Genomic DNA, 72,089 nt, shown 5'->3' with positions numbered 1-72,089 from the left:
AAACATGTAATGAAAACATTATGAGTGCAGTGTTCAATACATACAAAATAAAATACAATAATATACAGGATGTACACATTTCCTTTACAATCTCCCCTCTTTTGATCAATATTTTGATCACTAACCATACATGCTATCACCTTCAACCTGGAACCTCCACACGCTTAAGTGGATGTAGTCCCAGCCAAAGAGGCAAACTTCATTCTGGAGAATAATAACTGAGAGCAGATTTTTCATTACAAAATTACTTTATTACTTTTCATTGTAAAAAGTAAAAAACGTTTGATAAAAAGTGTTTACAGAGTAATTGGCTGCACACTCCTGTGGCCAGAATGGCCTTCTAGCATAGCTATGGACATGCTGACTTATTAGCATAGGTAAACACAGACAATCCTACATAAAATGGAAGACGTATAGAAGACAATATGACTTCAACATGACTGAACTACTTTTCAAATTTCAATATTTCTTTATTATAATTTTTCAGAATAACAATACAACACAACATACCAATGTTGTGAATAAGAAAATATATACACTCAAAGGGCCATAATCCAAAAATAATCCTACTTATTCAAGTAGGACATTGATATCCTAAGGGCTTCTCCTCTATACCCGTAAACCATTTTTATAGTAACAACCAGGGCTTTTTTTCAGCGGGAACATGGGGGAACACAGTTCCGGAACCTCCAGTCTGAATGTATGCAAATAAAGGGGTGCTGGGGTCAGGGGGGTGAGCTGAAGGGCCTATTGATTCTGGCTGCTGGGGGATCTATTGTTGCTGGAGGGCATTTTGTTGTGGGTGGGGCTATTGTTGCAGTGGAGGATTTATTGTTGCTGGGGGGATCTATTGTTGCTGATTCCAGGGGATCTATTTTACTGCTTTTCTTGTTACCATTAACAAATTCCATACAAACTGCTTAGCACAACAAAATGATACTTGGTTCTGTATTCTCTAAATTAGGTGGTGCTGGGAGGTGGGTAGGGAGTGGAACCAAGGGGTGGTGCTCAGAAGGGGGTAGGGGGTGTAACCAAGGGATGTTGCTGGGAGGTGGGTAGGGGGTAACCAAGGGATGTTGCTGGGAGGAGGGTAGGGGGTGTAACCAAGGGATGGTGCTCGGAGGTGGGTAGGGGGTGGAACCAAGGGACTGTGCTCGGAGATGGGTAGGGGGTGGAACCAAGGGACGGTGCTCGGAGATGGGTAGGGGGTGGAACCAAGGGACGGTGCTCGGAGGTGGGTAGGGGGTGGAACCAAGGGACGGTGCTCGGAGGTAGGTAGGGGCTGAAACCAAGGGTCGTGCTTGGAGGTGGGTGGGGGCGGAGACAAGAGGTGACTCAGAAGTGGGGAGTTCCAGCACCTATTCTCTGAGAAAAAAAGCCCTGGTAACAACCAATAACGATGAAGAGAAAGAGAGAAAGGGGAACCCCCCCCCGGTCACCCCCCCCCTCCTCCAGCCCCAATCCAACCATAAAAAGAACCAAAGCAAACCTCTGGTTATACTATTCCCAATACAGTTCATTTCTACTTAATCGATCTCCACTGTGCATCTTGAATGTTTCAACCATACTTTCCATCTAACCTCGAACACCTTCTTCATCGACCCTATAGTAGCCAAGATCTTTTCCATCTCGCACTGCCGATTAAGTAACACGACGGTGTCAGAGGGACATGGAACCTCTTGGGATTTTCATCGCCTTGTGATTGAGAGCTTTGCCGCCAACAGAAAATGTAATGTCAATACTCAATACCTAAGCAGGATCTCATGAATATTCAAATGCAGAACAGCCAATTCAGAGTTCGGGTCATACCGTATCCAACAATCTATGAGATCCTAAAAAAAATCCTATTCCAATATGACCTGATGGACTTACAGGACCACATTATGTGGAACTACTTTTCAAATCACATAAAATATATATACACTGAACAAAATTATAAATGCAACACTTTTTTTTTTTTGCCCCATGTTTCATGAGCTGAACTCAAAGATCTAAGACTTTTTCTATGTACACCAAAGGCCTATTTCTCTCAAATATTGTTCACAAATCTGTCTAAATCTGTGTTAGTGATCACTTCTCCTTTGCCGAAATAATCAATCCACCTCACAGGTGTGGCATATCAAGGTGCTGATTAGACAGCATGATTATTGCACAGGTGTGCCTTAGGCTGGCCACAATAAAAGGCCACTCTAAAATGTGCAGTTTTTTCACACAGCACAATGCCACAGATGTCGCAAGTTTTGAGGGAGCGTGCAATTGGCATGCTGACTGCAGGAATGTCCACCAGAGCTGTTGCCCGTGAATTGAATGTTCATTTCTCTACCATAAGCCGTCTCCAAAGGCGTTTCAGAGAATTTGGCAGTACATCCAACCGGCCTCACAACCGCAGACCACGTGTAACCACACCAGCCCAGGACCTCCACATCCAGCATCTTCACCTCTAAGATGGTCTGAGACCAGCCACCCGGACAGCTGCTGCAACAATCGGTTTGCATAACCAAAGAATTTCTGCACAAACTTTCAGAAACCGTCTCAGGGAAGCTCATCTGCATGCTCGTCATCCTCATCGGGGTCTCGACCTGACTGCGCAAAATGAGCAAATGCTCACATTTAATGGCATCTACCACTTTGGAGAGGTGTTCTCTTCATAAATGAATCCCAGTTTTCTTAGATCTTTGAGTTCAGCTCATGAAAAATGGGGGCAAAAACAAGTGTTGCGTTTATAATTTTGTTCAGTATATTTATATTCCTTACAATTAAAGCATTTGAATAAATAGTACCCCAAACTGTGATTCCAAGAGGAAAATAAATGTGTAACTTATTGTAAATTACTGTGAAAATCATTATTGAAAAAAAAAAAATGGAGTTACAGTGAACGTTGTCTTGTTTTCGAGCCAAGGTAAGTGTCGTTTATAACAGGTGTTGTAATTATGAATGGCATACAAAGACGATCATCAGTGGTCCTTCAAACAGAGCCTGTCACATGGAATTCAGTCGTCGCGGGGGAGGAGGACCTTTCACTGCAGGCATCCTGTAGTAAATGAGGTTCATGGTGCACCTGCAGATGCAAGCGTCAAGTAATTTCTACAGTATCTTGCCTAAAAACAAAAAAGAGCCTAACCTTTTCCAACCTGTGACCTTTTCCAGCTAACATAAACTAATTATGTTTCGGGGGGGAAAAAAGAAAGAAAGAGCAATGTTGCAGTTCTCGGTTGGAGTTGTCATTTGTGCTTTGTTCACGCTGGCCAGATTTGCTCAGTGCACTTGCAAACACAAATTTGGCTTCATCAGCTCATAGCCCAGGAAGTTTGATTGAATAAAGAGATACAGATTTATCTGGAATAAAATCTCATTGACCGCGGCTATCAGTACACATTCTACTGCCTATAGCCGCAGCACAAGAGCCTCATTGTTCGGCATCACTTAGCAGCAATTACAGCCCGTCAAAACACTTTTTGTTTTACGACAACGTGTTAATGGGCCCACGGTTGGGTGTGAGAAGTAACCCAAGCCACATGCACAGAAGCAAGGTTAGAGGTTAATTGAGACTCCCTAACACAGTGCATGAGATTTTTGCAACCTTTTGCTGAGACAGAAAATTCAGACAAAAAGAATATAATGTGATACAATTTGTTGGAAGGCAGGAGGGTCAAAATTCCCAGATGCAAAGGAAAAGCGGCCAAGTAAATCAGGACAGACAGGCCACCTGGGCCGGAGCAAGTGCCAAATATAGCTGGAGTCATTTGTCTAGTGTACAAAACAAGTAGGTGGCATGTTAGACCCTTTTTGTGTGTGTGTGTGCTGGACGCCAAGGTTAAAAAAAAAACAGATAAACCCTTCTTATGTATGCTTACCCCAAAATTTATTTTTCCAGGTCTTGTTCAGTTGTCATATTTTCACTTTGCTGTCACTGGAATCATTCAAAATGTATACTTTAGAGATTTCCTCTAAGACTTTCTAATATATCCTAAAAACAGCATGTGTACCGTTGGCACGTGCAATGCGAAGTTTCCCCCCTTCTAAATGTAATTTGCTTTGCTTTGTTGTTTTAATATTTCAAAGTAATTTTAACAATTTTTTTTTTGTTTTGAATTATAGGAACTAACTCCTTCTACAGTATTTGTATTTTAATATTCTGTCGAGGTGCTTCCAGTTGGCTGAAGAACAGGGTAGTATCTCATAAAGTTGCCTCAATAACATTATTTTTTTAAAATATTTTTACCCTTTTGAGATCATTCATAAAAATGGAAACAAATCTTCCTGCTATAGAACATGATTTTATTTTCAGATTTTTGAGTAGCCCTGATACGATTTACTGGAGGTTTTATGTTGCGTTTTGACTGCAGCTTTCCAATACTGTCATAGTGGCCATGCTTACAGTACATGTTTTAAAGTGGAGTTCCGGCCACAAAAAAAATATTTTCAATAAAAATACCCCCGGGACAGTCAGGGCTATTACATTCCACAATGGATAGCCTCTGAACTGTCAAGGGTTGCACTTACCTGCAAGAAGAAATACTCACTTTTAAAATTTCTTCTCCAGCGTTGCCATCTCTGATGTGGGCAGCTGAAGCCAGTGCGATCCTCTTCTGCGTCCTCTTCTCCCAGAATGCGCCTGCACTGGCCCCTCTCGTCACTTCCGGTGCGGCGCTGTATGGGCATGCCCAGAAGCTGTTTAGCAGGGAATGCGGCGTCGCACCGGAAGTGACGAGCGGGGCCGGTGCCGTCGCATTGATACCTGGGAGCGATGACGTTCAGCTCCCAGGAATCATTGCAAACCGGAAGTGATGGCGCGAGGAAGGAAGTGTAAGAAAGGTGAGTATATTTTTCTACAATAACAAGGTAAGTAAAAAAAAAAAAAAAAAAATCGTAACTATCCATTTCCTTTTCAGGTAAAGAAAAGCAAGTGGATGGCCACAAAATTGATTATGTCGATTTTGTGGCTGGAACTCTGCTTTAAGGATAAAGATACAGATAGGTACAGTACTGCGCAAATGTTTTAGGCAGCCGAGAAGAAATGATGTAAAGTAAGAATGCTTTAAAAAATATATAGTTTAATTGTTTATTTTTAACAACTTACAAAAATGCAAAGTGAGTTAATAGAAAAAAAAATCTAAATCAAATCAATATTTGGTGTGACTACCCTTTGTCTTCAAGCCAGAATCAGTTCCTACATGTGCACACTTTGTACACTTGCACAAGGTCAGGGATTTTGTAGGATTAGAGTCAGGTGTATGTATAACCAATTATGCCAAGCAGGTGCTAATGATTATCAATTTCATATATAGGTTGAAACAGTCATTAACTGAAATAGAAACACCTGTGTAGGAGGCTTAAAACTGGGCCAAAGTCTTCTACTAAGGTGAGGTTGTGGAAGAGTTTTATGTCACAGGTCATACACCATGGCAAGATGATCACAGCAACAAGACACAATGTAGTTATACTGCATCAGCAAGCTCTCTCCCAGGCAAAGATTTCAAAGCAGACTGGGGTTTTCGAGATGCGCTGTTCAAGCTCTTTTGAAGAAGCACAAAAAAAGGGCAACATTGAGGACCGTAGACGCAGTGGTCGGCCAAGGAAACTTAATGCAGCAGATGAAAGACACATAATGCTTACTTACCTTCAACATCGGAAGATGTCCAGCAGTGCCATCAGCACACATCTGGCAGAAACCAGTGGGACCCAGGAGGTACCCATCTACTGTCTGGAGAAGTCTGACTGGAAGTGGTCTTCATTGAAGAATGGCGGGCAAAAAGCCATGCTTCTGATGTAGAAACAAGGCTAAGCGACTCAACTATGCATGAAAACACAGGAACTGGGGTGCAACAAAATGGCAGCAGGTGCTCTGGACTAATGAGTCAAAAAGTGAAATATTTGGCTGTAGCAAGAGGCAGTTTGTTGGTGAAGGGCTGGAGAGCGGTACAATAATGAGTGTCTGCAGTTAACAGCATGGTGGAGGTTCCTTGCAAGTTTGGGGCTGCATTCCTACAAATGGAGTTGGAGATTTGGTCAGTATCAATGGTGTCCTCAATACTGAGAAATACAGGCAGATACTTACCCATCATGCCATACCATCATACCACATTTTTTTCTGCAGTAGAACAACAAAACCATTAGACTTGGACCGTGACTTGTCACCCCTACAAGTCGCTGTCCGTCACGCTCCCATTGTGTAGTACAGTAGCCGTTCTAATAGGAGCGACACAAGTCACATTGCATATTTTTAGCACTGATTACTGTAGTAATATCACTGGTCTCCCCCAAAGTGTCAAAAAGATCAGTTAGGGGTCCGATCTGTCCGCCACAATGTCACAGTCCCACTAAAAATCGCAGATTGCCGCCATTACTAGTAAAAAAAAATAATAAAAAACAATAAAAATGACATACAGCCAGGTACATAAATATTGGGACATCAACACAATTCTAATCTTTTTGGCTCTATACACCACCACAATGGATTTGAAATGAAACAAACAAGATGTGCTTTAACTGCAGACTTTCAGCTTTAATTTGAGGGTATTTACATCCAAATCAGGAGAACGGTGTAGGAATTACAACAGTTTGTATATGTGCCTCTCACTTTTTAAGGGACCAAAAGTAATGGGACAGATTAACAATCATAAATCAAACTTTCACTTTTTAATAATTGGTTGCAAATCCTTTGCACTCAATTACAGCCTGAAGTCTGGAACACATGGACATCACCAGACGTTGGTTTTCATCCCTGGTGATGCTCTGCCAGACCTCTACTGCAACTGTCTTCAGTTCCTGCTTGTTCTTGCAAGTGAAATCCATGCTCAGTCGGATTCAGGTCAGGTGATTGACTTGGTTATTGCATAACATTCCACTTCTTTCCCTAAAAAAAACTCTGGTTGCTTTTTCAGTATGCTTCGGGTCATTGTCCATCTGCCCTGTGAAGCGCCGTCCAATGAGTTCTGAAGCATTTGGCTGAATATGAGCAGATAATATTGCCTGAAACACTTCAGAATTCATCCTGCTGCTTTTGTCAGTTGTCACATCATCAATAAATACAAGAGAACCAGTTCCATTGGCAGCCATACATGCACACGCCATGACACTGCCACCACCATGCTTCACTGATGAGGTGATATGCTTTGGAACATGAGCAGTTCCTTTCCTTCTCCATACTCTTCTCTTCCCATCACTCTGGTACAAGTTGATCTTTCTTGGTCTTATCTGTCCATAGGATGTTGTTCCAGAACTGTGAAGGCTTTTTTAGATGTTGTTCTAATCTGGCCTTCCTGCTTTTGAGGCTAACCAATGGTTTACATCTTGTGGTGAACCCTCTGTATTCACTCTGGTGAAGTCTTCTCTTGATTGTTGACTTTGACCCACATACACCTACCTCCTGGAGAGTGATCTTGATCTGGCCAACTGTTGTGAAGGGTGTTTTCTTCACCAGGGAAAGAATTATTCGGTCATCCGCCCCAGTTGTTTTTCGCGGTCTTCCGGGTCTTTTGGTGTTGCTGAGCTCACCAGTGCATTCTTTATTTTTAAGGATATTCCAAACAGTTGATTTGGCCACACCTAATGTTTTTGCTATCTTTCTGATGGGTTTGTTTTGTTTTTTTCAGCCTAATGATGGCTTGCTTCACTGATAGTGACAGCTCTTTGGATCTCATATTGAGAGTTGACAGCAACAGATTCCAAATGCAAATAGCACACTTGAAATGAACTCTGGACCTTTTATCTGCTCCTTGTAAATGGGATAATGAGGGAATAACACACACCTGGCCATGGAACAGCTGAGCAGCCAATTGTCCCATTACTTTTGGTCCCTTAAAAAGTGGGAGGCACATATACAAACTGTTGTAATTCCTACACCTTTCAGCTGATTTGGATGTAAATAACCTCAAATTAATGTCTGCAGCCTCTGCATCTCCTGTACCATGTCCGCAACTCCTGCATCTCCTGTACCATGCCCGCAGCCTCTGCATCTCCTGTACCATGCCCGCAGCCTCTGACATCTCCTGCACCATGTCCGCAGCCCCTGCATCTCCTGTTCCATGCCCGCAGGCTCTGCATCTCCTGTACCATGCCCGCAGGCTCTGCATCTCCTGTACCATGCCCACAGCCTCTGCATCTCCTGCACCATGCCTGCAGCCCCTGCATCTCCTGTACCATGCCCGCAGGCTCTGCATCTCCTGTACCATGCCCACAGCCTCTGCATCAGTGGTGGGATTCAAAAATTGTAGTAACCAGTTCCGACTTTGAAGCATGGTGTAATTTTTTTATCTAATGTCAGTTAGGGGTCCGATCTGTCTGCCACAATGTCACAGTCCCGTTTACAATTGCAGATCGCCGCCATTACTAGTTACTTTTGCGCAAACCAATCAAAATACGCTTATTGGGATTTTTTTTTACTAAAAATATGTAGCAGAATACAAATTGGCCTAAAATTATCAAAAAATTTGATTTTTAATTTTTTTTTAAAGGGAATGTTATATAGTACAATGTGAACAATATTTTTTTTTTTTCAGAATTGTCAATTTTCAGAATTGTCACTCTTTTTTTCTTTATAGCGCAAATTGTCCCATTACGTTTGGTCCCTTAAAAAGTGGGAGGCACATATACAAACTGTTGTAATTCCTACACCGTTCACCTGATTTGGATGTAAATCCCCTCAAATTAACCACTTGCCGACCGCCGCAAGTACATATACTGCGGCGGTCAGCCCCTCACAGGCAGAGTGACGTATCCGATGTCCGCCGGTCACTCAGCGATCGTCGGTGGAGAGGGAGAAAGGCAGGCGGCTGATGTAAACAAGCCGCCTGTCATTCTCCCCTGTGTAGAAACAATGATCATACGGTTCTACTATGTAGGACCGTTGATCATTGTTCCTACAGCTCAAGCCACAGCCAATCACAGTTAGAATCACGCCCCTAGGGACACACACAGCCCCTTCCTCTCAAATAAAGTTAACCCCTTCACTGCCAGTGTAATTTTACAGTAACGGTGCATATGTATAGCACTGATTACTGTAGTAATGTCACTGGTAACCCCAAAAGTGTCAAAAATGTCAGTCAAGGGTCCGATCTGTCCGCCCCAATGTCGTAGTACCGGAAAAAAAATCGCAGATCGCCGCCATTACGTGTTAAAAAAAAAACAACAAAAATGACAAAAATCTTTCCCTTAGTTAGTAAATGCGATAACTTTTGCGCAAACCAATCAAAATACGCTTTTTGCGATTTTTTTTTACCAAACATATGTAGCATAAAACAAATTGGCCGAAAATGTTAAAAAATTTTGATTTTTACATTTTTTTGGGGGGGAATTTAATTTAAAAAAAATGTGAAAATATTGTTATTTTTGCAAAATTGACGCTCTTTTTTTGTTTATAGCGCATGATCAAAAAATCGCACAGGTGATCAAATACCACCAAAAGAAAGCTCTGTTTGTAGGAAAAAAAGGACGTTAAATTAGTTTAGGTACAGCGTCGCACGACCGTGCAATTGTCCGTTAAAGTCACGCAGTGCCGAATCGCAAAATACCCCCTGGTCTTTTAGCAGCCAAATCCTCTGGGGCTTAAGTGGTTAAAGCTGAAAGTCTGCAGTTAAAGCATATCTTGTTTGTTTCATTTCAAATCCATTGTGGTGGTGTATAGAGCCATAAATATTAGAATTGTGTCAATGTCCCAATATTTATGGACCTGACTGTATGTCCAAAATCTTTACACATTACCTTTAAAGGAAAAAATACCCATAGATATTTACTGTAAAGGGCAACCCTGCATATTTAGTTTATCTCTGCATTTTTTAAAGTACTTTAGGCTACTCTGTGTTAAAAGGAAAAAGTAATAGTTATGTAATAGTATATATTTTTTTTATATACATACTGTCTAGCTTCTCTCAATTACTATATGTCTGATCATCTTTTCAGTCACTAACTGTTAATGATAGAAACAAATGGGCCAGACGTAACAGTGTGTGGAAATATATTAAAAAGAAAATACATGCAGTCATAAATGCAGGTACAATAGAGCTCTGGCCAATTGGAAAGAGAGATAATCTGAAATCCTGATGTTGATCTAAGCTGGGAATCCTATGGCTCAGGCGTGGTGTAATGTGTCATTCTCCTGGCCTTTGTACGTGGCTTGTACTGCTTTCTGTCAGAGAACACTTTACTCTGTCCTGGGCCTTTCCATCTACAGCTTGATCTTCTCAGGCCTGTGTACCCTCTTTATTCCCAGGGTATATTGACTCAGAGCACTGATACCTTTTCATAACAGTGGAGTTCATATCACTCAAAAAAATATTTGAATTTTTAAAAAATTTCTGTTATTTTTATCTTTATATATTGCAAAGAAAATAACCAATTACAATACAACTTCTTTGAATAAATACATGTTTTATTTTTTATAAGATAGTTTAGCTTTAAAATAATTAATACTACTAATAGTAATAATAACAGTAGCAATATTATTAATAATCTGATAATGCAGATATATACTGTACATAGGTGATCTGTGACTCAGTAAGCCTTACTTGAGGTAAAAAAAATATATATATATATATATATATATATATATATATGTTTTTAAATAAATAATATAAATAAATTAAAAAAAAAAAATATATATATATATATATATATATATATATATATATATATATATATATATTTTTTTTTTTTTTTTTTGTGTGTGCATATATATATATATATATTACAGTATCCCACATCCCACCCCTCACATTTCTGTAAATATTTTATCATATATTTTCATGTGACAACACTGAAGAAATTACACTTTGCTACAATGTAAAGTAGTGAGTGTACAGCTTGTATAACAGTGTACATTTGCTGTCCCCTCAGAATAACTCAACACACAGCCATTAATGTCTAAACCGCTGGCAACAAAAGTGAGTACACTCCTGAATCAAAATGTCCAATTTGGGCCCAAAGTGTCAATATTTTGTGTGGCCACCATTATTTTCCAGCGCTGCCTTAACCCTCTTGGGCATGGAGTTCACCAGAGTGACCTTTTCCATGTCCTTTCATTGGAACTAAGGGGCCAAGCCCAACCCCTTAAAAACAACCTCACACCATAATCCCCCCTCCACCAAATGATTTGGACCAGTGCACAAAGCAAGGTCCATAAAGACATGGATGAACGAGTTTGGGGTGGAGGAACTTGACTGGTCTGCACAGAGTTCTGACCTCAACCTGATAGAACACCTTTGGGATAAATTAGAGCAGAGACTGAAAGCCAAGCACCCATAAAAAATGGCTGCGGTCACCCCAACATGTCAACTGTGCATGGGTCTGCGCTGCCACTCAGTAAAGCCTCTACACGCTCGGCCATTCTCAGGCAGACAGCGCATGCACAGTGACGTGATGGCGCCGGACAGCCCCATTTTTATATGTAAGGGGCCTCACTGATGGGTAAGTAAGACCCCCACCGCAGCCCCTGCATCTCCTGTACAATGCCCGCAGCCTCTGCATCTCCTGTAGCATGCCCACAGCCCCTACATCTCCTGCACCCTGCAGCAGCCACCAGCCATACCCGCCTGGAGGACAGCAGCATCCAGTGATACCTGCAGGAATCCTGAGGAAGAAGTGAAAATTAAGGTCAGTTGAGGTGCAGGTAAACCACAGTGCATCCGTGTGAGAGCAGCCTTAGGCCCCTTTCACATGATTGATCCGATCGGGTCCGCCTGTCTGTTTTTCAGGTGGACCCAGTCAGACCCTCCATTTACCTCTATAGAGCGGTAGATGTAAACGGACTTGTGTTTGTTTACACCCGCCTATCTCCACACCGATCTACTTAAAAAAAAAGAAGGGGATCCATCCCTTTCTGTCTGGGCGAATCAGATCAGAGGGCCCATTGAGTAGAGTGGGCTGTGTCTGTGTCTCCTCTGCATATGCTGAGTGGACACAAACCTGTCATCTGCCCGCTCCGCTCATTGTGGCCCGTAACCAGTTACAAAGTCGCTAAAATGGCCCTTGTTCCTCAAAAGGTTGGGTACTCCTGCTGTAGGGGCATAAATCCTGGACAGAGAGGTGCATTGTAGCAGCCTTCCCCCTTAGTTTCAACAGGGTGTGTGGCGGAGCGAAGGAGTCCCAGATGGAGAGATGTGCTGTACTGTAGCGCATCAGGAGACCCGCGGGGAAATCATAAAGATATCCCATGAAGTTGATAAAAGTGTTAAGACTGCCGCCACTGCTGTGGCTGCCCTAAACACTTTCATCACTGTGGTTGGCAGGTCTCACTACTCTTCCCTACCTCCTCCGTGCTGAGAGCGTGACATCAATACTAGGCTTTATTACTGTATAAACTAGCACACATACTAGGCTTTATTACAGTGTAAACTGGCACCAATGCTAGGCTTTTTACTGTGTAAACTGGCACCAATACTAGGGGTTATTACTGTGTAAACTGTCACCATTACTAAAGGTTATTACTGCGTAATTTGGCACCATTACTAGGGGTTATTACTGCATAAACTGGCACCAATACGAGGGGCTATTACTGCATAAACTGGCACCAATACGAGGGGCTATTACAGCATAAACTGACACCAATACCAGGATCTATTACTGCGTAAACTGTCACCATTACTAGGGATTATTACTGCGTAAACTGGCACCAATACTAGGGGTTATTACTGCAAAAAACTGGCACCAATACCAGGGGGCTATTACTGCATGAACTGCCACCATTACTAGGGGTTATTACTGCATGAACTGGCACCATTACTAGGGATATTACTGCATAAACTGGCACCAATACTAGGGGTTATTACTGCATTAACTGGCACCATTACTAGAGGTTATTACTGCATAAACTGACACCAAAACTTGGGGCTATTACTGCGTAAACTGGCAACAATACTAAGATCTATTACTGCGTAAACTGGCACCAATACTAGGGGTTATTACTGTGTAAACTGGCACCAATACTAGGGGCTATTACTGCGTAAACTAGCACCATTACTAAGGGTTATTACTCCATAAACTGGCACCAATACTAGGGGTCATTACTGCATAAACTGGCACCAATACTATGGGATATTACTGCATAAACTGGCACCAATACCAGGGGCTATTACTGCATGAACTGCCACCATTACTAGGGGTTATTACTTCCTAAACTGGCACCATTACTAGGATTATTACTGCATAAACTGGCACCAATACTAGGGGTTATTACTGCGTAAACTGCCGCCAACACTAGGCCTTATTACTGTGTGAACTGGCATCAATACTAGACTTTTTACGGCGTAAAGTGGCATAATAATAGGTGTTATTACTGCGTAAACTGGCACCATTACTAGGAGTTATTACTGCATAAACTATTTATTTATTTTTGTTTAGTGGTATGATATAGTGGTGAAAATTATGAGTGCCCCCCCCCCCCCCCAGTTTTGACTGTAGTATCTTATGTGCCCCCCTATATATTGTTTCTAGAGTCGCCACTGCTTTGATAATCCAGAATAAAAAAGTTTAACACTTCTAATTTATTGTATGGCTAACATGGTACGGTGTTTTGACGGGGATGCAAAAACAAAGGTGGAAGATGAAGGCAAGGTTAACCAAACTGTGGATATTTGCAAGGATGTATTGCTGCTCTCCAATATATTCTGTCTTGCTGTTTTCAAACTGACAGCAATGAAATTTAACAGCATGGGTGTATTAAAGTTTTCTCACAAGTGTTTTATCTATTTATATGCCTGCTGTAGACACTCTTTTTATCATTTTCCAATGAACAGCAGGACATAATCCCAAAATCCTTTCCAACAAGGATATTTTTTGTAAAAACCATTGAAACCAAATAATTTTTCCAGCTGGAAGCCAAAAGGTGTCACATAGTTTCACTGGAGTCAAATAAGCACCTGTAATGCTTTGCCACTTCAGTTCCGCAGTGCGGTTGGAAACAGAATTTATTTCAGTACATCTTGCCAGCTTCTTTCTTTTTTCCTTTCTTTTTACTCTAAACGTATTAACAGGAGAAGAGAGGAGATGGAACTGCAAAATGTGTCATATAAATGTCGAAGTGAATCTGTCGCCTCATTGAGGTGCAGGGAACCATTTTGTTCAATGAACAAGAATAGATGGGAATGGAATCTATAGATACTATTAGGGCAATGCGCATTTGGCTCATTGAAAAAAATTAAAAAATACCTTAACAGTTAATTGTGAAAGTTTTACTGGTGGTGAGAAGCCATACAGCTTCCAAATTCAATTGGCATGGCTTTAATATGGTTTGTGTTAAATTAAATACTCCTAATGAACATATAGCTATTTGTGATTAAAATAAAATGCATTGCTATGTTAAACCTCATATCTATGTGATGTATTCATATCAGTAATTTTTTTCCATTGTAAATTGGAATCTACGCTATTGTCACCTGGAATTTTTGTTGGGTTCGTACAAACCCAAATCCAAAAAAGTTGGGACACTGTACAAATTGTGACTAAAAAAGGAATGGACTAATTTACAAATCTCATAAACTTATATTTTATTCACAAGATAATATAGAAAACATATCAAATGTTGAAAGTGAGACATTTTGAAATGTCATGCCAAATATTGGCTAATTTTGGATTTCATGAGAGCTTCCAAAAAATTTGGGACAGGTAGCAATAAGAGGCCGGAAAAGTTAAATGTACATATAAGGAACAGCTGGAGGACCAATTTACAACTTATTAGGTCAATTGGCAACATTATTTGGTAAAAAAAGAGCCTCTCAGAGTGGCAGTGTCTCTCATAAGTCAAGATGGGCAGAGGATCACCAATTCCCCCAATGCTGCGGTGAAAAATAGTGCAGCAATATCAGAAAGGAGTTTCTCAGAGAAAAATTTGAAAGAGTTTGGAGTTATCATCATCTACAGAGCATAATATCATCCAAAGATTCAGAGAATCTGGAACAATCTCTGTACGTAAGGGTCAAGGCCGGAAAACCATACTGGATGGCGGTGATCTTTGGGCCCTTAAACGGCACTGCATCACATACAGGAATGCTACTGTAATGGAAATCACAACATGGGCTCAGGAATACCTCCAGAAAACATTGTCGGTGAACACAATCCACCGTGCCATTCACCGTTGCCGGCTAAAACTCTATAGGCCAAAAAAGAAGCCATATCTAAACATGATCCAGAAGCGCAGGCGTTTTCTCTGGGCCAAGGCTCATTTAAAATGGTCTGTGGCAAAGTGGAAAACTGTTCTGTGGTCAGACGAATCAAAATTTGAAGTTCTTTTTTGGATAACTGGGACGCCATGTCATCCGGACTAAGGAGTACAAGGACAACCCAAGTTGACATCAGCGCTCAGTTCAGAAGCCTGCATCTCTGATGGTATGGGGTTGCATGAGTGCGTGTGGCATGGGCAGCTTACACATCTGGAAAGGCACCATCAATGCTGAAAGGTATATCCAAGTTCTAGAACAACATATGCTCCCATCCAGACGTCGTCTCTTTCAGGAAAGACCTTGCATTTTCCAACATGACAATGCCAGACCACATACTGCATCAATTACAACATCATGGCTGCGTAGAAGAAGGATCCGGGTACTGAAATGGCCAGCCTGCAGTCCAGATCTTTCACCCATAGAAAACATTTGGCGCATCATAAAGAGGAAGATGCAACAAAGAAGACCTAAGACAGCTGAGCAACTAGAAACCTGTATTAGACAAGAATGGGACAACATTCCTATTCCTAAACTTGAGCAACTTGTCTCCTCAGTCCCCAGACGTTTGCAGACTGTTATAAAAAGAAGAGGGGAGGCCACACAGTGGTAAACATGGCCTTGTCCCAACTTTTTTGAGATGTGTTGATGCCATGAAATGTAAAATCAACTTATTTTTCCCTTAAAATGATACATTTTCTCAGTTTAAACATTTGATATGTCATCTATGTTGTATTCTGAATAAAATATTGAAATTTGAAACTTATTCACAATTTGTACAGTGTCCCAACTTTTTTGGAATCGGGTTTGTATTTTTGTCATTATTTTAACAATAATAGTATATATTGCTGCAATAGTGAGTTCAGACTAGTGGTGGTGTTAGATTCCAGTCAAAGGTTAAGTTTTAGAGTTAGGTTCAGGATAAGGGCTGGAGTTCAATTCAGCCAAAACCAATATTTCAGTTTGATTGAGTTCCTGGGTCTGCAGACCTGCTGAGGCCCGTATGAAGGGTTCCAACTCTCCCTGATGGAGTTTTCTTTTTAATTTTTACATCATTTTGAAGTGTGTCTGTGGGAATGTGTGCCTTGTCAGCCAAAACAGCTTTTGTGAGGTCGGGTACTGATGTTGAATGAAAAGAGCTGGCTTCACAATTGAAGTTACAATTCATCAAAAAGCTCTTCAGTAGGGATGAGGTCAGGGATTTGTGAAGACCACTTGAGTTCCTTCACACCAAACTCATAAACCATGTGTTTAAGGACCTGGCTTTGTGCACAGGGGCACAGTCATGCTGAAAAAGAAAACTGCTGCCATAAGGTTGTGTAGGAACCCTACCATAGGCAGTAGTATCCCTTTTCTAAATTTAGTTCTGCTGGGCTGTAATCAGCCCAAAAGAAACCCAACATTCTACATTCAAGCAACCTTGTATACTGAATACTAAATGTATTGTAAAAGACGATAAACCATTTTTTAACATATACCATTTTTTTTTTTTTTTTTAAATGGGGCAGTTATTTTAAATGTGTAATAAAAAATTGTGCATTTTGTAACATATGATTCATGGTCTAATAGAACTTTTAGTATTCAGTATACAAGGTTGTTTGAGTCCAGAATGTTGGGGTCCTTTCTCTGTTTTATACCACATGGACTCCAACCTTGGGATTGTTTCTCAGATATTTCTTTATATTGTTTTGAGTTAGCTTTTTGTTTATAGTGGGCTTGAGATTAAGGCTCCGTTCACATTAACGCGACTTGTCAGGCGACTTGTCAGCCTGACAAGTCGCGGCGGTCCCTCGCAGTCCATTGACTGCTACAGGACCCGTTCTAATAGGAGCGACACAAGTCACTCCGACTTAGAAAAAGGGTCCTGTACTACTTCGGGGCGACCTCGGAGCGACTTGCATAGACATTCATTATATGAAGTCCGTGCAAGACGCGCAGAAGTCGCGGTTCACGGGACTTCACAAGTCGACCCCGAAGTAGTACAGAGTCGTGCCGCGGTAGTGTGAATGCGGGCTAATTGACAGTTCTGCTTTCTGTAGGTTTTCCCCTAAGTCCTGCTGCTTGAGGGTATCTATGGCAAAAGTGTCAGAGGATCGAATACCCTGCATTATGAATATTTGTATCTACCCTGCTAACTTGTAAGAGGTTTATTGCCAATGGTGCATGCTGGGGAAGGGTATAATAATTTAGGGGAACCTTTTAAAGGCTTATTTGCCTTCGAGGCTCTGCCAGAGGAGGATGTCTGTGCCTGCGGAGGACACATGATGTGTCTGAGAAAGGTAGGTCCAAGGCTGGGGTATGACGCTTTCTCTGTCAGAGGTGTTGCCTGAAAGGAGTGATGCTGGATCCTTGGCTGGAGCACCAGGGAGGAACTTTGACTGACGGAGAATCATGTTCTGAAGATCGAGGTGAATGCTTGAATACTGCAAGAATATGGCCACTTTTCCAGTTAGTGAAGGGCTAGTTCTGCAATCAAGAGAATGCATAGCACTTGTTTAGCTTAAAAGTCTTTTTTCTATATCTGCTGTAAATAGGATTTGTGGAATCTGCATATTTTTTTGGGGTATCCTGTGTTATAACCCATTCTCCCTGGAATTTATTGACCTTTAATAAATGTTGTCAAAAAGTTACTGGCGCCCATCTGTTCATGTCAATACCACACCTAAAGAATTTTACTCTGAGATGATATGTCATCTCACCTGTTCTCTGCGGGTTCTGAATATCCTTTATAGAAGTATTCTCCAAGCTTTGGCCCTTTGCTTGACTTTATCCAGCCCTTGAGACATTATTCCTGCCACTGCCACCAACAATGGGGCACTTTTCCTTTCACTGACACCAATGACGGGGTATAATTCCCATCCCTGACAAAAAATATGGAGCACTATTTCTCCCACTATTCCTCCTTAATACCAAAGACTGGACATTGTTTACTCCCACTGGGCACAGACGGGCCACCCTAAAGTCTGAAGGATAGTAAACTGGCCCTTTCTTTAGAAAGTTTGGAGACCCGTGCTTTAAAGGGAATGGGGAGCTATAGTGTAGTTGGATGCACACATTTATCTAAAATAACTTTGTATGCTGTGACAATAAAAGTACCTTTCTCTGAAAACTCATGAATCATGACCTAATGATTTGGAGGCATGTCCACATATTTTTGCCCATATAGGTTGGTGTGATGGCCAGGTGTCATATTTGGAAAATGCGAAGGTGCGTTGGAACAGAGCCAGGGAGCTGCTGGAATATAGAAGATATTTAGGAAAATGGGGTTCCTTTAACTTGAAGAAAATGTTAACCCACAATTTCATATCCCTGATTTTGTGTCTGCTGCATCATGTACTTGTATGAAAAAGTACTCTGTTCTCTTTGCATTGCTTCCTTTGTGAGAAATACCTGGTGTCCCTCTGCTTTCCTATTAATCCTGACCACAGTAGGCACGAGTGTACAGCATGGTCAGTTTTGTAGCTGTGATGAGAACAAAGACTACTCTCCTCCAATAATCAGACATGTGCTGACTCACCCCCCTCTGCACAGGCATTGGATGGGAAGACCAGTGTACTGCTTCTTCTCCTCCCCAGCTCTCTAAGGTCCTTATGCAGCTGAAAACAGAGGGTTTGTGATCACTAGGAAAAAAGAAGGTATTTCTAATGTTTTTTATACACACAAAAATGTTGTCTTTCATTTCTATATTAAACTGAATCTGTGGTTTTACAAAGCGAGGGTTTACATATACTTTAAAAGGTTAGGTTCAGGACTACCTATAAGTAAAATATGACGTGTTGGTGGAATGGCACTTTAGGTTAAGAGGTTATGCCCAGGACTAGGGACAAGCTGCTGAACCTCTGTTTGGATTGAGCTTGTTTAAGGGTTCGGCAAACGGCCAAACTAAGATGGTGTTTGGCCAAGTTGAACCTCTGGTATCACTGACCAAAATGGCCATGTTCATATTTGGTCAATGGTGCCACCTGGGGGAAACCACCCCTTTGTTTACTGTTTAGGGGCATGGGACTGGGAGAGGAGCTGTGAATGAGCATTGGGAGCAGATTTTGTCTATGAGTTTGGCTAGCGGGCGCAATTCATCATGACTGACATGGATCTGCATTGCTGGACAATGTGATTTACGAAGCAGTTACATTGCAGGACATTCTTTTTAACCACTTCTGGACCGGAAGATTTTCCCCCTTAATGACCAGGCCATTTTTTGCGATTCGGCACTACGTTGGCTTAACTGACAATTGCGTAGTCGTGCGACGCTGTACCCAAAAAAAATTGATGTCCTTAGAGCTTTCTTTTGGTGGTACCCAAAAAAAATTGATGTCCTTAGAGCTTTCTTTTGGTGGTATTTGATCACCTCTGCGATTTTTAATTTTGCGCTATAAATAAAAAAAAGAGTGATGATTCTGAAAAAAAAAATATATTTTTCACTTTCTGCTATATAACATTCCTAATAAAAAAAAATGTAAAAATCTAATTTTTTTTCATCACTTTAGGCCAATTTGTATTCTGCTACATATTTCTGGTAAAACAAATCCCAATAAGAATATATTGATTGGTTTGCGCAAAAGTTATCGCGTCCGCAAACTAGGGGAAAGATTTATGTAATTTTTTTTATTTATTTATTTTTTTACTAGTAACGGCAGCGATCAGCAATTTTTAGCGGAACTGCAACATTGCGGCGGACAGATCGGACACCCAACTGACATTTTTGACACTTTTGGGGGAACCAATGACATTACTACAGTAATCAGTGCTAAAAATATGCACTGTTACTGTATTAATGACACTGGCAGGGAAGGGGTTAACACGAGGGGCGATCAAAGGGTTAAATGTGTCCCTAGGGGGTGCTTTCTGTTTGGGGATGTACTTATGGAATGAACACAGGGACCTGTGTTACTAAATAGGAGGAACACAGGATCCCTGTGTTCATCACTGACAGAACATCGGTCTGCCGTGTTTACAACAGCAGACCTCCGTTCTGTCTCCCCGGGGATCGATTGCGGTTCCCAAGCGGCAATCGCGGCTGTCGGCTCCGCAGATCAGCTTCCTCTTTGGTGAATGGGCGCGGGATTGTTTTTTTCGCTGGAACCTGCCGACCTGCTGCAGTATATGTACGGCGGCTGTTCAGCAAGTGGTTAATAAAGGTCTTGTCGAGAACTGTATCAGTGTGTTCATTTACAGCTCACTTTTTTTGTGAATGAACTGGGGTACTAGGTTTACATAGGGGGAGGGCAGCCTCTTGAGGTCCCCCTTATTGTTATAGGGGGATTTCCAAAACCTGATAAGCCCCCCACCCCCAGACCCCCACAGGCACAAGGCCAGGGTCGTGGGAAAGAGGCCTTTGTCCACCTTAACATGGGGCCAGGTCTATGTTAAAGGCATGCTGCCTGGTATGGTTCAGGAGGAGGAGGGGAGCACACTCATCCACCACCTTTTATTCGCCAGCTAGATTGCATACTCAGATAAGGGTCTGATTTTTTTTTTTGGGGGGGTGGAGGGGGGGGGTCAAGCCTTTTTTTTTTTTTGCATGGGGTTTTTCATTAACATTTACACCAGACCCTCATTTAGGATACAGGTCTGGTATAGGTAAAGAGAATCCCAGGCCATTGTTTTACAAATAGAAGTTAGCTGCAGAGAGCTGTAATTTACCAGCAAGTTAACTGCCATTTTTTCTCCTTGTTAATGTCAGTTTTGCTGTAGGTTGTATACAACATACAGATGTTCTGCTTCACAGGCAGGTTATGGGCACCCCCAGGCATGTTATTTGCGCTGCTTCAAAGGCAGATTAGGGGCATCCCGCAGGCATGTTATTTAACCACTTAAGCCCCAGGCCTATTTCGGATACTTTTTGTTTACAAGTTAAAATCTGTATTTTTTCCTAGAAAACTAGTTAGAACACCCAAACATTATATATATATATATATATATTTTTTTTTAGCAAAGACTCTGGAGAATAAAATGGCGGTCATTGCAATATTTTTTGTCTCGCGGTATTTGCGCAGCGGTCTTTAAAACGCAATTTTTTGGAAAAATTTCAAAAAATCACATTTCACTGCATTTAAAAAAACTAAACAGTAAAGTTAGCCCATTTTTTTTTTATATTGTGAAAGATGATGTCACAGAGAGTAAATAGATACCCAACATGTTACGGTTTAAAATTGCGCACACCCGTGGAATGGCGACAAACTACGGTCTATAGAAATCTCAATAGGTGACGCTTTAAAAAATTTTAACGGTTACCAGTTTAGAGTTGGAGTGCAGCTCTTTTTTTTAAATTATTGCTCATGCTCTGGCAATCGTGGCGATACCTCACATGTGTGGTTTGAACAATGATTTCATTTGCGGCTCGACTTCCGTATACGTTTTCTTTCGTGCGCGAGCTAACGGCGACGGGGGCGGCTAAAATTTTTTTCCTATTTTAAAATTTTTTTTTAACTTTATCACAGGTTTTTTTTTTAAAAAAAAAAATCTGATCACTTTTTTTGCTGTCACAAGCAATGTAAACATCCCTTGTGACAGCATTTTGCAGTGACAGGTACTCTTTATGGAGGCATCGAGGGTCTAAAAGACCCTAGATCCCTCCACTACACTTTTGTGTATTCAAAACGCCGAAAACGGCATTTTTGAATACACTCGTTTTTTGAATCTGCCGCCTTTAGCAGCAGAGTAACTCGGACGTGACGTCATGGATGCCGCCTCCGGGTTACGTCATTGGAGACGAAGCCGCATCCGGCTTAGATTGGGACTCCATCCAGCCGGTGGATGTGCCGGCTGGGTGCTTGGGTCTCCCGGGGGGACGGGAGACCTGGGAAAAGCCGCGGAAGGCGTCATCCCGGTATAACCCTGCAAAGTCAGCCGACATATATATACGTTACTTTGCGGTAAGTGGTTAACCTCTTCTCTACCGATGTATAGGAAAATGAAGCCGGCAGGAATGTCTCCTCCTTTCGGGCGGACGTCATATGATGTCCGCTCATTCTCGCCGCTAGTGCAGTCCTCGGAGGCGCGCAGCGCGGCGATCAGAGACGAGCCGTGTTGTGTCCCTGATCAGGGTAAAGAGCCAATGAAAATGGCTCTTTACCACATGACTGGCTGAGTCCAATTACAGCCGGTCACTCACGAGGTAGTTTGCAGGGGAATATTCACGCTGCTCGTGCGTGCCTCGGGGAGCGCACAGTGCGCGATCGGGGTCGGGGCTTGTTCACTGGACTAAGCCCATCCAAGATCAGGGTAAAGAGCCAATAAAATTGGCTCTTTACCACGTGACCGGCTGTGTCCAATCACAGCCGGGCACAAATGTAAACAAACCTTTGTAACTGGATGTTACTGGGTTCTCCTCCTCACACATCGATCCAGTGTGTGGAGGAGATCACGGAACAATGAGTTACCATTTTAGAGTGTGTACTATGGTGCCCAGATTGCCCCCTAAAGTAAAGAGGACCTGTCATCATTGCTTGTTACTAGCCCATCAGAGTACATGTCACTACCCTTTCAGAGTACCTGTCATCAGCTAATCAGAGTACCCGAGTACCTGTCACTAGCCAATCAGAGTACCTGAGTACCTGTCACTAGCCAGAGTACCCGAGTACCTGTCACCAGCCGATCAGAATACCCAAGTACCTGTCACCAGCTGATCAGAGTACCCAAGTACCTGTCACCAGCGGATCAGAGTACCCGAGTACCTGTCACCAACCGATCAGAGTACCCAAGTACCTGTCACCAGCTGATCAGAGTACCCGAGTACCTGTCACCAGCCGATCAGAGTACCCAAGTGCCTGTCACCAGCCAATCAGAGTACCCAAGTACCTGTCACCAGCCGATCAGAGTACCCAAGTGCCTGTCACCAGCTCATCAGTACCCAAGTATCTGTCACAAGCCCATAAGAGTACCTGTCTCCAGCCCATTAGCACCTGATGTGCAGCCCATTAGCACCTGACATGCAACTCATCACTACCTGTCGTGCAGCCTATTACTACCTCTAGTGCAGCCCATCAGTGTCACCGGTCATACAGCCACCATGTCAAAAAAAGTTTTTACCACTGAAGAGGCATATCCAATTCTGAGCCTGACGGACGAGAGCAGCGGGGAGCTCTCACTGTCCGATTCCAGTTCTGATTTCGGTTCGGAATACGAGCTCGTCGAAAGCAGTGAATTGGCGACCCAATCGGAGGAGGAAGCAGTTCATGCTAAAAGAAGACTCTCCGACAAGGCAGCCACCAGCAGCGCCACACACCCCAATGGCCAATTGTCAAACCCCAACAGCGCTAGACCCCAGGAGGAAAGGCCCACTACAAGCACTGGAATTTAACACCAGACCCAAAGAATTAGGGCCCAAACCCATCTTCCGGATGCCTTAGCAAACCCATTGTGGCTGTCTTCTAGATCAGGGTCAGCTACAATCCCCCCTTTCACATCACAGCCAGGTGTGCAGGCCAACACCGAAAATTTTTCTGTGATAGATTTTTTTAATTTTGTTTTTTACTTCAAGGCATTGTGGACCAAACTAATCTTTTGTCCTGGCACTACATTAAGAACAACCCCAACTCATGCTATGCCCACCCTTTCGACTGGAGACGCCAAACAGTGGAGGAGTTCAGATTTTTTTTGGGCCTTACGATCAACATGGGGCTTACAAAAAAAAATAATTACATGCATATTGGTCTACCCACCCCATCTACCACATGCCAATTTTTTCATCTGTCATGTCCAGGTCCCGCTATGACATGATAATGCTCTTCCTGCATTTCAGCGATAACTCCCGGTTGCCTTCCCCGAGATCATCCCAACTTTGACAAACTATATAAAATTCGCCCCCTTATTGATTTTTTTTCTAAGAGATTTGCCGATCTTTATGTCCCTGAAAAGAACATCTCTGTGGACGAATCCCTGGTCCATTTCACAGGCAGGCTGGCATTCAAGCAGTGCATTCCCAGTAAGAGGGCCAGGTATGGACTGAAGCTCAACAAGCTTTGTGAAAGCACCACTGGGTATGTGTACGCCTTCCGCATGTACAAAGGCAGAGACTCCCAGCTCCAGCCCCCTGAATGCCCAACATACATGGGAATAAGTGGTAAAATTGTCTGGGACCTAGCATTCCCACTGTTCTTAAAATGGTATCATATTTACATGGACAATTATTATACGAGTTTGCCCCTTCTCCGCTATCTATACCTCAAGAAAACTTTGGCCTCTGGAACAGCAAAAAAAAAAACAGGAAGGGCTTCTAGCATCTATTCACCACAAGGCTACGAAGGGAGGAATCATCAAGCCTGAGGACCGAGAAAGTGTTGGCCGTGAAGTGGAGGGATAGTAAGACGTGTACGTCATGTCCACCATCCACGATGACACCTCAGTGGAATTTCACAGAAGACACAGTCCTGTTCAAAAGCCTAGGTGTATCTACGACTACAATAAGTTCATGGGGGGGGGGGGGTGGATTTAAACAATCAAATGCTGCAGCCCTATCTACCAACATGAAAGTCCCTTTTCTGGTATAAGAAAGTCGCAATTTACTTTTTCCATTTGGCCATGTATAATGCATTCGTCATCTATCAAAAGTCAATCAAAAATCCCAACACCTTCCTCAAATTTATTGAAGAAATTGTTACTGCACTGATCTATCAGCAAGGATCCCACCCAGAAAGTATTTGCTCCGATTGTGTCAGCAGACTGCATGAGCGCAATTTCCCTGACAATATCCCACCATCAGAAACCAGAAGAAGACGCCCAAGAAAATGTTGGGTTTGCAGCAAAAGAGGAATTGGAAAATACTGTACACCAGTTTTCATTGTCCCTAATGTCCCTCCCAACCTGGCGTATGCATTGGAGAATGCTTCAGACGCTATCACACTTTCCTAAACTATTAGCCCATATTTTTAACAGATTGCCATTTCCCATTTTTTTTCATTTCTGTGCTTATTATTTCCCTGCTGCCTCAACCAAACATATCACTGCCTTCCACGTAAACTGACCCTGGCCTGTATATCGACTATGCCTCTGCCTGCTGTCTGCATTGTTTATCCACCACGTTTCTGCCTTTCACGTGAACTGACCCTGGACTGTTTATCAACTATGCCTCTGCCTGCCAATTATTTCTACCTTTTACCTGCACTAACCTCGGCCTGTTAATCGACCATGATTTTTGCCTGCCACTTGGACTGATCTTTCGCCCTGCTACTGTAGTAGTGGGATTCAAGATAACACAGGGGTTTCACATATGTAAGGGGGTTCAGTATAGTGTTCTGAGTTAAGAAAAACAGTTTTTGGTTTTCTCTGGGTTTTTTAATGCCCAGAACAGGGTCTGGAGTCTGGAGACTTCAAAGAGATTTGGGTGGGAGAAGCCTCTACCCCTGTCCCCATTATTTCCTGACCAAGGCCCTAAGCTTGATGGTCCTGCCTGCTGCCTGGACCAGTACATTGGCTGTGCTGACAATATCTCTGCCTGCACTGACACAGGACTTTTTATGGAACATGTGCCTGTTGCGTGGACCAATACTTGGGCTGTACTGACCATATCTCTGCCTGCTGCCTGTACTATCTATGGACAGTATTCCTTACTGCTGCATGGACAATCCTTTTGCTGCTGCTGACCACATCCCTGCCTGCTACCTGAACCAATGCTTTGGCTGTGCTGACAATATCTCTGACTGTATTGACTATGGACAGTATTCCTGCCTGCTGCCTGGACGATTCTTTCACTGTCGCTGTCTACATTTCTGACTGCTGCCTGGACCAATGCTCTCCTCTGTGGACCACTGCACTGCTAAAACCACAGGTAATCTTTTGTTTATCCTTTTCTCATGAATTTTGGGGTGTATTATGCCATGTGTTACAAATATGAATGGCCTTCAACAATGTGATAGGTTGTCAGAAATGTATTTGTGCGATTTATGTCCCTAGAATGCATGAAGGTGCTCCTTGGATGTTGGGCCCCTTTATGTGGTTAGGCTGTGAAAAAGTCTCACACATGTGGTATTGCCATACTCAGGAGGAGTAGCAGAATGTATTTTGGGGTGTCATTTTTGCTATGTACATGCTATGTGTTAGAAATATCCTATAAATCGACGACTTTGTGTAGAAAAAAATAAGTTTTCATCTTTTTCCCCACATTTTCCAAAAAATTGTGGAAAAAATGACATGTTCAAAAGACTCAAAATGCCTCATAGAGTATACGTTGGGGTGTTTGCTTTCAGAAATGGGGTCATTTTGTGGGTGTTTCCATTGTGTTGGTGCTCTATGGCCTTCAAAAGTGTGATAGGTAGTCAAATGATGTGTGTAATTTATGCTCCTAGAACGCCTGAAGATGCTACTTGGATGTTTAGTCTCTTTATGTGGCCAGGCTGTGTAAAAATCTCACACATGTGGTATCGCCATACTCAGGAGGAGTAGCAGAATGTATTTTGTGGTGTCATTTTTGCTGTGTACATGCTATGTGTTAAAAATATCTTATAAATTGACAACTTTGTGGGAAAAAAAATATTTAATTTCCCAAGAATTGTGGGAAAAAATGACAACTTGAAAAAACTCACCATGCCTCTTACTAAATACCTTGGACTGTCTACTTTCCAAAAAAGAGGTCATTTGAGGGTTATTTGTACTGTCCTGACATTTTATGGCCTCAAGAATGGAGATAGGCCGTCAGTACATCAGGTGTGATCAATTTTCAGTGATTTGTACTCTAGCTTGTAAACTCTATAACTTTCACACAGACTAAATATTATACACAATTGTGGGTTATTTTTTACCAAAGATATGTAGCAGTATAAATTGTGGCCCAAATGTATGAAGAAAAATTACTTTTTTGCAAAATTTTATAATAGAAACAAAAAAAAAAGTGTTTTTTTTTTTTTTCAAAATGTTTGCTCTTTGTTCGCTTATATGACAAAAAATGAAAAACCCAGTTATGATCAAATACCACCAAAAGAAATCTCTATTTGTGTGAAAAAAATGATAAAAATTTTGTTTGGGTACAGTGTAGTATAACTGAGCAATTGTCATTCAAAATGTGAGAGTGCTGAACGCTGAAGGAAAGGGGTGAAAGTGCCCTGTATTGAAGTGGTTAAAGGAATTTTGCACTTTTTATTTTTGTAATGCTGTCCTTTAAACTTTATTAAAAATGCTACTCCTTGCCAAACTGAATTTTTTAACTCTCTCTTTTTCTTTTTGGTACAGGTTCCTCAGGACAGGGTAATTTGTTTGAGAATCCTTTGCCTACTAGCCTAGAAGATGGCCATTAACTGTTATCTAACACCCGGCTCTCATTAACTTCAGTGGGGTTCAGATTTGGCAATCAAACTTCAAAGAGAAGTTTGGACATTTTTTTTTTTTTTTTTTTTAAAGAATCATTCTTACCCAAGTGGATGCAGCATATTTTTGATACTGTATCTGTTCCTGCCAGCTTTAAGACTGAAAACCGAGTGATCAAACACCGCTGATCCCTCGGTTCACACTGCTCCGTAAGCAGAAAGCTGGTTACTGCGCCGTCTAATGTGCTCCACTGGCCCAGGCTCTCAGAAGCTCACTGAGAGGCTGAGCCAGGTGCAGGTCCAGGGTTCAGGGCAGATCCTGACCATATGGTTGTGATCTTTCCCCAGGGACATCTCCATTATCTCCCTGCTGGAGGGGCTATCCCAATAATTGGATCAGCACTTGGAGGAGCTGCTGCTCCTGAACAGGAAGGATACACCTACATAGTGGATATTTCCAATTAGGAATAATCATGTTATCATCATTACCTTATAAATTTAAACTGAGAGGATATTGGGCGCCCTATGTCTATCATTCAAACACCAATAGGATCTCCTGAGGAAGACGAATAGTGAAACACGTAGTGATCCATTTGCATCCACACATTAGAACCCCTTTGACCTGAACACAGGAGGTCGTTCGTCCCTGTGACCCACAGACAACAGACCCTGGCACATGTCAGGCAATTTACAGGTTCTCTTGGTTTAGGAGCATGTTGTATAGCACTTTTGTGCATATTCACCATTGTATGGTTTTTATTAATTTTTCCAGTATTCTGCCTTAACCTCCCTGGCGGTCTGATTATGTCCAGATTTCTGTGCTAAAAGCGGCACATTCTTTTGCACGGAAATCTGTTGTTTTACATTTTAAAACTCACCTTCCCCTGTGATCCCCCGCCGTCCTCCCCCGCCGTCCTCCCCCGCCGTCCTCCCGCTGTGTGCTCGGCCAATGCCGGCACCTGTCTTCCGGTCCCCTTCCCTGCGAGCGTTGTGACGCAGGGGGGGGGGGTGGAACCGGCGGCAATTTAAAAAATGTAAATACACCAAATGAGATGATAGAAAGCTGTGATCCTAACAGATTGCACTGTATAATCCCATTTCACCACAGGATTTCAACTGGTGACTTTTCCAGTGCCCTGCCTGTGCTTTTCCAGTTCTTTGTGCCTAGAAAATAGAGAATGACCATGGCGTCCAAAAAGCGTTCTTGTTACGCAAAAGCGCTTTTAGACAAACTGTAAAACAGCGACAGCGAAACTGAGTTACTTGAAGAACTGAGCGATAGCGATTTGTGGGAAAATTCGTCATCAGGTACGGAAAGTGACGATAGCGAGGATTCTGATGTCTCTTTCTGGCACATCGCTCCGTTGTAAATTCTGAAGAATCATTTGATTTACTTCTCAAATTCCAAAAGCGATGTGCCAGAAAGAGACATCAGAATCGGCGCTGTTGTCACTTTCTGTGCCTGATGATGAAATTTTCCCACGAATCGCTATTGCTCAGTAACTCAGTTTCGCTTCCGCTGTTTTCCAGTTCGTCTAAAAGCGATTTTGCGCAAAAAGAACACTTTTTTGACACCATGGTCGTTCAAAAATTTCCAGGCACAAAGCACTGGAAAAGCACAGGCAGGGTACTCGAAAAGTCACCAGGTGAAATCCTGTGGTGAAATGACATGATACAGTGTAATCCGTTAGGATCACAGCTTTGTATCATCTCATTTGTGTATTTACACTTTTGAATTTGCCACCGGTTCCACCCCCCTGCGTTGCAACGCTCACAGGTAAAAGAACCGTAAGGCAAGTACCGGCAATCGGCCGTGCACAGAGCGGGGAGAGACTGTCAGGATGCCGGGGAGGACGGCGGGGGATCGCAGGGAAGGTGAGTAACATTGCGGGGTAATCCCGAGTGTGGCTCGGGGTTACCGCTTTTGGTACTGAGAGTAAACCCTGAGCCACACTCTGGAATACCGCTAGGGGGGGTTAATAAAATTTGTATGTTTTTATACATCTGAGTATCAAATATTTCTTTATGAGATTAACAGTGGCTGCCTTCAAAGTCCTATTTTTCTTTTTTTCTTTTTTACATATTTATTGGATGTGGCGCCACTATATACAGTCGATTTTTGTATATACTTTCCCCAGCCTGGACCAGCTCTGTGACATCAGCTGACAACGAGCTTCGGCCCCCGCTGTCTGCTGAAAATGGGTGGCAGTAGTGCAGGAGAGGTAAAGCCAAACGACCTTTGGCTGTACTTCTCCTTTCAGTAGCGTTAGCTACTCACCGTTCCCCCGTCTCTAGACTCGTCGCACCGGAAATTACGCCAGGCCGCCACTGACGGACCCACACGTCGACACTAGGAAATCAGCGTGAGCGAGCACGGGAGGACAACGCTGGAGGAGGAACGCCTATGCCGGCTTAGTCACTGACACATACACGGAGGTATGGACATGCAGCATAACCAGCTTCGATATACTTAATTATTACTTGCAAAAACACAATGGATGATACCTACTTAACCTTTTTAAATTTCTGCGCCCTCTATTCATCAATTGGGCATAATAGCAGAACCATAGATGGTCACTATCCTTTCATCATCGGTTAATTTTTACAACCACCAAGACCACAATCTGACCAACTTGGACTGAGTTTGCTGACCATAATATCTTTCCTATTTATTTGGATTCATTCCATATTTTGTTCATCAATCTATCTGGGTCAACCGGATCTACTAACTATGGCATCTGGCCAGCATGGTTAACACTATGTTATTTATTTAATCCTGATCACCATTGGCCACAGTTTTAGATCCTTATTTAGCGAAACCAACATTGTCTCTCATTTTCAAGAGTTCTCATTCCTCTTGAGGAAAATCATTACTACCTGGATGAACATTTTTGAAAAGTTACTATACAGTTGATCCAGCTTGCAGTATCAACACGGTTGTGTTTACATACATATATACATTAGCCTCACATTGCTACCTGCTACGTGTCCAAGGCTATCTATACATGTGTTCGTTGTTGGTTTTAAATGTTTTTAACACATTGTTGTGCCACACCCTGTCACCTGTGTAGTTTTGTTCTTTTTCAAGGCATACGTGCCCAATAAACATTTTTTTGAATTGTATTTATATTACTTGCCTCATTGGTACCCATGGTTGATCGCTGTCAGGGGGAAAGACACTTTGCTTTCCACTTAACCTTTTTTCCATATATGCCCTGATCAACGGTTACCTGGTTAGGCATTAGTAGTTTATCTTCATATATTACCATTTTTGATAATGATCAGAGGCCAATATATGAAAATATCTTCATCTTTTTTAGCGTTAGCCAAACCTACTTCAAACTGACCCCAGGTATGTTTGGCTCATCCCTATTCAGAATCTAGTTATGAGTTACTTTTTTATTACATGTGATAATTGTATAACACGTGCAGAGCTAGTAGTACTGAAAATTTCTGGCGCCAACATTCCTGCACCCGAATATATCCCCCAACATACAATTTTTTAGCATGTGAAAACAAGCGTGCAGCTTCAGTAAAGGAAAGCAAAAGAAATGTGTTGAGAATAGGAAAGCGGAGACAGATGAGAAATGTTATATGAAAGATGGTATTTCCAGCATCTCTTCAGGATCTTTAGATCGGAATATGTAGACAAGAAATCTGAACCCACGAATCTCCGCAAATCTCTATGGTGCTCTAAAGGAATAGAAACAAAGGGAAAAGGTGACAAGTTATATTTGTAAATTTCCATTGATTACCAGGTTATATTTACTGCACTTATTCCTAAAAAGAAAAAGATGACATTTACATGGTGCACTGGCTATTAGTTCTGGGCTTGTTTTTTTTCCGTTTTTGAAATTCGAATGTGTCCAAGCGTTTGATATCAGACTTGCTCAGTTTCATTTATCCATCTGGCTTTGTAAGTCCTGTGGCTTTGGAACTGGAAAAACTATTACGACAATAATGGTGCAATCTCTGTGGATGCCAGAAACCCCTAAAATAGAGATCGGTGAAGATCCTGCAAAGTCTGCACTCCCTGTACAGAAATCTTTGATTTAAAAAAAAAAAAGCTTTTATGAAAAGGAAACAGATGAGGGTTAGACAACATTTCTGCAGAGAAAACTGCTTAAATGTAAACCATTGCAACCTACTGTATATGGGCTGAGGTATGTAGTGCTTCACAAATACGAGGTGTCTTCGAAAAGTTTCCACATTTTTTATATTTATAGAGTTAAAAAAAAGTGCTGAAACTTTTTGAAGAACTCTAGTATACAGTATCTCACAAAAGTGAGTACACCCCTCCCATTTTTGTAAATATTTTATTCTATCTTTTCATGTGACAACACTGAAGAAATGACACTTTGCTACAATGTAAAGTAGTGAGTGTACAGCTTGTATAACAGTGTAAATTTGCTGTCCCCTCAAAATAGCTTAACCCACAGCCATTAATGTTTAAACCGCTGGCAACAAAAGTGAGTACACCCCTAAGTTAAAATGTCCAAATTGGGCCCAAAGTGTCAATATTTTGTGTGGCCCCCATTATTTTCCAGCACTGTCTTAACCCTCTTGGGCATGGATTTCACCAGAGCTTCACAGGTTACCATTGGGATCCTCTTCCACTCCTTCATGACGATATCATGGAGCTGGTGGATGTTAGAGACCTTGCGCTCCTCTACCTTCCATTTGAAGATGCCCCACAGATGCTCAATATTGTTTGGGTCTGGAGACATGCTTGGCGAGTCCATTACCTCCCCCCCCTTACCTCCCCCCCCCCAGCTTCTTTAGCAAGGCAGTGGTCGTCTTGGAGGTGTGTTTGGGGTCCTTATCATGTTGGAATACTGCCGTGCGGCCCAGTCTCTGAAAGGAGGGGATCATGCTCTGCTTCAGTATGTCACAGTACATGTTGGCATTCATGGTTCCATCAAAGAACTGTAGCTCCCCAGTGTCGGCAGCACTCATGCAGCCCCAGACCATGACACTCCCACCGCCATGCTTGACTGTAGGCAAAACACACTTGTCTTTGCACTCCTCACCTGGTTGCCGCCACACAGGCTTGACACCATCTGAACCAAATAAGTTTATCTTGGTCTCATCAGACCTCAGGACATGGTTCCAGTAATCCATGTCCTTAGTCTGTTTGTCTTCAGTAAACTGTTTGCGGGCTTTCTTGTGCATCATCTTTAGAAGAGGCTTCCTCTGGGACAACAGCCATGCAGACCAATTTAGGCCAGGATCTGGGGCCCCCCTTGTTAAAGGGGGCTTTCAGATTCCGATAAGCCCCCCACCCACAGACCCCCACAACCAGAGCCCAGGGTTATCAGGAAAAGGCCCTTGTCTCCATCAACATGGGGACAAGGTGCTTTGGGGGGCACCCCAAAGCACCCCCCTTATGTTGAGGGAAAGCGGCCTGGTATGGTTCAGGAGGGGGGGGGGTGCTCGCTCGTCCCCCCCACCCCCCATCTTGGCCTGCCAGGCTGCATGCTCGGATAAGGGTCTGGCATAGATTTTGGGGGGTACCCCACGCTGTTTTTTTTGTTTATTTGCCCCTTTTTGTAAAATTTTGGTATGGAGTTCCCCTTAAAATCAATACCAGACACTTAGGGCCTGGTATGGTTTGGGGGGGGGGGGGGGGGTCCTACGCCGTTTTTTCTTTTCTTAATTTTTTTTTATCTGTATTGACGGAAGCCGACAATACATTACAGCCGCGAGCAGGTTTAAATTAAATTTTTTCCTTTAGAAATGTCAGTATTGCTACAGCAGGCTACATTCATTGTACAGATGCGCCACTTTACAGGCACATATTTAATGGAATTTTTCATTTTTATTGTTTCACTATAAAAATGATTAAAATCACTGCTCCTGTATAAAACAATTATTTAAAAAAAAAAATGTTTGCATTGATACATATCCCCCAGGGCAGTACCCGGGTACACTTTTTATGGCAATAGCTTGCATATAAGCCTTAAAAATGAGGACTTTTAATTTTTCATGTGTCCCATAGACTTTAATAGAGTTCGCATGTTTGCTAGAACTTTTTCTCTGTTCGAGATGTTCTGGTGCGAATCAAACAGGGGGGTGTTTGGCCCATCACTATTAGATAGAATTAAGTAATGATGGAAGGACCTGTCTGGTTAGGTATCCAATCCTTGTGGTTGAAGTCACATTGTATTGAATAGTCAAGGGACCCAATGGACCTCTTAACCAATTTACCAAGGTAGGACCTTAAATGAAGGATCTGCCTTAGGATCTAATGTAGTACCTAAACCTCTTTCACACATGGCAGACTACATTGAGATCAGCAGGGGATCTGTCTACTGATCCCCTGCTGATCAGAGCAGAGTGCGCAGATGGGCAATCCATATCTGCTCAATTTATGTAGAGCGGACATGGACAGAGCGCATTCTTCTCTATTGGTAGCCAGGAATAAATGAACTCAGTTTACACACAACTGCCCTCTGATTCGATCCAATCCACCTAGACAGAGGAGTACAAATCTCCTTTAATTTTTTTTTTTTTTAGCAGATTGGATCGGACTGGTGTTAGGTGGGTGTAAATGGACACAAGTCTGTCTACACCTGCTGGAATGGACCGTGTGATCAAGTCCGCTTGAAATACTGAAAGGAGGACTTGATCACACCTTTCCTGTGAAAGGGGCGTTAGATCATCATCCACACACACACAATTTTCAGGTTCTAACAAAGCACAGTTGGACAATGTACTAAAACTAGAAAGCCTTGAAGTGTTTCACATTGGGCTTTATTTTAAAGCGGAGTTCCGGCCTATTTTGCAACTTTAGTGATTCCTGGAGTGCTCGCTATGCTGATCAATTGGGCATTTTCAATTTTTTTCGGGGGTCCCTTACCTTATTTTTAGGGCATTTTTGATTGTACTTCCTCCTTCTCCCCCCTCTGTGGCCACGGCCACCGACATCACTTCCGTCTTTGCATTGCATCCTGGGAGCTGTTTGTCATCACTCCCAAGAGGCTGGAATCAGGAAGAACTCCCAGAACACTCCCTGGAATCAGGAAGAAGGACACAGCAGATTACACTGCGGCTTCAGATGCCCACGTCCAAGATGGCCGCGCCCAGACAGCGTTTTTAAAAGTAAGATTTTGACTAAAATCCAATACTGTACACCTTGTAAGTATGAGCATAGCGGTTCTGTAAAGGGCGATGGATTAGTATTATAGGGGTATTTCTAGTTAAAAAAGAACTCCGCTTTAAAGGAAGAAATCCAGGAAAGGATTTTTTTACATAGTTCCATTGGTTTAGACTAGATCATGTAACTATGCATATACCATACAGGTGGGATCCCTGTTGATGTTGGAAATAACTGTAGTAGACACCACTACCCCAGTAAACTCCACTAGCTTCTGGATTCCGTGCAGAGCGGTTGCCCTGCTGCATTGTGAACACAGGTCAGATGGAGAGGTGGGGCAGCCAGCTGGAAGCTATTGGAGATCCCACAGATATGACATATACATAGTTTCATTTGTCCAAGCCTGTCCAATGTAATTATGTAAAAGTATATCCATACTTGGAATTCTTCTTTAAGCACATACCTGTACAAAGTTGTTAGTTTGACCAGCAGTGCATTGTGTATTTAACCGCTTCAGCCCCTCACAGGCAAAGCGACGTAGGGCTACATCGCTAGCCTGTGAGGGTCTAGGGAGCGAGCGCGCGCTCCCGCGTGGTCACCGACTCCCCCGCGCGCATGCCTGGCAGACCCGATGTTCGCCGGGCACTCGCGATCATCCATTACACCGGGAGAAAGGCAGGCAGCTAATGTAAACAAAGCCGCCTGTCATTCTCCCCTGTGTAAGAATGGAGATCATACGGTTCTGCTATGTAGGACCGTTGATCACTGTTCTTACACATCAAGCCACAGCCAATCAAAGTTAGAATCACGCCCCTAGGGATACACTTAACCCCTCCCTCTCAAAAAAAAAGTTAACCCCTTCACTGCCAGTATCATTTTTACAGTAACATTGCATATGTATAGCACTGATTACTGTAGTAATGTCACTGGTAACCCCAAAAGTGTCAAAAATGTCAATCAAGGGTCCGATCTATCCGCCACAATGTCGCAGTCCCGCAAAAAAAAAATTGCAGATCGCCGCCATTACTCGTTAAAAAAAAAACAACAAAAATTACAAAAATCTTTCCCTTATTTAGTAAACGCAATAACTTTTGCGCAAACCAATCAAAATACGCTTTTTGCTATTTTTTTTACCAAACATATGTAGCATAAAACAAATTGGCCTAAAATGTTAAAAAATTTTGATTTTTACATTTTTTTTGGGGGGAATTTCATGTAAAAAAATGTGAAAAATATTGTTATTTTTGCAAAATTTTCGCTCTTTTTTTGTTTATAGCCCATGATCAAAAAATTGCACAGGTGATCAAATACCACCAAAAGAAAGCTCTGTTTGTGGGAAAAAAGGACGTCAAATTAGTTTAGGTACAGCGTCGCACGACTACGCAATTGTCCGTTAAAGTCACGCAGTGCCGAATCGCAAAATAGGCCCTGGTCAGGAAGGAGGTAAAATCTTCCAGGGCTTACGTGGTTAACTGTCCTTTAAAAAAAAGTCTGTGAACCTGACAATTGTGTGGGTGGATCAGGAATCTTTGTCCATTGAACAAGTTTGACAAACTCAAATCCACCAGTTTCAGGGCAGGGGGTGGTCCGTTCACCAAGTGGCATGGAGTTTTTTTTCTTCAGTAGGCACCTTACCTACCCCACCACTGTGAATCATTTTTTCCTATGCCTACATTTTTATACCCAAATCCATCAAAAATATGTGATTTTGTGGCTGTCTTCTTTTAATATTTTCATACTCAGTGTAACATGAAATAGTGTTCGTCTAGCTGTCGTTATAAAAATTTCTTCGGACCATCTGTGGTCCAAGCCAGCCAGTCTTAATGTTTTCGTTTACTGAATACACTGACTAAAATTTCATCTTTTGAAGGAAAATATATTAAAGGAATTATGTAAGGAATAAATCATATTCTGAAGGCTTCATTACTGGCATAGAACATTCACGTTCAATAACTTTCCTGATTAAGAAGAGCTATTTCTAGGTTCACTTCCAAACGTATCAGCGTACGAAATGGAAAGAAGTGATGAAATTTGATGATGCACATGCTAGTAGTTCAGAGACTTCCTATGAATGAATTTATTATTTCTTAACATAGAAGAATTTTGGAAAGGAAAAAAAGAGAGCCTTACTATTTGACAGTTATGAAGCTCATGAATTGATTCAGCAAATGTTTTCTTAACAAGTTGATGTGAGTCTAAAGCTCCCTGATTGGATGCTAAACTTAATGACGTTATCTACAACCATACAGTATGTTGGTTTATAGGGACATGATGACATAGTTAAGAAAAATGTAATAATTCTATAAAAAAAAAAAAAAAGTTTAGTAATGTACATTTATTGCTCCCACAGAGTAACTTTAGATACATATTTTTATTCATTTAACAATTTTGTACCTTGACCTTTACTGTATTAGCCCTAATTGTGAAAAGTATCTTAAATGAGAATTGTATTTTATGTTGTCGATAACAGTTTTGAACCTTTTCAATTCCATTTTTCATTTGATACCCTAATATTAAATTCTGATTAGTTTATTTTAGGTAACACAATTGGGTCCACTTGCAGAAGAGTGTCGCTTGGAAAAATTATTCTTCTTGCCTCTTGGAATGGATACGATTTGTACTTTATAAGGAAACGTAATTTTAATTTTGAATACAGCTTGCCTCTTGCAATAGATAAGATTTTGTCTTGCCAATTTCAGTATTTTATAGGGAAACAACATTTGAATACAGATCTTAACTAATGTGGTTCTAAAGGAAAGGTTGAGGAGCTCACAAAGGGGGGGGGGGGGGTGCGTTACAAGGAAGCAGAAAGACACAGTAGGGACTAGTTTACACTGGCTTTGACTTTAACTCACATTAAAGTATCTACCACTTCAACATGCTTTTTTTATGTGTTTTTGGTGCTTCTGTGATGCTTTGATAATGCTTCAGTGACGCTTCAGTGCTTTTTTGAAGCTTTAATGAAGATTGGCAAGTGCCCTGTGTTTATTAATTTGTTTTAAAAGGGACCCAGTAGAACCCCGGATCAGTAGTACCCCACTCAGCAAATATCCAGCTCATAAGTACTCCTGTTCAGCAGATCCCCAGCTCACTGGTACCCTAGTTCAGCAGATCTGCAGCTTATTAGTACCCCCATTCAGCAGATCCTCTGCTCAGTATTACCCCAAGCTCTGCTGATGCCCCACTCAGTAGTACCCCCAGCTTTGCTTCTCCCCAAAGCAGTAGTAACCCCCAGCTCTGCAGATTTCCTGCTTAGTAGTAACCCCTAGCTCTGCTGATCCTCCACTTAGTAGTAACCTCCAGCTCTGCTGGTCCACCACTCAGTAGTAACCCCTAACTCTGCTGATCCCTCGTTCAGTGGTAGCCCCCAGTTCTGCTGATCCGACACTCAGTAGTAACCCCCAGCTCTGCTGATCCGCCACTCAGTAGTAACCCCCAGCTCTGCTGATCCGCCACTCAGTAGTAACCCCTAGCTCCGCTGGTCCGCCACTCAGTAGTAACCCCCAGCTCTGCTGATCCACTGGTTTGCTGATTCTCCTCTCTCTGTGGTTCACGTTCACCTCCCACTATATTGCTCCCATGCTGCACAACACATGTGACATTGCTAGTTTATCCTGCTCTAGTCTGTCAGCTCTGCTGATACTCCACCTCTCAGTCCTCTCTCTCTGATCCCCGCTCAGGTTACACTATAGCATTCCTATGCTGCACACCAAGTGTGCCTTCTGCTCCAGTTCAGACCCTGTTCACCTTCCTGCTGCTCCACGCTGTACACCAGATGTGACATCTGCACCAGACACTTTTAGACTATATACACATGAACCGGAAGTGATTGCTGGGGACTTTTTTTCTGGTTCACTTATTGGTTTCCCAGGGCATCCTGGGACATCTCATACCTGCAATACCTCCAAAACAAAGCAAAGCTAACTCTGAATAAATATTATTTAAAAGCTGCAGGGGCTGTTAGTGAGCATTGTGACAGGCTTCTATGGAAGCTTTGGAGATACTTTGAAGAACCAAGAAACCAACATGGGGTATCGTTTTTTTAAGCGAAGTTAAGCAAAGCAAATGCAACGCAAGGGGAAGATCTCCTAAACGGTTTTAACCCTTTTTACGCTGAGGTTCGTAACAATTGGTGGCAAGCGGCGGGATTGTTCCTACAGCCAGAAGGACAGCTACAGGAGACACCATTGCTCTGGATTTTACAATTGAGGGCAACGCATGTCCCAGTACAGCGACCCTGACAGCACCAGCATGGAACCAGCAGTGGAGTTCGATGAGGGTGCCATGGATGACCGAGATGCAGTCCGTAAAGGCATCTGGTACCAGGCACTGGGCATTGTGGAGTACCAGCAGAGACTCCCCAAAGAAGACCAGCGGTTGCAGAAGCGAGTAGCCCTGTGGATGCCCTTCCTGGGGGAGCAGCCCCGGGAGGAATGGGTAAAAGAATTGGAGCTCCGGGTATGGCAGGAGATGTGGCTGGAGGATGCCTACCAGGCGTTGTGGTGGTATGTTGCACAGTACCTGCCCTGGACAGCCGAGCATGACAAGCCAGAGGGAGAGGAGTTTGATGGTCCTGGCTTGTTATAGGAGTCTTTTTCAGAGCTGGAATTTGGGAGCCCTACACAAGCCCGGTTCAGTGATCTCTTGGAGTGGAGGGAGAGCAGGTATGACTGGGACGACGCTCACGAAATTGAGCAAGACCTGGTCCACCTGGTGACCCGGGAGATGGAGCTAGAACAGGGCTACCAGCAGCTGTTCCAATACAGTGAGAAGGCTCAGCAGGAGAGCAGCAGGACAGACCCAGAGCCAGACCCATTCAGAGGGGACGAGATGGTACAGTTTTACTGGGAAGAACCCCAGGTGGCCAGTGGAGATGGGACCGAGGTCTCTCCACCGGTCCTGCAGGGAATTGGGAGCCCAGTCTCCATTCCCCAGCGGCAGTGTAAAGTGCAGGGAGAGGAGAGCAGTGTCCTCCCTCCCCAGGGCAGGCTGAGTTACAGGGGGCAGAGGTAGTTGTTCCTGCCCCCCAGCAGCAGAGTTATATGCCGGGAAGGCAGTGTGAAGTACAGGGAGAGGAGAGCAGTGTCCTCCCTCCCCAGCGGCAGCGTGATTTTTTGGGAATTGGGAGCCCAGTCTCCATTCCCCAGCGGGAGATACAGCAGGGAATTGGGAGCCCAGTCTCCATTCCCCAGCGGGAGATACAGCAGGGAATTGGGAGCCCAGTCTCCATTCCCCAGCGGCAGAGTATCCTACAGGGAATAGAGAGCCCAGTCTCCTTTCCCCAGCAGCAGGACTCTGTGTTGGGAGGAGAGACAGTCGGTCTCCCTCCGCAAAGACTGGAAGTATGTATGGGAGAGGAGATTGTTACCACCTCTCCCCAGCGGCGGATCAATGATAGGCAGAGTGTTCTATCGGGAGAGGAGCTTGTTACCCCCTCTCCCCAGCGGCAGCTTAATGTACCAGGGGGAGACTGTAAGCCCCCCACCAGTGCAGATGGGACCGTGGTCTCTGCACTTACCACACAGGGGGTAGGGATGGGCGGTCCTACCCCTCCACGACAGAGCTGTGTATCCAAGGGGGAGACAACCGGTCTCCCCATTCCGCAGCAGAGCTATGCACCTAAGGGGGAGACAGTCCGTCTCCAGCAACCAAGCCCCAACCAGACTACTCTGGTGGTAGTGCTGGCACCAGGACAGAGTACCGCTGGTCTCTGCCCACTCAGCAACCCACCAAGGCAGCCTACCAGTCCCCTACACAGCCGTGGTGAGGCACCTGGACATGGACAAGTTTCTCCTCTACCCAGGTGTAGTGACCATTTATTGTGGGTGGGCTGTACTGTTTTTTCTGCTTTGTGGGTGGGCTGCTGGACTAACGAGGGCACTGACCGGCAGGAGGTCAGGTACCCTGTTAGTCTTTTTGGAAAGGGGGAGAGATGTGACGAGACCAACCTCGCCACATTGCATTGGAGGAGCCTGGTTGCCCGCCTGCTGCCTTTGGATTATGGACCGGCAGCTAAAGGGTTAATTTTACGGTGCAGAAGGATTTATTTCTCCCTTTCTGCACAGCCGTTCGGTAGATTCTATCTACCGAACAAACAGCCCCTGGTTCTAATTCGTATGGATTTGGTGAATGCAGGGTGACCAGGAGGGTGTTGAACACTGAAAATATGGTTTGGACTACTACAAATGGGACAGTCATATTCAGGAAAAATGTCTCCCTTGTAATATGAAGATTTTTGTTCCCATTTGCCATGAGGTCTCTGAACAGGAAGTCAACTCCTAATATGGTCATTACAGGAAGTTCTGAGGAGACGGACTGTCTAAGGTGGCTCCCCATTCACCTATTGTCAGGTGTGCTAATGACCTCACCTGTTGTCTGCTAAGGGAGGTATTGACACTCAGAGTAATGTGTATTGAGGGCTCGTTAGGGAACCATTGTTCTGTGTCTGACTATTGTGTACATTGATTGCCCCCTGGGGCTTCTGTCTCCTTGCATTGGTCAAAGCTATCTGACCAATCCCTGTTGACTCATTTTCAATTCCTCATTTGCATGGCTAAAAGAGGACCTGAATGGGAACTGCCGGTACTTTGCAATTGACCAATGGGAGGGCGGTTGTTGGGGGCAGGATGTTCCAATTTCTGTATAAAAGTGTGCTGTGTTCTTCCAATAAATGTTGTTCCTGTTTTACCCTCAACTCGGAGCTTTGTCTCGTTCTTGGGGGGATTCACTGTATGCTGTTGGAGACTGATTGCTAGGAGTGTAAGCTGATGTATGCTTTTCCTGTTCGTCTGCTAGCAGCTATTCGTGAGGTTCCAGGTTGGAGTGCTATTTTGTATCCAGTTCGGGAGTTTGGTGTTCTGCAGTAGCTGTGCCTGTCTCTCAGAAAGGGGCATATCGCCTAAACGGATTTTAACCCCTTGTCTGCTGAAACGGTCCATTACACTTACCATTTTATTTAGTGACAGGTGTGTTGATTGGTATTCAGAGTGCTTTAAAAAGCGTGTCCAATGCCACATTTTGAAGCAAGTATAAATGAGCCCTTGGCACAGAGCAGTTGCAGTTTTGTGTACCACGTTACAAACACAGCTGTGCCGAGAGTTACCGGCGGCTAATAGAAAGTGCCAGTCACCTGATCGTAAATCCCGCCTCCCAGCATCTGAAACCCCTTAAAGGGCGGAGAGACATCGGCGCCAAGGAGTTAAGATATCTTAGGAAAATATCAAGGTTTCATTTTTTCATTTCTATAGCTTTTCCTTGATTGGCTTGTAGGACATTATGGTGAAGTGCTTCCCACTAGAGCTCAAGGTTGTTGAAATCTGTCTTTTTTTTTAAAACGTTGACCACAGTGGAAGTCAAGACTTAAATTTGAATGGTAACCTTTCTGATTTATTATTCTGTGCATGCTTACCATACACCAACATTTCCTCTGGCATGCCTGACAGAAGGCATCAAGCATTCCTCCAGCATCTTTTCATTTACTCTGCATCCCACATTTCTTCTTGATTCAAAAATCTCCAACATCCATAAAAAATAGAAAGGGGGACCCTCACCTTGTCAACATCAAAATTATAGAAAAAAAGATTGAGAAAGTAAAATCTACTTTCTCAAAAAAAAAAACGGACTTTGAAGGCACAACATGAGGCAATAACTGTAAAAACAATTATACTCTTTATTACAAATATTCTTAAAAACAACACACAGGATAAAAAATATATTTTCCAACACCCTCTACCCAACAGTAGGTCAACAGGTACCCAATCACAGACATGGAGGCATGGATCCAATCATATAAGAAGTATAGATCCATCAGTACAAAGGAAAATATGAGTAGATATCAATCGTCAGGTCTACAACTCCACGCATGCTTGTCAACGCGTTTCACAAAATGTATTTGCTTTCTCAGGACAGATTGGGTGGGTGCTTTTTAAGATTTGAAAAGTTTACAAAGAAAATCCACATGAGTATCATATATTGAAGCATTGTACATTGATATTTTTATATGTATTAGTACATTTATATGTCTTGTTCGAAAAAAATAAAAAAAGTAATCTAACAAAAGGGAAAAAATATACAGTATCTCACAAAAGGGAGTACACCCCTCACATTTTTGTAAATATTTTATTACATCTTTTCATGTGACAACACTGAAGAAATGACACTTTGCTACAATGTAAAGTAGTGAGTGTACAGCTTGTATAACAGTGTAAATTTGCTGTCCCCTCAAAATAACTCAACACACAGCCATTAATGTCTAAACGTCTGGCAACAAAAGTGAGTACACCCCTAAGTGGAAATGTCCAATTTGTTCCAAAGTGTCTATATTTTGTGGGGCAGTTATTATTTTCCAGCACTGCCTTACCCTCTTGGGCATGGAGTTCACCATAGCTTCACAGGTTGCCACTGGAGTCCTCTTCCACTCCTCCATGATGACATCATGGAGCTGGTGGATGTTATAGACCTTGCACTCCTCCACCTTCTGTTTGAGGATGCCCCACAGATGCTCAATATGGTTTAGGTCTGGAGACATGCTTGGCCAGTCCATCACCTTTACAGTCAGCTTCATTAGCAAGGCAGTGGTCGTCTTGGTGGTCTGTTTGTGGTCATCATCATGTTAGAATACTGCCCTGCGGCCCAGTCTCTGAAGGGAGGGGATCGTGCTCTGCTTTAGTATGTCACAATACATGCTGGCATTCATGGTTCCCTGATTCAATGAACTGTAGCTCCCAAGTGCCGGCAGCACTCATGCAGCCCCAGACCATGACCCAGCACCATGCTTGACTGTAGGCAAGACACACTTGTCTTTGTACTCCTCACCAGGTTGCCGCCACACACGCATGACACCATCTGAACGAAATAAGTTTATCTTGGTCTCAGCAGACCACAGGACATTGTTCCAGTAATCCATGCCCTTAGTCTGCTTGTCTTAAGTAAACTGTTTGCGGGCTTACTTGTGCATCATCTTTAGAAGAGGCTTCCTTCTGGGACGACAGCCATGCAAACCAATTTGATGCAGTGGGCGATGTATGGTCTGAGCACTCACAGGCTGACCCATCCCCCCCATCACCTTCAACCTCTGCAGAAATGCTGGCAGCACTCATACGTCTATTTCCCAAAGACAAGCTCTGGATATGATGCTGAGCATGTGCACTCAGCTTCTTTGGCCGACCATGATGAGGCCTGTTCTGAGTGGAACCTCTCCTGGTAAATGACTCTATGATATTCGCCACCGTGCTGCAGCTCAGTTTCAGGGTCTTGGCAATCTTCTTATAGCCTAGTCCATCTTTATAAAGAGCAACAATTCTTTTTTCAGATCCTCAGAGAGTTCTTTGACATGAGGTGCCATGCTGAACTTCCAGTGAATAGTATGAGAGAGTGAGAGAGATAACACAAAAATTAACACACCTGCTCCCCATTCACACCTGAGACCTTGTAACACTAATGAGTCCCATGACACCAGGGAGGGAAAATGGCTAATTGGGCCCAATTTGGACATTGTCACTTGGGGTGTACTCACTTTTGTTGCCAGCGGTTTAGACATTAATGGCTGTGTGTTGAGTTATTTTGAGGGGACAGCACATTTACACTGTTATACAAGCGGTACAATCACTACTTTACATTGTAGCAAAGTGTCATTTCTTCAGTGTTGTCACATGAAAAGATATAATAAAATATTTACAAAAATGTGAGGGGTGTACTCACTTTTGTGAGATACTGTACATAAGGCCCCATTTGAAAGGGTGTACTTATGAATATGCCCATTCAAGAGCCAGGTTTGCCTGCCCAGGAAATGTCACGGCGTTTTGTGCATCCCGATGCAGGCAGTCCCCTTTATGTCAGTTGCACAGACACAGCCTCTGCTCCCTCTGCAACCATTTTGACAGCTGTGAGGGTGCGTAGGAATGCAGGTTCCCAAATACAGACAGTGCGCATTCAGGGATTTATACCTACAAATGGATACAGCCACTGCATCATTGACACAGCTGCTGCATCTCAATTGACATGAATAGGACTGCCTCTATGGGGATGCATGGGTTGCAGTCAAGCATGGCCCTTGTATAGCATAGGCTTAAGTATGTGATCGTAAATGAGGCCAGGCTCTTTATAGGTATAAAACAGCCCATAAATATTAGAGGATAGAGTCAAGATCCGACTGCCCCCGGGGCAAAACAATTTCCCAATTTTCATATTTTTTTTATATGACAGGAGGGGGACTCTCCCGCTCCCTAGAAAAGTGATCTCCTGGCAAATCTGCTGCTGAGACCACTTTGGAGAAGGTGCAGAGATCCACGGCTCAGGACAAATATTAGTTGTGCACTCCACAAATCTGGCCTCTATGGAAGAGTGACAAGAAGAAAGCCATTGTTGAAAGAAAGCCATAAGAAGTCCTGTTTGCAGTTTGCGAGAAGCCATGTGAGGTGAGGGACACATCAAACATGTGGAAGAAGGTGCTCTGCTCAGATGAGACCAAAATTTAACTTTTTGGCTTAAAAGCAAAACACTATGTGTGGCAGAAAACTAACACTGCACATCACCCTGAACACTCCATCCCCACCGTGAAACATGGTGGTGGCAGCGTCATGTTGTGGGGATGCTTTTCTTCAGCAGGGACAGGGAAGCTGGTCAGAGTTGATGGGAAGATGGATGGAGCCAAATACAGGGCAATCTTAGAAGAAAACCTGTTAGAATCTGCAAAAGACTTGAGACTGGGGAGGAGGTTAACCTTCCAGCAGGACAACGACCCTAAACATACAGCCAGAGCTACAATGGAATGGTTTACATCAGTGTTTCTCAACCTTTTTCAGTCAAGGCACCCTTTGAAAGTATATTCAGTCTCGATGCATCCCAGTCTAATGCTGGGTACACACTATGTATGAGGTTTCTGTTTTGTACCTCCCACCAACCCAACTACTCTCCCTTTTCATGCAGAGGCAGCAGCCAATGTTGTACACATGCTGTAGCCACAATGCTTTGCGGCTATAGCAGGATCTATAATATCCCCTGTTGTATTTGACGGGCATTGCTGATGAATGGGGCCATGCTACAACCACCGTGCAACCGTGTGCACTGCATGCAGAAAAAATCCAGGCTTTTTGTAAAGCAATCTAGTGAGCTAGCCAGAACCACCTCTGGAGGGAGTTTATTCCACATTTTAACAGCTCTTACGGTGAAGAAACCTTTCCGTATTTGGAGACGAAATCTGTTTTCCTCTAGACTTAAAGAGTGCCCCCTTGACCTTTGTGTTGGCCTTAAAGTGAACAACTCAACACCAAGTTCACTATATGGACCCCTTATGTATTTATACATGTTGATCATATCCCCTAATCTCTTCTTCTCAAGAAAGAATAAATTCAGTTCCTCTAATCTTTCCTCATGCCTCTTATCAGTTTGGTTGCCCTTCTCTGCACTTTCTCCGGTTCCCTGACTTCTCTGGAGTCCATGCCTCTGTTAATACAAGAAAGGACTTTGCTTGCTTTGGAAACCGCAGCTTGGGATTGCATGCTATTATTAAGCTTATGATCTACCAGAACACCCAGATCCTTCTCCGCTATGGATTCCCCCAGTTCTACTCCCCCTAGTATGTATGATGCATGCATATTCTTAGCCCCAAACTGCATAACTTTACATTTATCAACATTAAACCTAATTTTTCACATAGTTGCCCATAAACAGTGTATTGAGGTCAGCTTGTAAGTTGGAGACATCCTGTAAGGAAGTTATTCCTCTGCAAAGCTTGGTGTCATCTGCAAAGACTGAAATGGTACTTTTAATCCCAGACACGATATCATTTATAAAGATATTAAAAAGTAAAGGTCCCATTACTGAACCTTGGGATACACCACTGATAACCTTAGACCATTCAGAGTAAGAATCATTAACCACTACTCTCTGAATTCTATCTTTAACCAATTTTCTATCCATTTGCAAACTGATCTTTCCAAGCCTGTAGACTTTACCTTACACATTAGCCGTGTGTGTGGAACTGTGTGAAACACTTTTGCAAAATCCAAGTATACTACGTCCACAGCCATCCCTCTGTCCAAGGTTTTACTTACCTCCTCATAAAAAGAAATCAAGTTTGTTTGACAACTTCTGTCTTTCATGAATCCATGCTGTTTGTTGCTTAAAATATTTTTTTTCCAGCAAGAACTCATCTATGTGGTCTTTTATTAAACTCTCCAGTATCTTCCTGACTATAGAAGTTAAACTAACAGGTCTATAGTTACTTCGCAAAAACTTTGATCCCTTTTTAAATATAGGCACCACATTGGCCCTACGCCAATCCAGTAATGATTACCTGAATTAATATCAATTACCATGCCTGCAATTAGTAGGATAAAACCAACTGTGCTAAACATTTATATTATAACAAACAAATGTTGTACCTTCCGGAGCTTATACGCAAGCCCACTAAATAGCCTCCTCGCTGTCTTTTTTCAACCTTCCCACACACCTGCATGTGCCTCCCCAGCTACACCGACGCAGGAGCAGGAAGCATCACAGCCCTGCAACCATCAGAGCAGACCCAGAAAGCTGTGCGGGTGCCTGGCCCACCCTTAGCAACTGATGATGACATCATCGGTTGGCAGGACACGATCGGGTGGCCCGTTTATCTTTCTGAGCACCTGTGGCAGCTGCAGGCACGTTTAAGGCAGCGGACTGGCACCACTGTACTAACAAAAAGGTTTAACTGCTGATGATTAGAATCTTTAACTAGATGCCTGCTTAGTTGGGGACATTTTTGGCAATTTTTCTGCGGCACCCCTGGGGACTCTTTGCGGCACCCCAGTGTGCCGCAGCACCCCTGTTGAGAAACCCTGGTTTAGATCAAAGCATTCATGTTTTAGAATGGCCCAGTCAAAGTCCAAACCTAAACTAAATTAAGAATCTGTGGCAACACTTGAAAATTGTTGTTCACAGATGCTCTCCATCCAATCTGACAGAGCTTGAGCTATTTTGCAAACAAGAATGGGCAAAAATGTCCCTCTCTATATGTGCAAAGCCGGTAGAGACATCCCCAAAAAGATTTGCAGCTGTAATTGCAGTGAAAGGTGGTTCTACAAAGTATTGACTCGGGGGAGGGGGGGTGAATACACATGCACACTACACTTCTTACATATTTATTTGTAAGAAATTTTTAAAACCATTTCTCATTTATGTGCCACTTTGTGTTGGTCTATCACAGAAAATCCCAATAAAATACATTTACGTTTTTGGTTGTAACATGACAAAATGTGGAAAATTTCAAGGGGTGTGAATACTTTTTCAAGGCACTGTATTTCTTTTAGTACAGGTCTCTTTTAATCTTGTAATTTTTTGCAGTTATTGTTTATTGTAAGACTGAATTCTTCCACTAGATGACAGCATTGAGACAATATATATGTATATGTGCATCGGTATAAAAAGATGATTAATGGCCAGCGCTCTGTCTGACAACATGCGTGTATTTGTACTTATTGTTTGTATTATATTTGGTTAAGTGGGTTCAGGATTACTATTGTTCTCAATGGTTCTTTGTACTGTTTGTTTAGACAAATTGATTCTATTTCCATCATTTTATAGATCATATTGTTTTACAGCACATAAAAATCTAGGCATGGCTCATTTTACTAGGTGTGAAACTAGAGAGTGCAAAATCTGGTGCAGCTCTGCATAGAAACCAATCAATTTCCAGGTTTTATTGACAAAGCTTAATTGAACAAGCCCAAGTTAGAAACTGATTGGCTACCATATACACCTGCACCAGATTCTGAGTGAGCCAGTCTTCTAAATACTCTTCTCCCCTATAGTCAATCATCATCCTTGTGTTGTCTTATTAAATAGTCTGAACAATCAATACAAACCTATATTTATAGAACATCTTTATAGTGTATGTTACCCTAAATATATATATATATATATATATATATATATATATATATATATATATATATATATATATATATATATATATACAGTGCCTTGCGAAAGTATTCGGCCCCCTTGAACTTTGCGACATTTTGCCACACTTCAGGCTTTAAACATAAATATATAAAACTGTCATTTTTTGTGAAGAATCAACAAGTGGGACACAATCATGAAGTGGGACGAAATTTATTGGATATTTCAAACTTTGTTAACAAATAAAAAACTGAAAAATTGGGCGTGCAAAATTATTCAGCCCCTTTACTTTCAGTGCAGCAAACTCTCTCCAGAAGTTCAGTGAGGATCTCTGAATGATCCAATGTTGACCTAAATGACTAATGATGATAAATAGAATCCACCTGTGTGTAATCAAGTCTCCGTATAAATGCACCTGCACTGTGATAGTCTCAGAGGTCCGTTTAAAGCGCAGAGAGCATCATGCATGAAGAACAAGGAACACACCAGGCAGGTCCGAGATACTGTTGTGGAGAAGTTTAAAGCCGGATTTGGACACAAAAAGATTTCCCAAGCTTTAAACATCCCAAGGAGCACTGTGCAAGCGATAATATTGAAATGGAAGGAGTATCAGACCACTGCAAATCTACGAAGACCTGGCCGTCCCTCTAAACTTTCAGCTCATACAAGGAGAAGACTGATCAGAGATGCAGCCAAGAGGCCCATGATCACTCTGGATGAACTGCAGAGATCTACAGCTGAGGTGGGAGACTCTGTCCATAGGACAACAATCAGTCGTATACTGCACAAATCTGGCCTTTATGGAAGAGTGGCAAGAAGAAAGCCATTTCTTAAAGATATCCATAAAAAGTGTCGTTTAAAGTTTGCCACAAGCCACCTGGGAGACACCAAACATGTGGAAGAAGGTGCTCTGGTCAGATGAAACCAAAATCAAACTTTTTGGCAACGATGCAAAACGTTATGTTTGGCGTAAAAGCAACACAGCTCATCACCCTGAACACACCATCCCCACTGTCAAACATGGTGGTGGCAGCATCATGGTTTGGGCCTGCTTTTCTTCAGCAGGGACAGGGAAGATGGTTAAAATTGATGGGAAGATGGATGGAGCCAAATACAGGACCATTGTGGAAGAAAACCTGATGGAGTCTGCAAAAGACCTGACACTGGGACAGAGATTTGTCTTCCAACAAGACAATGATCCACAACATAAAGCAAAATCTACAATGGAATGGTCCACAAATAAACATATCCAGGTGTTAGAATGGCCAAGTCAAAGTCCAGACCTGAATCAAATCGAGAATCTGTGGAAAGAACTGAAAACTGCTGTTCACAAACGCTCTCCATCCAACCTCACTGAGCTCGAGCTGTTTTGCAAGGAGGAATGGGCAAAAATTTCAGTCTCTCGATGTGCAAAACTGATAGAGACATACCCCAAGCGACTTACAGCTGTAAACGCAGCAAAAGGTGGCGCTACAAAGTATTAACTTAAGGGTGCTGAATAATTTTGCACGCCCAATTTTTCTGTTTTTTATTTGTTAACAAAGTTTGAAATATCCAATAAATTTAATTCCACTTCATGATTGTGTCCCACTTGTTGTTGATTCTTCACAAAAAATTACAGTTTTATATCTTTGTGTTTGAAGCCTGAAATGTGGCAAAAGGTCGCAAAGTTAAATGGGGGCTGAATACTTTCGCAAGGCACTGTATACACTGTGGGACAACCACCCCTCCCCCTTAGCAGCCGATCCACATACACATATACATCCCATAATAGGTTGATATTAAGGCAGACAGAAACAATAGAACAATGGAATACAAGTACTTAACAATAACAAACCCCATCCCACCTCACTATCTAGCAAGGGTCTATGAGAGACTCCAACAACACTAAAGCAATCTGAAAAGTCAAATTGTCTATCTCTATATATTTCTTGGGGGACATTGACCAGAAATATTATTGTCCCAAGCGAAAGAGGCCCTTCACTCTTTCAACACAAACCACACATATAGAACCCAGGATAACCAGGGTAACAGGAAATGCTGAGTCCGGAGTGGTTGTACTGTGAGTCTGGTTAGTGCTGACCCGACTAGGGTTCTTGTTCACCCTGTGCCCGCCAATAGACACAGGGTGACTTACACACAAGAGGGGCTGGGGAAGCTGGACAAGGAGTTTCCTGACCTCTCTAAAGAAATCTGGGTTCCACAAGCTCCCCACTCAAAGTGACTCACGTCACAAAAAGGTTTCTAATTTTGAAGATGCCAATGGATCATTACACGTTTTGCTATGCAGCTTCCTCAGGAGATCCTATTGATGTTTGGGTGATAGACATAGGGCGCCCAGTGTCCTCCCAGCTTAAATGTATGGGGTGATGATGATAGCAGGATTGTTCCTAATCGTAAATGTCCACTATGTAGATGTATCTGTCCTGCTCAGGAGCCGCAGCTCCACCAAATGCTGATCCAATTCTTTGGGATAGCCCCTCCAGCAGGGAGACAATGGACATGTCTAATATACAAACAAGCTTTTCGAGGGTTTGCTCGCTATGTCGATGTGCATGTAATTAGCAATAGAAGGCAAGGTGGTCTTCTGTCCTTATGGCTCCAATTTGACCCTCAAATTGGTTCCTTTGAATCTTTTTGCCTGTGTTCTGCTGAAAACTCCAACTTGCCGAGATCTCCAACCACGTTATTTTCGATGAATGTACACCAGGAATAATTGGAGATTTCGACCACTTGGGGTTTTCACAGAACACTGGCAGCCCAAACACTCCAGGTGGATGCTATAATTAGTGCGGATTATTAGTCCGCCCGCTAATTGTTGCCACCTTGGAGGCGGCCATGTTTCTGGTTACTAGCGGGTGGACTAACAATCTCCACTAATTATAGCATCTACTGGAGTGTAAAGGCTGCCGGTGTTGTGTGAAAGCCGGCAGCCTTTTCACTCCGGTAGATGCCATAATTAGTGGAGTTTGTTAGTCCACCCGCTAGTAACCAGAAACATGGCCGCCTCCAACGCGGCGACAATTAGCGGGAAGACCAACAATTTGCACTAATTATAGCATCTACCGGAGTGTAAAGGCTGCCGGTGTCGTGTGAAAACACCAAGTGGTCGAAATCTCCAATTATTCCTGGTGTACACTCACCAGAAATAACGTGGTTGGAGATCTCGGCAAGTTGGAGTTTTCGGAACACCTGCATAGGCTGGATAATAACTCACGTCTTATACCAAGTTTTTTTTTTTTCCTTTCTGTAGTGCATTCTTTTATACAGAACATTTGGAAGTCTGTCTTCAGATACTGAAGCCACAAGTTCACATTGACAGTCTCTGCTGCTGACTATTGTTTAACATAGGAACAGGTTAACCACATTGGTGATTTCCATGAAACCTGCTTGCCCTGTTTTACCGTGAACAAAAATAGGAACTGTTCCAATTACCCGACACCGGAGTAAAGTTAAACCACCTATGATGTCATAAGGGAATCCTTGAATGTAATTTTTGACAAGTCGTATTATGCAGCTGGCAGAGTGTCAGGTAACATGCCTGTGCTTTTTACTCAGATTGTGATGGGGCATAAACAATGCAATACACCTTCTTTTGCTGCCAAAGAAACATAGCAACGGATTTATTGCTGGCAATTCCCGATTGGTGTTTATAAAATAAGGATCTTTGCTGTTGCGAGAAACAGAGTGGGTGCACAGTTCTATGCATTTTTATACTTTTTTTTTTTTTTTTTTGCCTTTTGTTATTTATTTTATTATTTTAAATACTATTTATTTAATTTTACTACAATATTTATTTTATTTATTTGTTTATTATTGTATGTAATGTATTTTATTTATTGTTTTAAATTATTTATTTATTATTTTATACTATTATTTATATACTGTATACTGTATTTGTTTATGCATATTTATAATGCAACAGATTTGAGTAAAGTGGTTCTGAAGCCTCTAGGTTTTTATCCTAATACCTTTTATGCATTAAAAGAGAAGAATGGGAATTTTTTTGGGGGGAATCATACTTACAGCATCGGTCCAATCTGCATCTAAGACTAAGAACCAAGCGATCAAACACCACCGATCGCTCAGTTCTCAGGGCTCCCTGAGAAGAGAGCTAGTTACTGTCGGTCACCAGCTCTCTGCTCTGAACCCCCCCCCCCCTCACTGGAGCGCTGGGCTATGGAGGGGGTGGGAGCTGCCAGCTCAGGCTCTCAGTGGCTTGAAAAAAAGATGAGCCTGGTTCAGGCCCAGGCATGTGGGCGCATCCTGACTTCATTGTCAGGACCTTCTCCAAACCTGGACTGGCTCTGTGATGTCAGCCGACAGCGGACTTCAGCCTGCTGTCTGCTGAAAATGAGTCACAGGAGTGCAGAACTAATTGCACTCTTGTGATCTGCAGGTGAAGTACAGCCAAACAAATGTACTTCATCTTTAGTGTAAAAAAACCTTCTGTGCTGCATGAACCCCCCAGCCCCCCCCCCCTTATTCTTACCTGAGCCCAATCTGACTCAGCATTGTGCACAAGATCAGCAGCTCTCGCCGCTGTCTTCCTCCTCATTGGCAGATTGATAGCAGTGGCAGCCATTGGCTCCCACTGCTGTCGATTAAATGCCATGATAAGGGAATGGGGGGCCAGGGCTGAGTCATCTGGTCTGTGTCATAAGGCACAGACTGGGCGGCTCGGGAGTGAGAATGCACCGGTGCCTGCACAGCACATAAATCATGGGGCCCCAAAAAGGTCCCCGCCTACACCCCAACCCCCTGGGGTGCAGCAAAACAGCGGCACTGACCTTATCCCCCTGACCTTATACTTCCTGAAAAATAAAAAAGTCCCACCTCCTGGGCCTCTCTGTTGACCTGATAGGACCCAGGGAAATAAAATTGAAGGCCTGGTAAGCAGGTAGGAGAGTGTGTGTGGTCTAGTAAAATCCATTTAATTAATTTTGGCAGAAATGAACAATAAAGTTGCCATGCCCCCCCCCCCCATCCCCGTTTAGCTGATGAGGACTGGGCCCAGTACAACAGGACCAGTTGTAATGTCTTATCAGCTGTCCTGCTAAGCACCATCCACAGGCAGCTTAAAGTGGTTCTAAAGGAAGAAGGTTTTATTATCTTAATGCATTCAATGCAGTAAGATATAAAAAAAACCTTCTGTGTGCAGCAGCCCCCCTCATCCCCCCCTAATACTTACCTGAGCCACATTTCAATCCAGCGTTGCATGAGAGCCTCTGCTGTGAACTCTCCCCCCTTATTGGCTGAGACAGCAGCAGGCACCATTTGCTCTTGCTGCTGTCAATCAAACTCAGTGAGCCAATGAGGAGAGAAAGGGGCGGGGCCAAGGCTCTGCTCCATGTCTGAATAGACACAGGGAGTTGCAGCTCGACTTGGGTGCCCCAATAGAAAGCTACTTGCTCTGGGGCGGTAGGAGGGAGGGGCCAGGAGCACCGGCGAAGGACCCAAGAAGAGGAGGATCCGGGAGGTTCTGTGCAAAACCAACTGCACAGAGGAGGTAAGTAAAAAGTGTGTTATTTTTTTAGGTATGTGTTAAGGAAATTGTAAAATCTGTGTATAATTGTTGTGATGGACCCCTGTACTCAAGAAGAGTATGTCCACCGTATAAGCTTCCCTCGTCTGGTACCAGCACGATACAAGATCCCTTAGCCCACCCAGTCACTTGTCGAGACATAAGTGTAGGGTGGTAAGAAGCATACGTCTGTTTATTCAGACACAGGCACAAAGAGATATACACTCAGGGGACAATCCCCCCTTTCCTCTAGCAGCTAATCCACATACACATATACATCCCATATTGGGTTGATCCCAAGGCAGATAGAAAGAAAAGAACAATGGGATACAGGCACTTAACAATAACAAACCCCACCCACCTCAAACTATCTAGCAATGGTCTACGAGACAAACTCCTACAAGCAGCCTGAAAAGGTCAAACCAATTTGGCTCCATGCACACAGGGCGTTATAAAAACGTGCTCAAAAGCTGTTTACTTGACGCCGGGAAAAAGCGGCGTCAAAAACGCGCGTCAAGCCGCGTTTTGCATTGGCGTTTAGGCGCGTTTAGGCGCGTTTAGGCGCGTCAGCGCTAACAAGCGTTTTTTAAAGTAAACACAACTTTTTACATAAATTCACTCACATATTACCCAGAATTCCATAAAATATGATAAATATCACATGACTATGCCATTTTGTGAGGAGAAACTGAGGAGAGAGCATTTGTTTTGAGGAAAATGGATCCTGTGATTCAAAAAATCGATGAGGCAATCCTTCTGATTGCTCTGCATAGGATGCGGCGGAGGAGACAGATGGAGGAGGAGAGAAGCAGCAGACGGCGTAGATTCTGGGTACATCCCATTGTATCCCAGCGTCCTACGTTGGGGTACTTTCAGAGCATGTACACCCATCTTCGCATGCATCCTGAAAAATTCTTCAACTTTACAAGAATGTCAGTATCTGTCTTCGATGACCTGCTGGGGATGCTCAGGCCAAGGTTAGAAAGGATGGACACCAGGATGAGAAGCAGTGTGTCACCAGAGGAACGACTGCTCGTGACACTCCGGTAAGTGATATTTGCTTTGAAAGGGGGGTTAGTGCCTGTTCACACATATGCAATGTCACACATTGCATGACATTGCATGCATGCAATTTGTACCGAACTGCTATGCAAATCGCATGCGATGTCTGTTCATTGCGATTTCTTGCAAACCGATTGCATAGCTTATGTCGCATTGCATGTGTACAAAATGTATTGCGTTGTATTGTTTTGACACTCCCAATTTTGATCTTTTTTAGGTTCCTTGCTACAGGATCGAGTTTCGTGTCCTTACACCACCACTTTCTTCTTGGTGTCTCGACGATTGGCAAGATAGTCCGAGAAAGCTGTATGACAATATGGGAGGAGCTTAATCAAGTCGTAATGCCGGAGCCAACTGAAGACCTCTGGGAAGCAGTGGTTGATGAATTTTGGGAAAAAACTCAGTTTCCCAATTGTCTGGGCGCACTGGATGGCAAACATATCAGGGTCAAGAAGCCTCCTCACTCAGGTTCGTCATATTTTAACTATAAAAAATACTTTTCGGTGGTCCTGCTGGCATTAGCTGATGCGAATCTGCGTTTCATTGTGGTTGACGTTGGAGCATATGGCAGCCAGAGTGATGCCCGCATTTTTCGTGAGTCAGCGTTTGGACGTCGGCTAAACGAAGGAAGGTTCAACATTCCAGAAAGAAGGCCTCTACCTTGTACCGAGGAACCAAGCTTACCATTGGTCATGGTAGCGGACGAGGCCTTCGGACTTAGTGAAAATATAATGAGGCCATACAGTGGCAATTGTCTCAGCGACAGCCAAAAAATATTTAATTATCGTCTCAGCCGTGCACGCCGCGTTGTTGAATGTGCCTTTGGAGTCCTGACAGCAAAATGGAGAGTGTTACTCACCTGCATGCAGCTTGATGTGGAAAATGCCATTAGGGTGGTCCTGGCATGCTGTGTTCTCCACAACTTCCTGCGGGAGAAGGAGAGGAGCACCGTTGAACCGGAACCCCGAAACCAAAATCAACGAGTGCAATATTTGGACTTAAGGTCAACGGCACGGGTGATAGGCATTCGTAACCAGTTTGCCGATTTCTTCTTATCACCTGATGGAGAAGTTTCGTGGCAAAATGATTTTATTTAAAAAAAATGTTGTATCTTTCTAAGCTCTGCCTTCTTGTTTTTTTTAGAAATAAAGCAATTTAAAATTTGGCAGTTCTTTTCATGTCTCCCATTTCTTCAGTTCAGCTGTGCCTTGTACCTTGTTGGGCAGAAGAAAAAGAGTCCTTTTCTTCTGCTTGAGGCAAGCGTACGATATCCCTTGTTGGGCTGCACTTACGCTTGCCCCAGGCAGAAGAAAAAGAGTCCTTTTCTTCTGCTTGAGGCAAACGTATGATACCCCTTTTTGGGCTGCACTTACGCTTGCCCTAGGCAGAAGAAAAAGAGTCCTCTTCTTCTGCTTGAGGCAAGCGTATGATACCCCTTTTTGGGCTGCACTTACGCTTGCCCCAGGCAGAAGAAAAAGAGTCCTTTTCTTCTGCTTGAGGCAAGCGTACGATATCCCTTGTTGGGCTGCACTTACGCTTGCCCCAGGCAGAAGAAAAAGAGTCCTTTTCTTCTGCTTGAGGCAAGCGTATGATATCCCTTGTTGGGCTGCACTTACGCTTGCCCCAGGCAGAAGAAAAAGAGTCCTTTTCTTCTGCTTGAGGCAAGCGTACGATATCCCTTGTTGGGCTGCACTTACGCTTGCCCCAGGCAGAAGAAAAAGAGTCCTTTTCTTCTGCTTGAGGCAAGCGTATGATATCCCTTGTTGGGCTGCACTTACGCTTGCCCTAGGCAGAAGAAAAAGAGTCCTTTTCTTCTGCTTGAGGCAAGCGTACGATATCCCTTGTTGGGCTGCACTTACGCTTGCCCCAGGCAGAAGAAAAAGAGTCCTTTTCTTCTGCTTGAGGCAAGCGTATGATACCCCTTTTTGGGCTGCACTTACGCTTGCCCTAGGCAGAAGAAAAAGAGTCCTCTTCTTCTGCTTGAGGCAAGCGTATGATATCCCTTGTTGGGCTGCACTTACGCTTGCCCCAGGCAGAAGAAAAAGAGTCCTTTTCTTCTGCTTGAGGCAAGCGTACGATATCCCTTGTTGGGCTGCACTTACGCTTGCCCCAGGCAGAAGAAAAAGAGTCCTTTTCTTCTGCTTGAGGCAAGCGTATGATATCCCTTGTTGGGCTGCACTTACGCTTGCCCTAGGCAGAAGAAAAAGAGTCCTTTTCTTCTGCTTGAGGCAAGCGTATGATATCCCTTGTTGGGCTGCACTTACGCTTGCCCCAGGCAGAAGAAAAAGAGTCCTTTTCTTCTGCTTGAGGCAAGCGTATGATACCCCTTTTTGGGCTGCACTTACGCTTGCCCCAGGCAGAAGAAAAAGAGTCCTTTTCTTCTGCTTGAGGCAAGCGTATGATACCCGTATGCTAACATACTGCTGAAGTGTACCTTAACCCCAAAAAAAAAACATACAAATTCTTGTTTAAAGATTTATTGAACAAGCTGGAGTAACAAAACAAAAAAGAAAACTGGAGTAACAAAACCAAAAAAGCTCAAGTTTATAACTGCTGATATTGAGCAGATTGGTCAGCAGGGCTCAGATGAGGTGATTGGGGACGGGGGACAGTGGATTCAGGGTGGGAATGGGTAGGTTGGGGCAGGCGCTCATTCCCAAAGTCCTGGGGATGGTAGGGTCCTTGGAAGGCAGGGGGTATGGCAAAATTGGAGCATGTTGCATGTCCTGGAGGAGGGGGAGGAGTAAATTCCGTGGGGAAATGTGGGGAGTAATAGGAATTGCCAGATGGTGGCTGCCATCTAGGCTGCTGATATGAGGGGGGTGGTAGCATTGCTACAGTCCTGGAGGACATTGATAGATCCTGAAGAGCACTGGATGGATCGCTAGGTGGTCGCCCACCACTTAATTTTGATGTACGATATTGCATAGCAAAAACGTACATGCGATCCATACAGTGCCTCTCCTCGGGTCCACCAATCTCCTCCAGGACGTGGTACAGGTTCCGCAAGAATGAGGCGCGCGCATTCAAAGGATCCAAAAATGGGTCCACGACGCGCCTCTCCTGCCTCACTTCCTGCAGCAAGGCTACCACCCTATCCTCTGTTTCAGGGGCGAACATGCCACCCCTCTGGCGCTGATTGCGGCCTCTGCCACGGGTACTGCCATTGCCACGGCCACGAACTTCCACCTGGTATTCAGGTTCCTGGCGGATGCTGCTGGCAGGTGTAACCTGGCTCGTAGATTCCTGTGAACAAAAATGGGCATGTTCAGATTGGTACATAGACTGACAGACAGAAGAGACATAATGGACAGATAATTACCTGTGCTGGTGATGGGCTTTGGGAAATGGAGAGATTGGGGGATAGCACCTCCGCTTCTGTTACACTCCCACTTTCTATACAAGCTGCATCTGGAGCATCCACCTCCTCCTCGATAGGATCCCTGTGGTCTGAAATGTTTGATGTTGTTCTATAGAGAATTAAAATGTGAATGTACATTTTTTAATTTTTGTTAGGGTATATGTGACATAAAAAAAAAAAAATTAACTTACTCTCTTGCATTTTGCAGCATTGATCGGCGCAGGAACGCTAGGTTGTTATGAAATAAATATTGTTTTCTGGGTGGAGCTGCTGCTCCACTCCGCTGAGATTTTTCTATTTCTGTTAAATCTCTCCTTACTCTGTCCCGTATTGATTTCCAGCGCCGTTGTAATGCTTTGGCTATGGAAAATTGAAAAAAGGGTTAATATGCTTTCTAATAAACATAGCAAAGGAATTAAAAAAAAAAAAAAAAAACTTACTTCGTTCTTGTTTTGATGAATTGCTCAGCCGGGCCCAGTCTGGTATGAGAGCATTTGAAATTTCCGTCCAGATCTTTGTTTTACGTATTCTGTCATTATATGATGGGTGGGATAAATCCCAGAGCTCTGGATTAACTTCAATTGCTGAAATCAGCTCTGCCTGTTGAATGTTAGTAGCCATGCTTCTTTTACACACTATCCACTCTTCTCAACAGGGGCAAAGGTCTCTTGGGTAATGTGGGCATGTATTTGCTGTTTTCCATGTGATTACAGTCACCAATCACATTTTTTCTGTATTTCCTGGTTTCCAGGTCATTACAATGACCAATCACAGTTAAAAAAAAAAAAAAAAAAAAAAACGCTTGACGCTGCTTGACGCGCGTTGTGCCGCGTTTAGCCGCGTTTAGGCGCGTTTAGTAGCGTCAGGCGTTTTTTGCAGCTTGACGCTGGAGCTCCTGAACCCACAGTTTCTGGGTTTTTTTTGGAGCTGTAAAACGCCTATGCCACTTGGAGCTCCTAAAAGCTCTATGTGTGCATGAGTCCATAGAATAACATGGATGGGCGTTCTGCAGCTGCAAAAAAAAACGTCTGACGCTGCTAACAGCAGCTCCAAAAACGTCCAGTGTGCATGAGGCCTTTAACTTCGTATTTTTCTTGAGAAATATTGTTCATAAATATTATTGTCCTAAGTGAAATAAATAAATATCATTGTCCCTTCTTTCTTTCAACACAAACCACACATAAAGAACCCAGGATAACCGGGGTAACACAAACTGCTGAGTCTGGTGTGGTTGTACGGTGAGTCTTGTTAGTGCAGACCCGACTGGGGTTCTGGGTCACTCTGTGCCCCTAATAGACACAGGGCGACTTACACATAGGAAAGGCCGAGGAAACTGGACAAGGAGTTTCCCAACCTCTCTAAGGTAATCTGGGTTCCACAAGCCCCCCCCCCCCACCCTCTGGGACCCCACTCTCCAGCTGAAAGACCCTGAGCACATGTGCCATTGGCATTTATACAGTCATCCAGCATGCACCAAGGCATTTTCCTCTGCCAATCACCAGGGCTGTACTAAATGCCTGTGCACTCATGTGTCAGGTTTCCTCCCACTGTCCAGTATGCCTCCCTATTGGACCAGTGTGAAACACTTCAGACAAACTGAGCTGCACCTGAACACAATGAGCAGACCTCACTAGCAGGTCCTGCTCTCTGGTAGGCAGAGAACAATATAGATTTACCTGCAATACTTCTGGTAAGCAGACAGGATTCAAAACTATACTTTCTCTCTAGCACCTACCTAGGAGGGTGCTACACAAATGGATAATTATATTCAGGTTTAATAGGATGAGATAAGTCTATTTCTTCTGAAAATGGTAAAATATTTTAATACAGTAACTTTCTGACATAGATGATGGAAAATGGAATTACTATTAGTGGTTTCTTTTCTGCTACAGTCCATTGCAACTAAATAAAAATAGTAAAGGGTCAGTGTAAAAATATGAGTTCATAGGAACTCAACGTTTCTGTACCTGAATTTTCCAAATCCATGGATTTCCAAGTGGTTTGACATACATAGACAGACCGCCGTTCTCCCTCCGTCCCGAAGGATCGGCGGGTGTCGGTTCACGGTTGAGTTCGCGGTACCCGCTGATCAGCTCCCACTGTGTATAATCACAGCGAGAGCAGGCCACTGGGAGCGCGCAAGTGCGCCCCTACCCAAAAGTGCAGGATCACATAATAGGTATGTGATCCGGTGCAGTGGTGCCACTTTGCCGCCATATATGTAAGTTATACAGTCGGCAAGTGGTTAAAATAGAAAGTGCACCATGTTGGATTAAAAATCAAATTCCACATCAGTGCATCAATCCAATGAGATTTTTTGCAACTGGAAATCTGCTTAATATAGTTATCTGTGGCTGGGTCCCAATATGACTTTTTTAGCAAGTGAGAGTAATTGGTGTGGCATGGAAGGCAATGTTTGCTGTTTTATGTTGATATATGTGTTGACGACTGATTCAATCAATGGCTGTCATTTAACGTTAATTAATTGCTAATTTTTTTCTGTTCCCGAAAACCCAGGAAAGAAAACATGTTAATGCTTTATTCTGAAGTTTGTTCAAAGAGATGGAAAAAATAGCATGTCAACATATTTTCCATGGTAACTGTTTCCAATTTTACTTAATGTTTTGGCCTGCCCAGAGCAGTCTGCCACCTGTTTGGAGCAGGTTGTTTTCTTGATGATGCAAGACCCAAATTTTAAATGTCTAGCACAAGTTGTTATCATGGGACGGACATGAGAGAGCCACCAAACTTTTAAACCGAAGTGCTGACCTATAAAGTGTGAATGTTGTCTTCAAAGTTCAGTACTTCCCATTGCGTTAACTTTTAAAGCAGACCTATATTTTAAATACATAAGTGTTTAAACATTCAGGCAGATAGCTTACATCAGCCCTCAAAATTTCCACTCGCCTGCTTGCATTATGCAAGTGGAAATAAGCTGAGGGCGAGTGTGGAGCTGCATTAGGAGGGAGGAAGGGGGGGGGGCGGGCGCCGCCAGCATGTGGGGTTGAACAGGAGCCGATTCTCCTCCCAGCCTCCGTCCCCCGTCATTCTCTTAGCGGGGCCTGGCATACAGTGGGAGTCAGCAAAGAACTAGATGGGGTGGGGCGGGGCAGGGAGGGGGGTTGAGCGGGAGCTGCCAAAGTTTACTTTTCCTATTAACAAGCTGGTGATTGGTTGCTCGGACTGCCTAGCAACCAATCACCGGCTTGTTAATCAGAAAAGTTAACTCCCCTCTCCAGTGCTCTGCTGTAAGTCTCTCTGCATCCTAAATCAGTGAAAGTGTCATTCATTGGTTTTCATTTTTTTAATGCTAGATTTAATATATAATTAAAATAAGTCAGTATTGATGTGTACAGTGCCTATATTAGCCAATCATATTTTATCCTTATTTTTTTTATCAGAGATCAATGAAATATGCTTTATGACAATATTTATTTTTGTAACTTAATTCTGCTTAAAACGGTTAACGGTGTCATTTCATGAGATCATTTAGGAGGGCGTGTTTAGTGGCAGAATTAGGGGCAGGGCAGGGTAGGGGTTGGGTGGGGTAACTGGTGGCAAGTAACTTTTAAAGAGGACGTAAACTCTGATCCATTACTTGTACCCATAGATAAGCATATATTAAGGCTTACCTATAGGTACTGTAAATATAGTTTAGGAGATATTTAGTATACGTGCAGCCAATGACATCATCGGCCCCTGCGCATTGAAGGAACGGCTCCCCGTACCGTTCCTTCAGATTCAAGTGCCATGAACGGCGGTTCCCCCGTGCATGCGTCACGCGGCTCCGGCTAATCACACAGCTAGAGTCCACGGACCTGGAAGAAAGACGGGAGAAGTTGGATGTGGCCTGCAGCGGGGACAAGTCATCGATTGAGGGCTTCCTTTGCAGGTAAGTTTTACATAATGTGCTAGTATGCAGTGCATACTAGCACAGTATGGCTTTAAATTGCAGGTCATAAAAAAAAACTGCCAGTTTACTTTCTCTTTAAGGCCTAGCTAGTAGCTCAGGATGTGAAATTATACTTAAAGTGAGAGGAAATCTTTGCAAAATAAGGGGAATTCCTTGGGGACCCCCAGCTCACTAGTTCTCAAAAAGGATATCGGGGAACTGGAGAAAGTTAGAGGAACTGAAGTTATTCTCTCTTGAGAAGAGGAGATTAAGGGGGGATATGATCAACATGTATAAATACATAAGGGGTCCATATAGTTAACTTGGTGTTGAGTTGTTCACTTTAAGGTCAACACAGAGGACAAGGGGGCACTTTTTTACGTCTAGAGGAAAACAGATTTCGTCTCCAAATACGGAAAGGTTTCTTCACCGTAAGAGCTGTGAAAATGTGGAATAGACTCCCTCCAGAGGTGGTTTTGGCCAGCTCAGTAGATTGCTTTAAAAAAAAGGCCTGGATTCTTTGCTGGGTGTACATAATATAACTGGGTATTAATATTTATAGGTAAAGTTGATCCGGGGAATATCTGATTGCCTCTCGGGGGATCAGGAAAGAATTGTTTTCCCCTGCTGGAGCACGTTGGATCATGCTTTGCTGGGGTTTTTTCGCCTTCCTCTGGATCAACTGTGGGTATAGGATGTATGGTTGGGTTTTCTTTACTGTTTTTTATTGGTTGAGCCAGATGGACTTGTGTCTTTTTTCAACCTCACTAACTATGTAACTAGAACTAGAGTTCCCACTGGAAGATTTCCCCTCTTACTTTTCTGGGAACAACCCAAAATTAAGATTTTTTTTTTTTTTTTTTTTTTTTTACTTTCACTTTCAATGATAATGGTAAACAGGACATATACGTAGAAAGGGTGAATCTTCTTAGCGGGGGCACAGGCAGCAACTAAAACTTACAAGCGTTCTAATCCTTCTCCACTCTGTCCAAACCTAAAAAAAAAAAGTTTTGCCTTGATCATTTATTTTCAATATTTTTTATTGACATTTTTCAAAATAACATATGAAAGATAGAAATTTGAACATTCGTCAAGAAAGAATTAACGGCATCAGAATACAATCGTGTCAGTGACAATCCTAGGATTCCAGAAAATTATACACATAAATTCTATTACAGAACAACATGTGTCGAATAGTTGCATTTAAAGCAGTAATCACCAGCAATATCCATGTAACATAGCAGCATGGGAAAACGTCAACTGGAAGCAAACCGTCTAAGCCATATCGGATTATCCTGTTGAAGGAGAATGCAGAATAAGGAAAGCAGAAGAGAAAGCGAAAAGGAAAGGAAAGATAGAAAAGGAGAGAAGTCAGAGTCTATCCCCCCCAGGACTGTGCCCTATTACAAGTATATCATGCCACCTAATATTCAGGGAGCCTGAAGATATGCCACCCACGGGTTCCACACCTTCTCAAACTTTATCTGAGTGTCTCTACGGATACTTGTCAATTTTTCGTTAACCATGATCCAGGAGATTTTATGTTTGACCATCACAATATTTAGCACCGATGACTTCCATGAACGTGCTATGGTTATTTTAGCTGCTAGGAGGATAAAGAAGATGAGGGTACGCAAATGTCTGGGGATCTCCCCCCTGAGGTCAGCAAACACCACCGTCTTAGCAGCCCTGGAATATTTTGTCCCATCACCAAATGGATTTGGACAGGACCACCAGACATGGTGCATATCGCCTACCTGCCCACATCCCCTAAAACATAGGGACGAGGCACCATAGCTTCGCCAATTTTGAAGGAACCAGATACCAGCGAGATAACATTTTATAATTAGCTTCCACCAAGGAGGTGTTAAGTATTCCCCTGTGCACCACGGTCGACCTTTAGTTATAATTTAAATGAATGGTGATTTAATTCAAACCTAAAATACAGGTGGACACAGCCTTTAAAATTCTGCAGTCTGATCTATTTAGATGACTTTCTGAAAGGTGGCTATTGCTATAATTACTTTATTTTGCACATTATATTTCTTCTTATTATATAGGATTTATATTGCCCCAACAGTTTGCACAATGCTTTAGAACGTGAGGGCAGACAGTACAATTACAATACAATACAGGAGGAATCAGAGGGCCATGTTTGTTGGAGCTTACAATCTTATGGCACTTTTCCACTGCAAGTACCGGCTCTGCTCCACTCGGCACTGCTTGGCCCAGCTCGGCTCAGTTTGCTTTTCCACTGCGTGGTACGAGTCGGCACCTTTCAGCACTGTATAGGCTCTACTTGGCTCGGTTGGCTTTTCCACTGTTGTAGTACTTAGTAGTAAGTGGGTGGGATTACAATAATTCTCTGACCAATCAGTGGCTAGTAGGGACAAACAATCAATGCTGCATGCAAAGGATTGTGGGATATGGTATCGGTACGGCTCGCTTGGAACCCCAACCGAGGTGGTACTGTTTAAGCGAGCCGTACCGAGCCGTACCATGTAGTGGAAAAGCACCGCCATACCGAACCGTTCTAACACGTACCATGCGGTACCATGCAGTGGAAAAGCGCAAAGGCGAGCCAAACCGTTCGGTTCCATGCAGTGGAAAAGCACCATAAATTCTCTTTGCACCGCCCTACTTACTAGAAATGACCCTACTCTCCAAATTTCACCCAGATGGGGAAGGGAGCCATTAGTGAGCATCCAAACTTACTTACATGACATTGTTAATGTAAAGCCACTCCCAGGCCTCATTCAGCACATTGTCCACAACGCCTTTCTTTGGGGACGGGGGTGACCAGAAAAAGAAGGGGCCAGATATAGATAGAAGGGTCTGGAAGAGAGCCAAGGAAAAAGCTTAGGTAGATGGCACTATCAATAAGATAAGTAATGCCCCGTACACACACGTCGATAGTTGGCCGTGAATTTTCGGCCGATCGGCAGATTTTCGGCTTGTTAGTATGATGCTTTCGACAACCGACTCCAACTTTTCGGCCAAATAAAATCTGGTGTGCAGGCTATATAAAATTTTGGTTGGCCGTCAACACAATGGCCGATTTTTGGTCAGTCAGTAAAGATTTCAGCAGACAAAAATCTGATGAGCAAGACTGGGCATGCTCAGAGAAGAAAAAACGAACGGAAAGTAAACCAGCACATGACATCACTTCGGAAGTAGAATTTTGTTGGCCGAGAAAATTCGTGTGCAGTCTAGACACATTCCAACCAACAAAACACAACTTGGACAAAAGACGGCCGATCGGTCGGCCAATAATCGTTGCGTGTGTACGAGGCATAAGTCTTTGGTCTTCCAGACCAAACAAATGCTGCAGTTGCCATGATTGGGAATATTAGCATTTACTAAAGCAAAGCCCAAAGAATGGAAGCCCAGGGTAGGTAGACTGTTTTCCCAACATGGAATGTAAAGTTAGATATTTCGTTTTGCCTGGATTGCTTGAAGCAACTATCAGTGTCCTCAAAATCTGACCCGGGCTTGTCCTCCTGCTTTGGACTAATTAATGTTGATTATTATTCACAGTTCATTTATTGTGAAGTTTTCTCACAAAAACTTTCCACTTGATTGCCAATTTTTAAAATGAATTTCACAATGTTTCCATTTGGGAGACATGTCTGGACATAAAAGTGGCATTAAGCAAAAATGATGTGGCAAAGAGAATACCATAAAGAAAACCCAGAGGAGATACAACATGGGGATGGATATGACATTTCCAGACGCAGACACTTTCTACTGATTGCTAAATATGGTAAAGTCTAGGGGATTATAAAATGTAACTTTGTCTAAGCAGTACGCAGTTATGTACAATATCTGCTAACTGCATTAGAAAAAAAAAAAGAAACTGCAAATATTTTCTGAATTTAAGGTCAACAACCATGCTTGGAGTGCTAAGATATAAAAATAGAAATGATTGAATATGTCTAAACTTGGAGTGTTTTACTTTGAGCGTAGAAAATAAAACAGGAAGATGGGAAATTCATTTATGAAGTTGTAACCTTGGTATAGAAAAAAACAGATGACATATTTCAATCTGTCTGAATACGTTTTGTTTTTAGACTTTGCAGGATAGTTTTTTTTTTGAAAAGGTCCCCTAGACAATGTTAAAAATATCTTAAAGTGTTACTAAACCCACAATAGTAAAATCAGTCTGTATAAGGGATAGACCAATATGGTTTTTCCAGGGCCGATACCGATACAGATATTTTGGTCACAAAGTATCAGTATCGGCCGATATGGGCCGATATTCTGCACATTCAATCACACATCCAATGCAGAGTGATCAGTGCCCCCATCTAATGCAGAGTGACCAGTGCCCCCATCCAATGCAGAGTGACCAGTGCCCCCATCCAATGCAGAGTGACCAGTGCCCCCATCCGATGCAGAGTGACCAGTGCCTGCCCCCATCCAATGCAGAGTGATCAGTGCCCCCATCTAATGCAGAGTGACCAGTGCCCCCATCCAATGCAGAGTGACCAGTGCCCCCATCCAATGCAGAGTGACCAGTGCCCCCATCCAATGCAGAGTGATCAGTGCCCCCATCTAATGCAGAGTGACCAGTGCCCCCATCTAATACAGAGTGACCAGTGCCCCCATCCAATGCAGAGTGACCAGTGCCCCCAACAATGCAGAGTGACCAGTGCCCCCAACAATGCAGAGTGACCAGTGCCCCAGCAATGCAGAGTGACCAGTGCCCCCGTCCAATGCAGAGTGACCAGTGCCCCCATCCAATGCAGAGTGACCAGTGCCCTCATCCAATGCAGAGTGACCAGTGCCCCCATCCAATGCAGAGTAACCAGTGCCCCAGCAATGCAGAGTGACCAGTGCCCCCATCCAATGCAGAGTGACCAGTGCCCCCAACAATTCAGAGTGACCAGTGCCCCCATCCAATGCAGAGTGACCAGTGCCCCCATCTAATGCAGAGTGACCAGTGCCCCCACCAATGCAGAGTGACCAGTGCCCCCATCCAATGCAGAGTGACCAGTGCATAGGGATTAGTGCGCGGCCTGATTACACAGAGCAGGGTTCTTCTGCTTACCCGGTGCAGGCGCTGTCATACGAAGTCCCGCCTCCTGGACTGGCTCCTATGATAGACTTCACCAGTGTGCTGTCTATCATAGGTAGGAGCCGGTCCAGGAGGCGGGACTTCGTATGACAGGGCCCGCACCGGGTAAGCAGAAGAACCCTGCTCTGTGTAATCAGGCGGCGCTCTAATCCCCATCCCCCCTTCCCCTCTGGAGGCAGCCCAATAGGCCCTACCTTAAGAAAATATCAGGCAAGTTTGTGGCCGATACCGATACTTTCAAAAAAGTGAATATCGGCCTCCGATTATCGGCCAAACCGATAATCAGTCGGTCCCTAGTCTGTAAATTCAGTAAAGCATGCGCATGCTTGTTATACTCACTGTGGAACCTAAGGGGTTAATCCTCCGCATTGTTTGAAAAGGCTCCTCGATCCTGTCTTCTCTGATCCTCCCCCTCTTCCACTGCCCCCATTCCATTTTCTGATAAGACAGAGCCTTTGGAGTCACTCTGCACATGCTCAGTTTGGTGTGTATTGCTAGAGAGTTTTTTCTTTTCTTGGGAGGGTGCATGTGATCAGCACAGGGCCAATCAGCACTGTCCAGACAGAGGGTCAGGGGTCCTGCAGCCTCATAGGACAATCAGGGGAGAATGAAAACTCCTCCTACAAGCTTTAACCAGTGCTCAACCGGATATTGATAGAAGTCACAAGACTGCTATATACTGCTGATGAGAAAAGGTATTTAGCAGTTTAAATTTACTAAAATATTTGCATTTCCATGTTCTGTGTACTGTGGGGGAGCAGATATAGTGACAGCAGGCCCCTGGGTTTATTAACACTTTAACTGCTTAGCGACCGCCCCACACAGATATACTGCAGCAGGGCAGCCGCTGTGTGCCAGATCACGTACCTAGTACGGTATCTGAGACTTCCAGGTGTGGGGCGCACGTGCGCCGCCAGCGACCCGCTTCTACTGGGATTGGACACAACGGGAGCCAACCAGTGGGTGCATTCAGGATAAAGGCCTTGTTGCCTATGTTAACAAGGCAAACCACTGTTCTTTGAGAGGGGAATGTGCTGATCCTGTGTTCCTGCTAAGGAACACGGATTTTTTACATTCCCACAGTCAAAGCACCCCCTGCTAATCAGGAACATGGATCTCTGTCTTCCTCCAGTCACAGCACCTCCTCCACAGTTAGCACTCCAAAGGAATACAGTTAACTCTTTGATCACCCCTGATGTTAACCCCTTCCCTACCAGGGTCATTAGTACAGTAACAGCGCATATTTTTTAGCACTGATCACTCTATTGGTGTCACTGGTCCCCGACCACACAATTGTCAGTTAAAGTAACGCAGTGCCGTATCGCAAAAAATGACCTGGTCATGAAGAGGGGTAAACCTTCTGGAGCTGAAGTGGTTAAATCTGAAGCTGTAAGATGCAGTACCTCTTCTTTACCATTGGATGTCCTCCATTGGATTAAATGACACCCAGCATCACCTAATCTGGAAAACTGAGGACATACTGTAAATTCTGAGTTTAATAGGAGGCATAACAATGGCCCCCCTAAAGCAGAAATAAAGTCTAAAATACAAAACTTATGAACAGGGAAGTTCTTTATTGCAATCATGCAATTTCCCCTCTGCAATCAAAATATCTTACTTGCCTGTTGGGCCAACTTCTTTAACCGCTTCCCGACCACCTGCCGCAGATTTACTGTGGCAGGGTGGCTCTCCTACGCGAACCGATGTAGGTTGCATGCGGGAAGCTAGGGGGCGAGCGTGCGCCGCCGTCGGCCCGCTCCCGCCCCCACTCTGCAGCACGGAAGCCGATGCACGGGTGAGGCGGCTCCGATTGCTGCCTGACACCTGCGATCACTCCCCACTGAGAGAGAAGGACAGTCGGCTGTTGTAAACACTAGGGATGATCGAACTTTTCAAAAGTTCGGTTCGGCCAGAACATTTGAACTTCCCGAAAGTTCGGCCCGGATTTCAGAACCCCATTGAAATCAATGGGACCCGAACTTCGGTAATCAAAAAACACCATTTTGAAGCCCTAAAACCCAATAAATGCCTCTAAAAAGTGCCTAGGGTTCTGGGTCATACCCCAGGGACTATTAATCACACAAAAAAAAAGTTCTTAAAAATTGTCATTTTTGATAGAGAGCCAATTATTGAAAAAAAAAAAAAAAGTTCTTTGGATTTAGTATCTGGGGGGTCTAAAAAGTGTACCTGTGAAGTTTCAGCTCTGTAGCATGTCCAGAACCAGAAAAAAATATAATTTTTCAGTAGAGCAGGGATGGTGGGACCCTCCTTTTACACCTATATGATCTTTTTGTGGGGGTTCTGGACATGCTACAGAGCTGAAACTTCCGGAACCATAAAAAAAAAAGATCGTTTGTATTTTGTCACTTATAGAACAGGTTAGTGGCTTCTCTCTTTTCACACCTTGCCGGTTTAGTAGCAAGCGTTTTTTTGGCATTTTTTGGGGTCTTTTCAGGCAGGCAAAACATCTGAACATGTGTATAGGGGGTATATATACACACCCATGTATGTATATATACACCTAAACATATATAGGTGTGATAGTAGCAGAAATATATGCTTGCGCTAATGAAATCATTTACACTAATATAGTTACGCTCCTATCACACCTATATAAGTCTAAGTGTAAAATACATATAAGTATGTGTGTATATATACCACTATACACAAGTTCAGATGTTTTGCCTGCCTCCAAAAACCCCCAAAAAATGCCTGCAACATCACACCTGGGCGTTTTTTTTGGGCATTTTTTTTGGTTCTTTGGAGGCAGGCAAAACATCTGAACTTGTGTATAGTGGAACAGCCAAGATCAAAGTGGTCGACTTTGACACCCCAGAGACAGCGACCACCACCACCCATCCTCACCACTTTTACCAACCTGTTAATCTACACTGCTTGCAATGATCTAATACCCTGGTGCCCAACCTGTGGCCTGGGAGGCGCATGCGGCCCTTTGGCACTTACTGTGCAGCCCTTGGGGCCCCTGCAGACAGTGGTCTGATTTATTTCAGGCTAGTTAAAGTAATTTTTTAGAGTGGATTCTAGTAACTGATGGTATGATTTATTACTTTCACACTATCTTACTTTTTCCTGTACTGCCCATCCCCTTTCTCTTACATTGTTTCCATTTTTCTCTGATCTTTTAGAATGGATCTTTCTGAGAGAAATATCAGATGTGGCACAAGTAAATTTTAAGAAGTCTGCAGGAAGTATAACTGCGGAAATGTTGATTTGTAAAGGAACAGCAACAGAAGTGATCTCTAGCAGTCTAATGTAATGTGTCTCCAGTCTATGACTGTCTTCTGAAGCATATCCCTAGTCTCCAACTGCTCCTGTAGCATGTTTGCAACCTCTGACCATCCCCTTCCACATGTCTGCAGTCTCTGACAGATCTATTTGGCATTCCATTTACGGAATATGTGAGGCCCATTAGTGATGTCGGAGGCCACACTTGAGATACTTATTATCAAGTTTGTTGACAATCACTGATCTAATATATATGATTGAACATCAGGATCTGTTTTTCTACAGTGCGCACCCTCTCTTAGAGAGTTGGAAGCAGTTCTGTGATACCCTGACATGAATAATTTGGGCTAGAGACAGCGCTGGACTGATTCAAATGGTTACTGGTAGGTATTAGGTGGTTCCATGGGTAAGTGGTGGTGCTGAGTTCTCTTTGGAGGTTTGGGCTACCTTACTGGTAGTGATGGACGAACATCGGCCAGGGCGGTTCATGAACGCCAGCCGCAAATTTTCTCAAAAGTCCGCGAAACCGCGAGTTTGCGGCGGGCCCCATTGACTTTAATGGGAGGCGAACTTTGAAAACCTTTAGGTCATATTTGCAACCAAAAAAGACGTACTAGCTGTGCACAAATGGTCCCAACACATGGACAATGTCATAACAGAAGTATTGCAATTGAAAAAGTTGCCCTAAATGTTTTTTTTTTTACAGCAAAAAATATATATATTTTTTTTTTTTTCATAAATCAGCCAGAACTGACAGCAGCCGGTAAATACATTGTCTAATACATATAGGGTCCATTCACACATCTGTGACAACCACATGATACCTGCCCCTATAGTTAAGAGACTGTAATAGACCCTAAAACAACATTGGAGTATTTTAAATGACTTTTGTGGACATTGACAGAGCGATTTGTGTGTGACTGCAGCCGATCTCTAACTGCCCCTAAAGCAACCACAGGATACCTCTCCCTAAGCTCAAAAGATACTAGACCTATACCGAAATACCAGCCCTGAAAAGGACTTTTGTGGATCTTCACAGCGCTATTTGCGTCTAGCAAACTCTCCCTGATGAGCACAGCAGACCTCTCCCTACACTGGCAGAAAGCGGAATGTGAAATGGCCGCCAGATCGGGGCTATTTATAGGGTAGGGGGACTATCCATGTGCTGGAATGTTTCAATTGGCTGTCCCGTTCCACCTGACGGCTGTGTCATGGGTCAAAGTTCTTCTGAATGAAAAAGAAAATGGCGGCGCGGACATATTCGCGAACATCAGCAAAAGTCTGACTTTTTGCAAATTTGCGAACAAACAAAATTCGCCGCGAACCAACCGCAAGGCCTTCTCTACTTACTGATATGGCGGAGCTGTCACTTAAGTAAAAACAATGCTTGAGGCTGGGTTCACACTAGCGCAAATTAGATGCGGGTTTCCTCGCAACCAATTCACGTCAGGAAACTGTGACCAGCCCTCAATGGAGTCTGTTCACACAGATCTGAGATGGCTGAAGAGCGGTTTGCAGAAGGGTCCTGCGGGTCAGTTTCAGGTCCAAATTCAGCCAAACAATTG

This window comes from Pelophylax lessonae, assembly GCF_965119305.1.
Source record: "Pelophylax lessonae genome assembly, chromosome: 3".
NCBI classification, from domain to species: Eukaryota; Metazoa; Chordata; class Amphibia; order Anura; family Ranidae; genus Pelophylax; species Pelophylax lessonae.
The sequence above is the reverse complement of the archived record's forward strand: the minus strand, read 5'-3'. Positions refer to the sequence as shown.